The following is a 72,089-nucleotide window of genomic DNA, read 5'->3' as shown; positions in this document are numbered from 1 at the left end:
ACTAATGTAGGCTTCTTCTTACCCAACAATATTCTCTTCTCTCCATCATCATAAAGGCACTCGATAGTCTTCTCATAACAATGTACCTTAGTCTTGTGAATGTATAACCAATCCATACTCATAATCATATTGTATGATCCCAATGGAAGCACATTTAGATGTGTTTATGTATGCATACCATTCAACTCAAATGCACAAGATATCACCTAATGATCTCTTTTCTTGGTACTTGTAGCCAACTGCACCAACCAATACTTTGCATGCACTTATTTTCTCAAGCCACACTTGTCCACCAGGTTAAGATTAACATAACTATAATTAGATCCAGGATCAGTAAAAATGGAAACAACTCGATCACAGAGTTTACCTCCCATCTCAATAATGGATGCCTAGTGATCTGCCTACTTATTATCAAATGTTGCATAAATCCGAGGAATGCTCTGACCAACATCCCCATCTATCTGCACCTCCTAAGAAATGTAGATTTGAGGTCTTCCACCCTAGCACAACAGACAGTCCTTCTTGTGATGATCCTTGCCACATATCCAATACTGCAGTGGTTCCTTGCCACTACCTTTATTATTTTTCTCTCCAGGTTGAGATCTATGTCCCTTCTATGTTTCACAGAACTTCCTGTAAGGGGCCATATTCTCTTTCTCACTTACATATTAAGGTCTTTCTTGCTTCGAAGGCCATTTTTATTTAGTCTCATCATTGCCTTTCCAGTCACACTTAGGCTCGATCTTGTGCTTTGACTAATAATAACACTGCTTCAACTTCCCAATTACTTCCTCCAATGACCGAAGCTCATCATACTCAATCTGATCCTTGAATTCTAATGGTAGTCAACTTATGAATCTTTAAATATTCATCTTATCGTCCTTAAGATAAGGCACATACCTCAACAACTCCAAAAATTTAGCTGTGTACTCTTCATCTGTTGTAGATCCCATCTTCAACTCGTAGAACTCCTTAACCTGACCATCATAGTATCTCTATGACAAGTACTTATTCTTGAAGAGTGTTTTAAACTCATGCCAACTCAACTCCTTTGTCTTGATGCATCTGACACGCTTCACATCTTCCCACCGAATGTATGCCTTTCCCTTGAGCCTAAAAATAGTTATCTTGGCCTTCATGTTCTCTGAATAATCATGCAACTCGAAGAACTTATTCATCCCAAGCAACCATGCTTCTACATCTTTTGGTTTCTTCAGTTCTCCATCTAAGATGGGAGGCTTGGCTTCCTTGAACTCATCTAGAAAGTATCCCCTCTCGCTTCTCTTGTAAGGATGATAGCGATGGTGACCATGATGTCTATTTTAATACAAACTAGAATAGAACCCATAACCACTACCTCTACTATAAGGTGTATCCATCCATCTGCCACCTCTAAATGTATCATCCTTGTCTGACATGTGCCCCGATCAAGATCTGCTACCATATGCCCCATTAGTCCTGTCCTCCTATCCATAATTAATTCGTGGTTGTCCCTATCTCTACAAATCTGAAAAACTCTGAAGGATCACTGCATTGACCTCTACTTGTTTTTCCTTAGCCTTGGCAAGCCTTTCCTATGACTGAATTATTCTGTCATTATCCAACTTGCAACTTTTGATATTTCCCTTTAACTTCTTAAGGTGTTTGTTATGTCAGGAGAGTACTCATATCTGGGTTTCTTATCTAATATATAAGGAGAGTCACATGAACTGTAATCCATCCTTCTGCTAGTCACCTTTGATCTTCTTCTTCCTACAAACATACCATGTCAGATAACCAAATATAAACATAATCAACATAACTCAGTGAATTTCAGTAGAGGTTATCTCGTCTGCAAAATAAATTCATATTAGCACAATGTGTATATATATACATGATCGTATCATTATATTGACATCATGCATGATAACAATAACTACATACAATGACCTAATGCATGATAACCATAACCATGACCATACGTACATAACGAAATGCATCTAGTCCATCCAGTCCAAGTATTTGAACCATGCTCTGATACCAATTTGTAACAACTCCACCCCACATTTACTCGCTTTTACGAGACCTCGGGGTAAATGTGAAGCAAAGTGCCACTATGACATGACCTGACCTCCAAATTTCAATTAAGGAAGTTGGGCCTACAAACTTAAACCTTCCTTAGGGACTCCAAACCACCCAAGAGCTAAACAACCACTCTAGGTACCCAATCCTTGAGCTAGAGTGCCTTTTCACTAACATGGGCCCACAACCACATGCATGAAAAGGCTAGGATGTGGTTATATCCCTCCAACCACATGCACAAGCCTCCTTCCCTATGGTTATAACCCAAAATATCCAGTTCAGAGGGTATGGTCCCAAGATCTAAGCCACCTTTCCAGTGCATCCTCCAAACCACTGCCCAGAAGTGCTTGTAACTTCTCAGAATGATAAATGACACAATGAAAAATTTATTTATACAAAACTTGAACAAGAATTTGACCTAACCAGGCCTAACCATGATAATTATTTCGTCAAACATATGGTGAACATGTGAGTTACAGGTCATGAATGCATATTTGATATTAAGAGTTTGAACCTCATCTAAGAATCACCAAGAAGGTATAATGCCCTCTCTTAATAGTTGTAATAACACTTGTTAGCCCATGCATTCATCAATCAATCATTAGCATGTCAAATCATGAACAAGAGCCAAAACTAGAGCACATCATAGAACCATGCTTGTATCTAGCATATAACCAAAATAAGAACCATGACAAATCTGCCATATAATCAACATAATAACAAGTACATGTGTTCATTAATGACATTATCAAAAATAGCAATTAAATATATATGAAAATTCAACCAAGTTAGGGACTTCCACGTACCACCCGACTATAGACTAGTCTTAACCAATTCTTTCTTTTAGCCAATCACCCATGTGCCATATTCCAAGCATGAATGTGGGATCTCATGGGATAAATCAAAACATAAACAACTAAAGAAATCCATAGGTTAAACCACCTCCACCCTCAAACTATCGCGATCTTGCCAAAAATGATCAAGAGATCACAAAACCAAAACAAGCTTGAATTCCTAAAAATGCCTTCACCATCCTTTGAGGAATTTTCTTGTCTCCACCCACCTGTCGAGGGCTTCCATGAGAAAACCATCTCCACCCCCAACCCTTGGGAATTTTCCTGAGACCACCTCACCCAAATCTAAAATATTTCAGCAATCCAAAGCTCAACCAGAATTGAATTCCATCACACCATGGCTATCCAGGAAATGTCAAGGCAAGGCTAAAACCACTGTCAAAACTAGGGAAAACCCATGTCAATAGCTGCAAATAACCCAAATGAACAAATGCATATACCATGCTTTAACACCTCAGTTAGGAAATCACACATGAAACCTGTTACCTGCAAAATCCTCTTGTTGAAGTTGCTTGATCCAACCTTCATTTCTTGTCTTTCTCCTTTCTTTGTTTTCATTGTCCTTCCTTTGCCTTTATTTCTCCAATGCTAGAGTGCTCTAAGAATTCTCTTGTGTGCAATAGTGAATGAGAGCCAAACTATAATTTACAAAAGCTATGAATTGATCCTCATAAGCCTTTTTATCTTTGAGGCCTATATTTTCTTCATTTTCCTTCATTTTTACTCTAATTTCCCTCTCATGCAAATATGTGACCCTTCATCTCCATTTTCTCCTGTTTTCCTTTATTTTCATAAATAAATTCCAATTAATGCCTCTTGCCTTTTCCAATTTCCTTAGCCATTAATAAACCAAAATTGATTCCCACTATGGTGCTTTTCCTAACATTCAACTTGGAATAATGTCCCATGACCTTGGTCTTATTTTTCCTTTATTAACCTTTATTACATGAAGTTTTAACCTGGGGTCATTACAATATCCTTTACTTCTTCATTCTTTTCCCTATTGTCATGTTCTCCCACTGCTTCAACTACATGAGCTTCACTCTTATCCATTCTCTTATTGTTCAGTTGATTTGGACATCCCCTCTTGTAGTGTCCAAAATCTTGACACTTGAAACATTGCACCTTGGACATATCCTTTTTCTTGGACTTGCCAAACTTTCCCTTCTTCAACTTCTTGACTCCCGTTAGAAAGGCTTGAGTTTACTCATCAGACCCAATGTCATCATTGACCTTGACAATTGATTCTTCTTGAATCCATTGTGCCCACAAATCATCAAATGGATTTTAATCTTTCTTGGAGTAGATACATGTAGCAAAGTTGCACCATTTTGGTGGAAATGCATCTAGAACACATATGTCACCTCTGAATCAGTGATTGGCTCCCCAAGTCCTTGTAAATGGTCCCTTAACTGAGAGACTCTCATGAGGAAGGATGCCATTTCCTCATCCTTTGATTTCTTCATTTTATATAACTTGTTCCTTAATGACATATTTTGATATGTTGTACTTACAATGTACAAATCCACTAGCTTGGCATACATTTCCTTGGAAGTATATAGATTTTCCACAAATGGAACAAGAGAATCATTGTTTTATTCTCTTATGATCCTTTGTGCCCTTACTTCCCCTTTGTTGTACTTCGTTAGTTATTGTGTCTTTTATTTTGTTGGTTCAGTAATTTTTCCAATGACATATTCCATCACTTCTTATTTTCTCAGTATCAAGTCAATTCTCTTCTTCCATGCTATATAGTTTACTACCCCAATGAGCTTGTTTCTCTCCTTGCATAAATAACTTGCATGACTTCATCCATTATGAACTAGTATGATACTTACCTAATGATGTCTCCAACATTCTTGATGTTGTCAAGATCTTTGAGGAGACTTCCTTGAAAGATGTTCCCTAGGATTCTTCCACCAACAACTTCCAAGATCAATGCCTTCCAAGTAGACTTCCTCTTGTGATATTAATTCCCTTTGTATGAGATGTAGTATTTTATCTTATTCTTTTAGGCCTTGAGAGCGAGTGGAAAAGACAGGATGAACATGAATCAAAGGAATATGAGCAACATGACGAAGGTCACCAGGATCCTCCTGAGGGAGATGAGCAGACCAAGGAGACTATTGGCTTGAGGGGCCTGACCCAGGTTCAGTGTTAGTTAGCCAAACAAATCCCTACACTACTGGCCCTTTCGGCATCAGCTCGCGGAGCGCAGACCGAAGTCTCACCCGAAGCAGTATGGGGGGATGCTGGAACCAAGTTTCTGCACCCTGAGATGGTCGTGATGTCGGTTTATTCCTTCTTTCACGCAGGTCATTAAGTTCTAGGGCTCTGTCTTCCCAACCCCTTATTCCTCCCTTCGATACCTCCGCGAAAGGGTATGGTTGGCCTTAACGCAGCCCTAATCTTTGATTCAAATACTTTCGCACTGCTAAGGCAATGTATTGCACAGATTGTCAAGTTATCTTAAGAATCTTACTTATCTTATCAGGTAATCATAATTAGCACCACGTAAACAGATGTTATTATTTGCATTCACTTAACCAACATAATTATATACATTCATGTGTTATATAAGCATTATAAATGAAATTCATACATAACATGTCAATATGCATTAATAGGAACAAAGACGCAGAATTTACAGAATACTTCTCTTTATAGATATCTTCCAAGTGATTACAGACTCTATCCACCCTGCGCAAACAGCTGCAAGGGTCCGTGCACTCAGCTGCGGACTTCCACCCTAGGCCTCTGTGCACTCAGCTGCAGAGCCTCTACCTACGCTACGACCCAAAGCTTAGACTTCTTATTTCAGAGCTATGACTCTCTAAGACTTATCTCCACTCTAAAACTATTAGAGCTTAGCTCTATTTATACAATCCCATGGTCTGCGGACCATGGGTAGATCTTTTATAGCCGAATTTACTTTACAAAAATAAGGGTGGGTGACCCTTTATGACTCATGACACCTTCGCGCTCCGCGACCACAAAATGCAGAGACTTTACTATTTTATTACAAAATTCGACTCAAAACATGAGCTTTTAGCCCCAAAATTGTCCTTGGGGGACCTCGTTCCCGACAATCCCCCAACACAAACATCATGACTCGCCCTCGAGTCACTCGACAAGCGTAGAGATCTTTACACAAAGACCTTCCAGTTCAACTCGTATGAACGCAACCTCAGTTGTGCATTGTGCGGCCGCCTGCTTCGCGTCTTCGACCATCTGCTCAGTCATTGCTCCTAAACTGTCGACCTGAAGCTTTTGTTGTCACTTGTAGAGTCGTAAGCTTGCCTTCAATAGAAAATGTCACCATGTAAGCCTCATCCAGCCAGGGCTTCAGTCCTGCCTTCAGCACTACTTCCTTGTGCAGTGTTTCATCCACCTGTTCCTTTAGTTGCTTGGCCTCCTGCAGCTTTGCTAGTATTTGTGTCAGCGTGACAGTTCATGCTGTGCCCTTAACCTCATCATAGTGTTGTTGTAGCTCACACGCTTCCGTCTCTAGTCGCTGGACATTGGGACCCTCCTGCAAGCTTGTCAAGACCTCAAACAACTGCTCAAAAAGTTGCGTGCAGTCTGTTATTGTACTATCCACCGCCGCTACTGCTTCTGTGACAGCGTTTGCCCATTGCTCCTTCACTTCTAGCGGAGTTGAAGGCTAGGCCTTCAACTGTAATTATGTGATTTGTAGGTTCAACTCCAACTGAACCCTCACCATCTCAGTACGAGTGTGTTGCACCCTTGTGGCCAGCTTGCGAATACGCACCTCAACTGCATCCTCCTCTGGGATCATTCAGCATACCTCCTCGACGACCTGCATAATGCGCTTGCTTTGATTATTCACCTCGATCTCAGTGGCGATGGCAAATTCTCGTTGTAGTGTCATCTGCTCGTTGTTGATCCTTTGTTCACTGATCACCTGGAGGGCACGGTGCTCACGAGCCCTCAGCTCTGCAATCACTCCATCATGAAAGAGGTGGAGCGCTTCAAGTGGGAGCGCTGCCAGATTCAACCCTACTCCTTTTAGGGCACTGAAAGTGGGCCTTCCAGCCTTATTCTCTGTGCTCAGTGCTCCATCAAGCAGCGATATCGCACTAGAGGCCTTCACGCGTAGCATCTCAACAGCTTCTGAAGTGCCGATAGCCAGGCTAGTAGACACCGTGCCAGCATGCGACACATGGGTTTGTAGCTCCTGCAAACTTGTCTGGATAGCCCCCAGGATTATCTGCTGCTACTACTCAAATTGTTGTAGGGCCTTCGCGGTGATATCCCTCACTGTGTCACCGATATCATGCAGATCACCCTCTGTTAGCGTGATAAGGTCCAGTGATGTCTTGGTAGCCTTTGATTTCTTCCTGGACCCTCCTTTCTCTGGCTCCCTTGGGCACTTGATGCGGGTGGATGTCTCTTGTGGGTCTGCGCTGTGCTGCTCGTCTGTCTCCTCCTCTGTCTCAAGTGAAGGCGACCTCACGCCTTTGTCAGAGCCTCGCTTTGTCCCACCTATCTTCTTTGTTGTCTATTGTGCGGCCTTGTGCTCCGCCTGGGCCTTATCAGCGGCCTCCTTTTTCCTCTTTTCATCCAACTGTGTCATCTTAAGCTTGGCCTCCTCCTTTTTCTGCGTAGCGGACATGCTTCCTCCCACCGCCAAGTCCGTTATGGAGTTCCATTCTGCTAGCCATTGATCGAGTACTGCATCAATGGCATCATTTGTTGCCAAATAAGGAAATTCGTACCATTTCTGCGTAGGGTCCTTCCGCGCCCTGATGGATACATGATGGAAGTCTGCTTTAAATTTTGTGTAGCCCTACAGGTTGGCGTACACCATAGGCGACAATCGCAGTTTGCGATTAATGGCCATGTGGATGTTCATCTCCATCAAGATCCAAAAGATCTTGTTGTCCTTGACTCGCTGTGCGTCCTTGGTCACCCACGGTGAAGCATACTTCACTACTTCTGGGAGGCTTGGCACGACCGAAGGGAATTGACTGTCCTCTGGCAGCTCCCATGCTACCAGCACAATTAACAACAAGAGCCACGCGTAGTGGAACGTCTTGTTGAGCTCCTATGCTTCGCGGCAGTTCGCCAGGAACTCACCACGAAGGTAGTCCAACCAGTTGAACTAGACTCCTTCAGTGCATTGAGTTGTTGGCACGAAAATAGGCGCCAGAACCTCATCGGCGCGACACTTCCTCATCACCTTCCCTGCTAAGATCTATGTGGCTACCTTCACAATAGGGTTGCAGATGCTAGATATAGCATATCTGCACGACTTCTTCACCAGTTTAAACTTTTCTTTCATAGACTCCGCGAGGGCCTGCTCACCACCTTTTCCACCAAATATCATGGCCAGATTCTCTCTTGTGTAAGGAAATCGCGTTATCCGGTGAATCAATCTATCTGTGATGGGTATTGGCTCCTCCAGCCACAAAAACCCATCATGCACCAAGCACAGCAGCTGCTTGATGACCAATACTGTCACCGAGGTGTGGTTGTAGTGCGACACCCAAAGAAGGTTGAGAAACCCTGCCTTCTCTACTCCTCTGAGCCACCTCCGTGGCTCCAATGCGGTGATTCCATTATTCATATCAATTATGCACGCATCAACTGCTCGATCACCAAGTGTGGGAACTTCTCGTGATCAGCCAAGTCCCAGTCCTCAAGTTTTAGCAGCGGCACCCGTGCCAAGCGCGGTCCCTCGAAAACAATCTCATCTGATAGCAGAGGGGTTTGCAAGGGGGTCTTGCTCTCATCGATGTCTTTCGGCACCTTGGTCTTGGGTTTGTGATGAGGTATATACTCAGGGAATCGAGTAATAGGGTCTGCACCCTGGGCTTCAATCTCCGCCACTTCAACTCCCACATCCTCATCATCCATCGGGATGTATTCAATGTCTTCCTCCTCTGGCTCCAAATTTATGGCCTTTCCTTTCTCTTGTGCAATGGGTTTTGGTGGGTTTCTCCTTGGCATGCGCGCACCGGTATGGTATGCTACTTGCCCTTTTTATCCTTCACAGTATCCTTGGATGGGGCCGGCTTTGGTCTCATCATTCTCGGTGATTTAGGGACTTTGGCTAGTACCTCGAAAACCTATGGAGCAGCTACTTCTACCTTCATCTCAACTTCCGGCACCAACTCCTCTGCTTCGGTATCTATGGCTTCTGTGGGCGCCGACATGATTTTCTACAAGAACTCCTGTGTCTCCTTCAACAATGTCTCAAATACTTTACTAGCTATCAGAAGTTTGTAGTGATCGCAATTCATGTGCGCCTGAGAGCTCAACAACTCAATTCTCAAAATGCCAAGTGTTTTTCATTGGACATCCACATGTAATTTATAGGGCATTTTGAATTAAAATCCAACCGTTCCCCCCAAATTTTGTTCATTAATGTTGGATTGGCGGTAGATTTTCAAGGATCTGAGCCATAAATTTCATCTTAAATGTTAGTCACCCACTCCATTTGGCCACATTTCTACCGTCAAATCATGAACAGTGACTTTAACGGTCACTTTCCGGTCGAATTGTGTGATTTCTCCCTGGGTAGCGCAGCCCCCTTCACGCTACTGCGAACCCTGTGACACTTCCTTACTTCCCATAGTCCTCAAATCGCGCAACTCCCCAACTCGGGCAGTGTATTTTATAGTCCTGCGCCTCCTTTCAGCTACCTTGAGCGCTAATACTGTGCTACCTTCATCTAGTCACATGGCTGGACCACCGATGTATGGTTTCAACCGACTACCATTCACCTTTCCTGGGAAGGGATCTCCATTCAACTTGACCAGTTGTACCGCTCCTCCATCAGTAATTTCCTTAATGATATAGGGCCCTAATCAATGCATTTTGAATTTCCCTGGAAATTTATCAAACTTGTTGTTGTATAACAAAACCAGGTCATTTACCTTAAAGGTGCGCAGCTTAATGTGTCAATCATGTCATGTTTTTTCGCGCTGCTTTTGGACCTGTTGCTAAAATCCAGCTAGAAATATCTCTTCCTCAAGCTCATCCAGCTGTGCGAGCCTTTCCTGCAGGGCTCCACAATCTGTCATACCCATGAGCGCCGCTATGTGTAGACTAGGCACATATATTCCATAGGTATTACTACTTCAACACCATAGACAAGCGTAAAGGGAGTTTTTCCAGTCAACTTCTTGCATGTCGTCCGATAAGCCCATAGTACTGTAGGTATGCGTAGGTCCCAATCACATCGCTGAGCATTGAAAACCTTGGTCATCGCATTCTCTAGCACTTTATTGAATGCTTCCATTCTCCCGTTAGCCTGCAGGTGATAAGGCGTGCTCTTCTGGTGATATACCTGAAATTTCTCCGTCAGTGCGTTGATCGTCTCATTCAAAAAATGTGTGCCGTGATCACTCATCAAGATCTTTGGATAGCCAAATCGTGTCAATACATACTCAAAGAGGAACTTTGCAACAGTTGCACTTGTGCAATCCTTCATAGGTTGTGCCTCCTCCCAACGAGTCAAATACATTGTCACGGTGATAATGTACCTTGCTCTCATCGTTCCTTGGGGCTGAATGGGTCCCACAAAATATATTGCCTACTTCTCAAAGGTTTGCAACGTCATTGTGGACTCAAAGGCATCTCATCCCTCTGTGATGGCATGCCAGTCCTTTGACATACATCCCACGCCTTGTAGTACGCTTTTGAATCCTGATGGAGGGTTGGCCACCACAACTTTGTGCGTAGAATATTCTGTGCGGTCGCTCTCCCTGCATAATGTCCTCCCGCGGCACCCCCATGAGCGTCTCTAGGATGCTGCTCCTCTCAAACTCAGGTACATATCGTTGCAATATCTCATCAGACCCCATTTTGTACAAATGCCCAGCAATGATAGAAAAATCAGTCACGCGCACCACTAACTCCTTTTGTTGGTTGGTGTATCCCTCCAAGGTAGTCCCTATTGTTAGGAAATGTATTATATCCTCAAAATGATCATTTGTGATGCACACTTCAAATAGTTGCGCGTCAAGAAATCCCTCCTCCAAATTAGTGGGCTCTTCCCCTGTTTCGATGCGTGACAGATGGTCTAGTCCAACATTTATTTGTTCGGGCTTCACAATAACTTCAAAATCATATTCCTGGAACAATAACAACCATCTGCAGATTCTACCCCCCCAACACAGGCTTATTGACCAGGTACTTCATTGCGGAATGATCTATGTACATCTTAAAATGGACTCCCAACAAGTAGTGTCTAAACTTCTGGAGTGCGTATACCATAGCTAACCCTTTGCGCTTGGTTGTGGAATAGTTCTTTTCTGCCTTAGATAACCTTCTACTTGCAAACGCTATAGGATGGTCTGAGTCTTCTCTGCAAGCCTGTGTCAGTACTGCTCCCAGCGCTATACAAGACGTGTCGACGTGTACATGAAACTCCTTCTTCCAATCCGGGAAGACTAAAATCGGTGCGGTGACCATCTTTTCTTTTAATACATCGAGGCTCTTCTTACAGTCCTCATTCCAACAGAACATGGCATCCTTCTTTAACACTTCTCCATAGGTGCAGTGATCTGGGCATAGCCTTTGATGAACTTTCGGTAATACCCTGTGTGTCTCAGGGTAGCTCGTAGCTGTTTCACACTCCTCGGCGCTTCCAAATTTAGTATCACCACAATCTTCACGGGATCTACCATTAGTCCTTGTCTACAAACCACATGACCCAGCAGGGTCCCAAAAGGAACACAGAACAGGCATTTCTTTAGATTGAGCGCGATCTGGAATCTTCGACAGGTATCTAGCATCAGGCGAAAACTTGCTACATGGCGTTTCACCAGCCAAAACACGATCCAATCATCAAAGTATACTTTCAGGAACTTATGAATAAATTGTTTGAACGCAGCAATGACTACGCACAAGAAAATTGCAGGCGCATTCTTCAATCCAAACGACATTACAGTGTACTGAAAACAACCCCACTTAGTCGCAAAGGTTGTCTTTCTCCTATCCTCTGGCGTGATTTTGATCTGGTGGTACCCCGAGAACCCATCAGTGAAGGAATATGCTTCCTGGCCACCTACATTGTCCAACACTTCATCAGTGAATGGAGTCAGGAAAGGATCATGTACGCAAGCATCATTCAGCTTTCTAAGATCCACGCATATCCTTATTTCATCCTTCTGCTTTTTCTCCTGTACCACCATTGGGCTTACCTAGTCAGATTCTTCCACAGGCTCAATGATGCCTGCCGCAAGCATCTTGTCTAGCTCTAAGCGGACCTTCTCCTTATACTTTGGATTGAGACAGTAAGGTCTTTTCTTAACCGGCTTTGCATCGGGCTTCAATGTGATATTCATAACACCTAGGTCCTCGATTATCCCTTTTAGATCCGTAAACTTGGTAGGGAATAAATCCTGGTATTCGCGGAGTAATTCAGTGACCTTATCCACCATCGCGTCATCCCAGTTATCTCTAATCTTTGTGAATTTGAGCTATGCCTCCGTACTAATGTTTACTTGTTTCGTTTTCAGTGGCACGGTTATATCAGGATTCTCAATCTGCGGTCCTTCAACCTCGCAGTGGCCTTTTGTTTCAGGGATGTTAATCTTTCGTGGATCCTCATCCTCTTCTTTAGCGGTTACGTTATAGCATTCTAGTGCGTGACTCAACTGAGTAGCCCATTCAGGCTTAATCAAGTCCAAAGGATCCTGTTGTATCCTAAATATTGTTGCTTTCACATCTTGTAGCGCCTCATTAATACAGTCAAACCCATATTCAAAACTAAATGTCATTATGAATCCTTCGCGCAAAATATCCCATTCACCTGTACTGTGGTGGAGCTGTATTTCTACGTACCAATTTATCGGGATGACATCGAGGGTGTGATAGAACAAGTGCACCCATTCAGGCTGGGGCTTCTCTCCATAAGCCTGAGCCCATTTGGCCAAGTGAGCATGCGGATCATCTTGCCCATTATACATGTCTATCATTCGCACCTTCAGCTTCCCAAAGTGTGTTCTCATCATCCTCCTACATTCGCGCCAATCATCAAAGCTTCCCTTATGCGTACCTTACCATCTTGTGGGTGTAGCGCGCAGTGCCCAGTCCAACGCCTAGAAGCTCTTCTTTCTTGGTACCTCCCTTTCAAATGCATCCAAAAATATATCTACATCATTCAGGCCATCATAAGTGCGCATATTCCTTACCTTCGATGACAAACAACGCAGTGACCGGGTCATCATGTTACAGCTTACTGTAGTTACCTCATGCAACTGATTCTTCCAGTGCTCTAATTCTTCATCAGAGTTCGAGGTACAGGAACTCTCCCGATCCCGTGTAATTCATCCATCCGTTGTTGGATTCACCCAATATTGGTCTCGCGTTGTTATCTTATAAATATAGTCCAGATCATCATTGCTCTCACAATCGCGAACTGGTTCAGTATAGCGCGATCCTTCAGTAGGATCTAGGGGTACCATTACGCGGAGCGATTTCTTCTCAAATATCATCCTTCGCTTCTTTAGATTGATTACCCTGTTCATATCAGTTGCCCAATCAATTCCCAGGAGCACAAGATAGGGGTTTCTATCATCCACAATTTCTATTACTTCAAATTTAGCCAGCGTGCTCGCACATTCAATATCTACAGTCGCCCCATGGGGATGATCATCTGTTGATTCACCATTCTTAGCTGAATCAGAGACCATTGCAGCATGGGTCTCCCCATCTGTTCCCAAGTCTTCTTTGGTAGGACGTTCGCGTCTGACCCCAGGTCCAAAATAACCTGATCCATTTCATACTCTCCTATATGCACAGTCAGTCTCATCTCCCATCCCGTCCTTGTTTTATGCTTACCAATCTTTCATACTACGCACAGCTCACCCGGAGTGTTTCCGGCGCATCTATTTATAAGCTCCTGTAGCCCCTTCACAGCCTTGCTATCGCGCAGTAACTTCATACAGGTTTCCAGGAAGGTTGTAAGCATAGAAGGGTCTATCTCCTGATCACGCTTATCCTTGCCCCCTGAGGTGGAGGCCTCAGTGAAGCTCTTCTTTTCTTCCATGAATGTTTCACGTGCGCGGTCCAAATCGAACTCAGTCTCCTTCCCCAGAGCTTTGTGAACCCATGTACTATCTTCGAGTTGTTTCCCCTTGTCATCTCCTATTGTGATTCCACTTTGGAGCACTATATTCACGTTCAGATCCTCTTCGCATAGCTCAGACCTCATCATCTGTAGATTCTGAGTCGGCTGAGGCGGTAGAACCCCTCTGTCATGTATCCTTGCTATCAGTGTAGGACAGTATTTTGTTTCATGATCAAACAGAGTGAAGTACTTGCATGACGGACACGTAGGGTTAGTGAAATCGCGGGCATAATGTCCTGTTCCTCCGCAACTATAGCATATCAGTTGTCCCCGACCTCTGTCAGGACCTCCTCCACCTCGTCCTCATCTACGCCCTTGAAATCCTGTCCATGCCATCCCCGCACTCTGGTCAGGGAGGCGTGTTTCTGCCTAAATCCTATAAGCGAGAGTTCTATCCATCATTAATTCATAACTTCTGTAATTACACTCATCATGTCCTACCGACCTACAGAAGTTGCAAAACAGTTGTTGCGGTGTCTGTACAAACTTCTCCAACAAATGACAATTATCTGTGGCATGTTTCCTGCTACCTGACATATAACGCACCACAATGCAGGCCCTGCGCTTAGTCTTGCCAGAGATTCCGGCCTCAAAGGCATCGATCCTCCTCCTGCAATATAGTTCGCAAATACTGGACAATGGTCTTTGTCATGCCCCTGACCCTGGCATTTCAAGCACCATACCTCTTTGAGCACCTCTAGTCGAACTGTTTTTTCCTGCTTCAAACTTTTCATCTTAAGGCAAAGATTTTTCAACTGCACATGGATCTGCTGAACCCCCGATTTGGATCTTGCATCGGTGTTTCATGCAGTCTCATTGTAATCTCCAAGGCCCCCGCCTGAGTCGTTACCTTCTGTTGTGAAAGCGCAACCCTTAGGTGTGGTAGTAGCGAAGCCACAAACCACTTGCAATTTTGTCCGTCTGTTAAGTTCATGTTAGCTTCGTAGATTTTACACTTCAACCTCTAATCTAGTTCCCACGGTGTCTCGCTTGGTTGCATCGCAATTTCCTTAAACCCCACAATCAAATGTGCTTCAGATTTAGGCCTACTGAATTCTTTGTTCACCGCGGTCGAGATGTCTACCATTAGAGTACTTGATGTACCAGGTTAGCGCGCGATCTTGCAAAGCACTAACCAGGGTTGCCTTCTTCATGTTATCATCTGTAACGCCCTGAGCTTCCCATACATCTTTTACAACAAACCAGAACTGGTCCGAGTCCTCATTTCCCAAGCCTTTGAACAAAGGCAGCTTCACTGAATTTTTCGTACTGAATGCAAGTTGAGGCGAAGGTGGTACGAGTGAAGTCACAGGCGATGGTGGTGAAGTTGGAGGTGGAGTGGGTGGAGGTGGCAGTTGCGGGAATCCTTGTCTTATTAACTAAACAACACTTCATGGATAAACCTGTGTTATTCCCTTTTCGTCACCTCGCAGAGTTGAAATCAATGGACTATATTCAGGACACTTTCTTCCTTCATTCCTGTAAGTTTTTCCGCTTCGCGTAGCTCTGAACATCAAGGTAGTTTCATAACCCGCTTTTCGCACAATAACATTTTAATCCAAGTATTGAAAGATTTCAAGTACTTACCTCGCGGTCCTTTGAAAAAATGTCGCTCCACCTCGCTATAGTTGACTGAGGTATCAACCACGAATTCAGTTACAAATCCTCCTATGACGCGATCGAGCCAATGATCGACAGCGCGGGTGATCTTATCCTCAGATGCTTCCAATTTCTGTACTAGCTTCGGGGTCCAAACAATAGGACCGTCAAGTTTCCACCTTCCTTGGCTATCTGCTAACTTCGCGATCCACTCGTATAGCTCAACCGGAAAAGAGCAAAAAAAAATATCGTGGATATCTGTATATAGCTACCTGTCCAACCACTGTTGTTTTGTCGATTGCGGGTTTCTGTTCTCCAGTGCCACGAATTCATGGATCTTCCTATCCAACTAGTATTCGGTCTCTTTCTTAGTTGGATTCCAGTGATACGACTTCACACATCTCTTATGCAGATTTCGGTCCCAGCAATGGAACCATTTGTTGGCTTGAGGGGGCCTGACTTAGGTTCAACGTTAGTTAGCCAAACAAATCCCTACACTATTGGCCCTTTCGGCATCAGCGCGTGGAGCGCAGACCGAAGTCTCACCCGAAACAATATGGGGGGATGCTAGAACCAAGTTTCCACACCCTGATATGGTCGTGATTTCGATTTATTCCTCCTATTCCTACTTTCACGCAGGTCGTTAATTTCTAGGGCTATGTCTTCTTAACCCCTTATTCATCCCTTTGATACCTCTGCGAAAGGGTACGACTGGCCTTCGCGCAACCCTAACCTTCGATTCAGATACTTTTGCACTGCTAAGGTAGTGTATTGCAAGATTGTCAAGTTATCTTAAGAATCTTAATTATCTTATCAGATAATCACAGTTAACACAGTGTAAACAGATATTCTTACTCGCATTCACTTAACCAACGTAATTACATACATTCACGCATCATATAAGCATTATAAATTAAATTCATACATAACATGTCAAGATGCATTAACAGGAACAAAGATGTAGAATTTACAGAATACTTCTTTTTATTGATATCTTCCAAGTGATTACAGACTCTATCCACCCTGCGCACATAGCTACAGGGGTCCGCGCACTCAGCTGCAGACTTCCACCCTAGGCCTTTGCGCACTTAGATGCAAAGCCTCTACCTACGCTACGGCCCGAAACTTAGACTTCTTACTTCAAAGTTGTGACTCTCTAAGACTTATCTCCACTCTAAAACTACTTAGAGCTTAGCTCTTTTTATACAATTCCATGGTCCACGGACCATGGGTAGATCTTTTACAGTCGACTTTACTTTACAAAAATAATGGCAAACAACCCTTTATGACTCATGACACCTTTGCGTACCGCGACCACAAAATGCGGAGACTTTACTATTTTATTACGAAATTCGACTCAAAACATGGTTTTTTAGCCCCAAAATTGTCCTTGGGGGATCCTGTTCCCAACAGAGACAGAAAAGGCAGAAACAAAACAAACTATTGCAGAGAAGAGGAAGGCCCAGGGCAAGGCTTCCACAAAGATAAAAAAAGAAGCAGAAAGTGGATAAAACAAAAGATATCACACCAATGGTTCTTACTTATGGGGACCTGGAGAAGATTGGAGATAGCATTTAGGAGGCGACAGCTAAATGCTGGAATAAAGTAGAAGATCGCTACGATGCACTTCTCACAGGTGTGCAAGAGAGGATGTCAGAGTTAAATATTTTGGCGCTAATAGTTAGAAAGCCCACTCAGATAGAGGAAAGGGTTGGAGCAGAAAGGAAGATAGAGCCTACACTTGCAGCAATGTTAGCACAGATACCTGTAGGAGCCCTATAGTTTGACTCAACCGAAATCCAACAGCAGGCTAAGGAATGGAAGTATGTCAACAAGAACATCGTAGCAGTGTCATTGCAAATACTAAACAAACTGCACTTGGAGATTATAGAGGAACTAAAGCTGAGGGAACAATGTACATCGCAGCTAAATATACAGGTAGAAAAAGAGTGAGGTGCGTTGTGGCAGAAGCTCGAGCAGGTGATCCAAGAAAGGAATAAAGTAGCACAATAGTACCAGAAGATCAAGGAGGAAGTGGAAGAAACATGAAGAGAAATTCTAGACCTTGATGTCTGAGAAGAAGAGCCAACAGAAGACAAGGTTGCGAAGCTCGGCCTTGCAGTGAAGGGGTACAAGGAGAAAATTGATGCAGTCCAATCTAAGTATGAAATGTAGATTAGTGAGCTACAAATGAAGTTGCAACCAAATATGCCACAGGAAGTGAGGGATCATAGGGAGACTGACCTAAAGACTGTAATAGCCAACATCTCCGAAACATTGGCAGACTGTGGGAAATTGTTAGATGAAAGTTTGCAAATTTGGAATTTGCTGTAGGAAGATCCAAATGTACAGAAACTGCAAGAAGAAATGTAGCAGCAGCAACAGTAGTTAGAGGAAATTTGAGCATCTGCGAAGACCTTACTAATCTGGCATAGGTTTGTGAAGATCAATGAGAGTAAGGCCTCCAGAAGAACATTGAGGAACTGAAGGAGGAGGAGCAGATTTTGATAGAGAGGACTCAGCCTTGGTAGGATGAGGGCCTCCAAATATCACAAGAAATGGATGAGAATATTCAGGAGCTTTGACAAGGGAGAAAACATTGGTACAGAAGGTTGCAGAACATGTGATAGAGGAACTATTGGAGGAAGCAAGCAGCGAAGAAAAGCAGGTGACATAAAATCTGCAAGAGTTCAACCAAGCCTACAAGAGCATCACATCAAAAATTAGAGGAAAAGTAGTTGAGTGACTCAAGACGAGTCACATGTGAATGTTGGGGTCCTATTGGGTGCAACCCAACTTGGCCTAGATTTTGGTGAAGACTCTGCATTTTGTGGAGTGGAGTGCGAAGTAAAGGATGCAGCAGAACACGGAGTGTATTGCGTAGTGGAGCAATGGAATCCCAAAGTGGATTGCACGGTAGATATATCGCGTGGTATATGTGATTACGGGTGCGTTGAAGCCCCTCCTTTTTGTTAAAACAATGTAATGATGTAAATGATGAATGGTTTTCATACCATATTAGCTTGTATTAGGGGAGTCCATAGTATATGGACCATGGTATTACGATGATATATCCCTCGATGTAATAGTATAAATGTTATGAAACTAGCTCGCAAAAAGATAGAAAAGATAGATAAACGCCTTCAAAATAAGCCTATTCGAGGGGGAAACCTCCTTTACACTACACAAATGAACAATTCTTGGATGATACAAATGACAAGACCTCCTTTCTATATATATGAGTCTAAGGAGTCATAATATAATCAGAGCCGACATAACAGTAATAATGTAAGGGAACAATAATAACAATTGTGGGCTTCTATGGGGCACAATAATAACAATATGGGGACTACATGGGCACAACAATAAAATAAGGGGGTTTCACTAATAACAATAAGGGGTTAAACTAGTAGTATAGGGACCTAACATGCCCCTCTCCTTCAAAAAGTGTTGTCCTCAACGCTCGAGTAGTCGTGGATGCTTCTGTATAAAATTATCATCCTCCCATTTGGAATCTTCAGCGGGTAAGTTCTTCCACTTGATGAGATACTCTGAAATTGATCGATTTTGTAGCTGTTAGGTTCTTGTTTTCGTGACTGCTTTAGGTTCCAATGTGATTTTTCCTTCCTCGTCAAGTTTTCGCAATATTGTTTGAACTCAAATCTTCTCATTAGGTAAGGTTGCCATTTCTCAAGTGCATGTAGTCTTGACAACATTTCCTTCTCATAAATATCTTTGTGTAAATAATTTCCTTTGATTGGATGACTTTCGAAAGAAATGGGTCTTTCTTCTTGCGTTAAAACATCACCAATTCCAATTCCCTAGGAATCACATTCCAGAACAAAGGTTTTTGTGAAGTCTGAAGTAGCTAAGACCTGTGCTTGGCACATTGCCTCTTTAAGATGTTCAAAGGCCTTCATTGCTTCTGGAGTCCATGAAAATGCATCTTTCTTCAATAATGTTGTTCTCAGAATGTGTTCAATCTTCATTCTGATTTGATGATATCCTGAATGAAGATCCAACTTGGTGAATTAAATTAATCCATGCAATTCATCCAATAATTCATCAATCATAGGAATGGGAAACTTATCCTTAATAGTGAGCTTGTTGAGCTCCCTAAAATCAGACACATGCGCCATGACCCATCCTTCTTGCGCACCAATACTACTAGAGCAGAGAAAGAACTTTGACTAGGTTGAATTATACCAGCGTCTAGCATTTCTACAACCATATGTTCAATTTCACTATTTTGGGCATAAGGATATCTGTAAGGCATGATGTTTGGAGGAACACTTCCTGGGATCAAATGAATAGCATGATAATGATTACAAATAGGTGGAAGGCCTTTGGGAGTCTCAAATACCTTGGAACGATTATCCAAAAAGTTTTGGATATCTGGAGAAATAGATGATTTCAATGTGGGAACCTCTCGTGCACATAATTGTGCAATTACGCCCTATTGTTATTTCTTTAGAAGCATTCTCATGTTGTTAAAGCTAATTATCTTTCTAGGTTTCCCTTTGATACCCCTTAATTCAACTTCCTTTCCTTCCCAAAAAAAAATCAATAAAAGTTCATGAAAATTAAAAGCTATCATACCGAATGATTGTATCCATTGGACTCCTAGTACAACATCTGCACCACCCATTGGAATGGAAATCATTGGACTATTAAAGACACGTTCTCCCATGGATAGCTTGATATTATGGCACTTTCCAGAGCAATTTATGGTTCCTCCATTTTCAACCATTACTTGACACTCTGGTGTTGAATATAGGAAGCAATTCAATTCCTTGGCTATCTTACAATTAATAAAATTCTGGGTACTACCCGAATCAATCAACACTATTACCTTTTTCTGCTTGATATGCCCTTCTATCTTGAGAGTTTGAGGTGTGGTAATTCCTACCAATGCATTACAAGATATGGCTAGATTCATTTCTTCCTTCTTTGGCGTTAGTTCTTGGTGTATATCATCTTCTTTTGACATTTCTTAATCCTTTTCTTCCTGATATTTCACTGCTTGAACCTTCTTCTTATTGATATGTCCTTCTATCTTGAGAGTTTGAGGAGTGGTAATTCCTACCAATATAGTAAAATATATGGTCGGATTCATTTCTTCTTTCTCTAGGGTTGGTTCTCGGTGTATATCCTCTTCTTTTGACATTTCTTAATTCTTTTCTTCCTCCTGTTCACAATCTATGTAAAATAATTTCTTCTCAGCACACTTATGACCTTTAATGTATTTCCTATCACAATTGTAACAAAGCCCCTTTGCTCTTTTTTCTTCCAATTGTTGTGGTGTCAACCTTGTAGGTTGTGGAAGACTAGGAGAAACAACACTTCCATCTTTATAGTTGTGAGGGGTAGACTTCCTTGTTGCCATAATTTTTCTTTCCACTTTTCTTGCCAACCTGTATGCCTTCTCCAATGAATCAGGTTCCCAAAGGTGAACCTCATGTTGGATGTTATCTTTTAAAGTCCCTATGAAGACATCAATTCTCTTCTTCTCTGGAATATCATTTACCCTTATATTCAATTTTTGGAATTCCTCAATGTGCTCTTCCATTGAACCCTTTTGTTTGAGATTTATCAATTGGCTAAAGAAGGTGTTGCTCTTTGTCTCCTCATAATGTGCTATCATTTCCTCCATGAAAATTGACCAGGTGACAAGTGCTTTCCAAGAACAAAGATCTCTATACCATACAAACTGATTCGGTTCTAAATATAATGATGCAATATGTACCTTCTGTAATAGTTGTACATCATGTAGATCAAAATATTGCTCCTTCTGTAGTATCCAATTTAACGGATCCTTGCCATCAAACTTCCTCATATCACTTTTTCTTGATTTTAGGAGTTCGATCTTGAAACGACTGTAACTCTGTAATTTTGGATCTCCCATTTCAGAAATTGCGTCCTGTGGTAGTTCTCTACGTCCTCTTTCCAATTCCTCCATTCTGATCAAAATTGGATTCTCCAAGAAAGAGTTATGCCCAATCTCCCAAGATGACTTGATTATATACTTTTTCAATAGAGCTAAAATGTACGAAGTGCCACATGTCATTGTTTTAACCTTCGGACCTGCAATTGATATACAGAAAAATGCAGGTCGTCCTTTTTCTGTGACTTCTTACGAAATTTCAATCTGATACTTAGAGAGAAAGTTACAACGATTTTCCCAAGGTCACTTGTTTGGAATGTAATTCAGGGGCTTGCAGAAACCCTAAATGTCTTGGACTGTATCTCCGAAAATATAGCGAAACATGATCTAAAATTTGGGCCCGAGCTTCACCAAGTTTTTGGCTCAAATGGGTTATAATTTCAGAGTCTGAAACTTTGTAGAAAAACAATTATAGTGAGAATACCATGATGACCTGTTTGAGATGGAATTTTGGAGCTTGCAAAAATGCTAACGTCCTCAGATCATATTTATGAAAATATAGTGAGACAAGATCTGAAATTCAGACCTGAGATTCAGAAATCTTGTGTCTCAAATGGGTTTTTTTTTAGCTTCTGAAACATCGCAGAAAAAAAGTTATAGCGAAAATTCCACGATGACTTGTTTGGAGCAGTGAAACCCTAGAATCCAAAGCTCTGATACCAAATGTTATGAAACTAGCTCACAAAAAGATAGAAAAGATAAATAAACACCTTCAAAATAAGCCTCTTTGAGGGGGAAACCTCCTTTACATTACACAAATGAACAATTCTTGGATGATACAAATGACAAGACCTCCTTTCTATATATAGGAGTCTAAGGGGTCATAATATAATCAGAGCCGACATAACAATAATAATGTAAGGGCACAATAATAACAATAGTGGGCTTCTATGGGGCACAATAAGAACAATATGGGGACTACATGGGCACAACAATTTAATAAGGGGGTTGCATTAATAACAAAAAGGGGTTAAACTAGTAGTATAGGGACCTAACAATATATAGGGATGAATAATAAAGAAGAGAATTATCATCTTATGATCTAGATCTGTGTTATGGTTGTACCTTTTTTATCTATACTTTGGAAGGGAGGCGGGGCTCTGTAGCTGATTACGCAGAGACACGAAGTCCGCAACAAAGTGCACGGACAACCTACAACTGAGTACGTAGGCCAAAAACTGTTTGTTGTACAAATTCTCTATTATAAGTAGCATTTCTTGTGGACATAGTCCCACATTGGGATGAACCACAGTAAAATATTTGTCTTCATGTGTTTATTTGCTTATTATTTGTTGTAGCGTAGCAGTTTATTAAAGTTGTACTTTATTTCAGCGCAGCGATGATGTATGGATTTGTATGTTATGTTTAATTGATGAATGAAATGTGGTGAAGTAATGTATGAATGTTAATTATAATAAAACACAATAAAACCACATCTCTACATCCCTCAAGGCTGTAGAAACCTATTTTTGCATCCTCCCATAGTCACTTCGTGTGAGACTGCGATCTGCTTGCAGGTCGTTGCCAAAAGGGCCAGCAATTGAGGGTTTTGTTGGTGCACATAAAGAATCAAACCTGGGTCAGCCCAACCTAATCCAACAATTGAAGCAGATGGTAAGGTATGACACCACCGATTAACATGACCTTCAAGGGTGAGGAATAAAGCGACACATGCAAAATATTCATCATAAATTTCATAATATTCACAAAATTTAAGAAAATCATAGATGTGCTTAGTTATGGATGTTCCATCCTCACCATTGGACTTTAATTGAGACAAGTGATAAAGAGGCTCCTCGAATATTAAATTTCACCAGGGGATAGGTTATCAAAAGACCCCAGGAGTATGATTTCAGGATGAGCCATTTAAGATAAGATATTCAAAATAGACTCAACAGGGATTGTTTGTCATCTGGCCCTCCTTCTAGCGCCATTTTGTTGATGGGTGTTAGAAATCTGTCAACCAAGGGGGTTTTCCCGATGTTAAGTCCCAATTAGAACTCACATTATTTGGAATAGGAGCCCCATCCGGGATATTAGCTCAACTACCATATATTCTTATAGATTTTCTTTGGCTACAAAGTTCATCACAAGAGAGTAATACACAAATATCTTTGGATCAACAAGTGAGTATACCTTGTGAAATGTTCAACTGCAAAAAGTATCAAGGTCCTTCTACCGAAAGGGGAGAGAAAAGTGGGCCCTTTAAATACAATTAATAATATTAATCTAGAAAAGACACACAAGCATATATATATGAATGAATCGTTGATCAACTAGAAAAATAGTTCACAAGGAAGCAACGATTGTTAAAACAAAAACAACACACCTTCAAAAAGATATTACCAAAGCCACCGTAATAATTCAATTTCTTTAGTACATATGAAAACAACATACATCGCAAACATTCAAAGAATAGTCTTACAATATTCATGACATATGCATGGAAGCGTGTTGTATCAACAAGCTCCTAAATTAAGTAAAAGTTCCAAGATACATCAAGACAATGAACACCACTAGCCCCAATAGTGGAGCATTAGAGAAGTCACTCGCTCCTCCAAAAAACTATCTTCCTCTCCAATGTTTGGTAGGAGGAGCCAAGGTGAAAAGTCCTTTTCATGTGCAATGAGGGTGTATATATAACAAATGGGATGACCATTCACCTCCTTTGTGACTCTTGGTCTACCCTCATGATTGTTTGACTTATTAATGACCTTTCAACTTCCTACATGACTTTTCGTATTGGATGGATGACTCTTGGACTTCCACTTTACATTAAATTTCTCTAATATTGAATTTACATCATCCATAAATGATGTGGGAAATAATGACTCGTGACCGGACATGACATGGATTGCATGATGATGTGGGAGTGTCAAGTTATCATTCTTGTTTCTTTGTCTTCAATAAAATATGTATCCAATACTTATGTTCATGAGAGATATGTTTTGTTCTTCATATATTCCCTCCAAAGGGTTGTAAATTAGATGGAACTTTCATATGGTCTTGATATTTGGTTTCTGTTGTAATATAGTATTCCTTCATCTTCTTGCCTAATGATAATCTTATCTCCTCATCTCCTTAGGTGTCTTCTAGCATGGTATCCTTCTCCATCTCCTTCATCATCATTCTGGCATGACATAATAGAACACTTGTGACTACAATCCACCCATGACATGATGACATCAGTCCGATAAACCCCTAAGCTAAGTTGCTTCATGAAATCACTTGTTAGGGCTATAACTGGTGACTGGTTGAGTGACTAACTCAGGGATTGTGCACATCCAAAGGCCACGGTATGGGGATGAGGTTTGAGACTGTTCAATGTGCAGTTCAGGATGCCCAAGGACAAAGGATTGGGCATTTTGGGGACTTAAGGACTCAGGTTGGAGGCTTGACCCTTGGGACTACGCAATGCGTAGTTCTGGAGGCTTGGGCAGAGGGACTGTTCATTTGAGGAACTTAAGGGCTCAAGATGGAGGCTTGAGGGTTAAGACTGTGTAGTGAGTAGTTCTGAAGGTCTGGGCTAAATTACTGTGTAGTTGAGGAACTAAAGAGGTCAAGCTTGAGGCTTGAAATTGCCCAATGCGAAGTTGAGACAAGAGAAAAGGGTGAGAAATTACGCAGTTGAGGGGTTCAAGGACTCAATATTGAGGCTTGAGGATTGAATTTTCCTTGCACAGTTATGGAGGGAGAGAGGCCAAGTGATTGCACAATTCAAGAACTCAAGGCTAAGGCTTTATTCTTGAGGCTGTGAAGTGTGCAGATAAGGCTGGTTGGAGGTAAGGATTGCGCAATTCTATAGCTTAAGGACTGGGACTGAGCATTGATACTGCGCAATGCGCAGTTCCATGAGGCAATGTCAGGGTTCAAGGGTTGAGACTACACAATGCACAGTTCAGGAAGGTTGAGTGAAGTCAAGTTTCCCAAGAACAAAATTTTCCAGAAAAGGCGAAGTGTGGGATAAGTGAGGCTCAAGTGAGTAGAGACAAAAATAGATCATGATCACACACTCAGAACAATTGTCGACATAAACTTGATCACTCAAAAGATAATAACAAGTTGATGCCCTCAATGTGACAACAGTGCAACATACCTCTCCAAGTGTGACACAAAAGATACGCTTTGCGACGAAAGTGACAACACTTGTGCGACAGTGCATGAAACTTTAGGAATGATTGTAAAACATGTTTATATGACTAGTAGTACTCATCAACATCAAATTTATCCCTTGAAACAAAACAAAACTCTACTTTATTTGAAAAGCGACACTTCCCATGCCAAAACATGAAATTTTCTATATAAAGAGAAAAGTGTGAATGACACTTGCGATATGTGAACAACAGTGAAAACAACACATGCGAGAGCCAAGATAACATGAAAATGAAACTAATTAATATGAAATAAATTGAAGGCAACAGTAAAAAAAAATGAAAGCGACATTCGTCAAAGTGAAGGCAAGCAAAAGAGATAGTTTGGAAAACTCATCGAAACAAAAGTACAATCATAAACAAAAGCGAGAGACTGTCAATGAAAGTGCACACTCATTGTTGGCATGGGTTGATCATCGCACATGAATAGTCTTGATGGACTATGTTATGCATGTATAAGATTCGCAAAAGAATGTGCTCATGAACTTATTACAGAGTGAGCATGTATGAGCAGGTGACTTCCACACTTATAATCCAAGAGGGAGCTCAAAGACTTAACAAGGCATTAGCCGAAAAAGAAGTGACTACGGAATGAATGATTGTAAGATCCTTCGTAGGCTCCAAAATTCAAGTGCAAGAAAAATTTGGAGGGTGTTTATTGTAGTGACAACAAGACCTGATCAGGAGCTCAATATTTGCCAAAAATTCAGTTGTGAGAATGGTGTGGAACCTGAATGAACGCGTAGAGCTCATCATTCTGATTCTAAATATGTGAATGACACTCAAATCCGAGCTCATATGCAGAAGTTAGAGAAATTCAAAGTTTAGGTTTGACTTGGACACGTGGTAGGATTGGATGACATGGCAAAGGTCTGAGTGAATGGGAAAGCGCCAAGTGGCAGGTTGCCATTGGGTCCTGCATATCGCATATCGGGAAAAAAACAGTGGTTGCGACTTAAGAATAGGCCCCCAGCAGTGCCGATTTATGATTTGTGATATTGCAATTGCATGTCACAGAATGTTAAGGAAATTAGCTCCCGAATCAGTCAGGGTTGCGATATGATATATCAAAATCCCAAAGTCAGGTTACAATTTGCAATAATCACATGTCACACCAGTACCCCGCCAATATATATGTTACCGACGGACTCCGTCGATGCGATTTGTGAACGCGATATCATTTCAGAGTTGTATTTTATAACTCGTCGAGTCTGCCAGATCACCTGATCGCATATCACAATGTGTTAAGTCCCTAATATAAGAATCACCCACCCCAAAGACGATTGCGATTTGCGACAAAGTTACGAAACCATTGCCTTTTCTTCCAGACCAACCACTTTGTATATGACCACTTGGCCTTAACCACGAGATAGACAGGGAAGTATAAGGGACCATCGATTTCAGCAGAACTGCCTGAATTAACTCCAGATAATGAATTTAACTAGTAGTAAGCCAGATTTGGAGGAGAAAATTGTGGAAAGATTGACGGTAGTCATAACTAAGGCAATTTTCGACTAAAGGGAATGCAAAAAGAGGCTAGATAGCCATTTTTTAGCATTATGAACTCATTCGAATGGGTTTCAGGATCAAAGGAGCACTTCTAGATAGGATTTTTAAAAAGGGAAGCCTATGGTTTCCATGGTCAACCAGAGCGTTGATTTAGTTTATAGAGGAGTTTGAAGATGGAGATGACCTTATAGGGGTCTTCCAACCTCCATGTTCTTTCTGCAATAGCCATTACAGCAATGTTGTAGCTTTATCTCTTATTTTCTTTATATGTGCATTGGAGAAGAGATTTGTTTATGTACTTCAAGTGGATTCTGGTATTGTTTATGCTATTTGACGTATGAGTATGGGGTCTTGGTGTAAGATGCTTGTGTTTTTTGAAGGTTTACATGTTTGACTATAGGTTAACATGTGTATGGAGCGAGAACTTTTTCAGAAGTTGTTTCTTTGAAGGAGAAACTAGTCATTCCATTTCAGCAGTTTATGTACTCTTCTTTTCTAGATATTAAGCATAATGAGAAGGGGTCATGCCTTTAGAGCTGATCCAAGGAGATGTAGCCCAGGATGGGTGAACTCATTTATCAATGGCTAGTGTATTACTAATTGATGCATGCTTCCATTTAGTGTTTTGGTTTCATGTTTTAAGTTTTATTCATGAAACTAACTTAAGTAAAACACACATAAAATTCATGTTTTTTACTTGCTATTTTGGAGTACAAACCTCAAGCAAATTTTTATATTTTGATGAGGATCTTAGCACAAAAATATGAAATTCAAAATTCAGATCAAGACCCCAAAAAACTTTTGGAAATACCTCAAACTACCCCCAAAAGGTTTAAAACCCCAATTCACCTAACTAGGTCCCACTAGTAAAAATGGTCATGTAAGTTGATTCCTCTAATTTTTCCTCTCTTGAAGCATACAAATGGATGATAAATAATATAATGATCCAATCCAAATCACTTAGAGGTTATGGGGTTTTTGTATCTCTGAAATCTAAAAAGGAAGGATTTTATGCATTATTGTTAACTTTTTTCTTTCCATATATATATATATATATATATAGAGAGAGAGAGAGAGAGATGAACTGGAAATGATAGAAAAGGATATGGAATCCATATCTTTCTATCATAGGGAAGGATTTTCCTTCGAAGAATCATGTGCCCATCGTAGATATTTGGAGAGTCAAAGGATTAGCCTTTCAAATTCCAGAGAGGAGGAATGGCATCTAAAAAGCAAAGAAATTTGGCTTAAAAGTGGTGATGAGAAGAAAAGAAAAAAAAATCCACGCATTTTCTAAAGGCAGGAAAGTGTCAAATACTAATTGGTGTTTACAAGATGATCAAAGTACATATATCTCATCTTTTAATGGTTTGGAAAATTTTGGTATGCAATATTTTGAAAATATTTCTAGAGCCCCTTTGGAACCTTCCATAGTTGAATTCATTCAAATAGCTCATTTTGTTTCTGAGGACGGTTGATGAATATGAATGTAAGGCTTTAAAGGAGGAGATTTCTGAGGAAGAGTTAAAATCGGTGCTACATATTTTTCAGAGAGACAAAAAACTTGGGTCAGACGGATGGGGTGTAGAATTCTTCCTCGATCTATTTGATATAATAGGTCATGATCTGATTGTTGTTGTGGAAGAACCTTGGAAGGCAGGATATATTTATCCTGTTTTCAATTCCACCTTTATAACACTCATTCCTAAATCAAATCACCCTCTCACTTTTTCTGACTTTCGTCATATTTCACTATGTAATGCCATATACAAATTCATTGCAAAGGTTATTGCTTCTAGACTAAAACCCATTCTTTCTTGATACATTTCCTCTAAACACTTTCCATTTCTTAAGGGCAGACAGATTCACAAGGATATTGGTGTGGACTAGGAAGTCTTACACAATATCAGAACTCATGAGTTGAAGGGGGCTGTTATAGAAATTGATTTATCTAAAGCCTATGACTGTGTTAATTGGATCTACATCCAATTCCTTCTTACTCGCCTTGGCTTTTGTATTGATTTCATCAATTGGGTTATGTCTTGCATTCAATATGTGTCTTTTGTGTTTAGATAAATGATTCCTCCTCTCCCTTCTTCAATTTCCAAAGAGGTCTTCGTCAAATATGTCCCCTTTCCCCCTTACTTTTCGTACTGTTGGTTGGAGGTCTTAGCCGACTTCTTCTAGATGCCCGAAATTGGGGGGATTTCAAGGGTATTATTGTTGCCCGAAACTTGACAATTACTCATTTTTTATTTGTTGATGACATTTTTATTTTATGTAGTGATGATATTAATGATATATCAATTTTGGTGGATTTACACTCTCTATTCAGTCATATTACAACCATCTCTATTAATATTAATAAATCCATTATTTCGCCCTACAACCTTTATGTTGAGGAGCTCAGTCATATGTCCTAGTCTCTTCCATATGCTTGAATTCCTTTGGATCAAGGCATAAAATACTTGGGTTTCCATTTGAAGCCAAATTGTTATATTAATGAAGACTAGGTATGCTTGATTGTTAAGTTGGAAAAATTATTGAATTGTTGGTGTCAAAGATGGTTATCTCGTGTTAGTTGTCTGATTTTTATAAAATTAGTGTTAGAGGTTATCCTAGTATACTGGGCCTCCTTAGAAAGGATCCCTAAAAGTATTTTGGAGAAGATTCATAAATTATGTTACTCTTTCCTTTGGTCCGAAAATTATAAGAAAAAAAAAAGGATTTTCTTCCATGGGTAAGTTGGAATTCGATGGCTAGGCCTAAAGCTTTAGGTGGTTGAGTTTTAAAGCATTTACACCTTTTCTCAAATTATTTGGTAGCCAGATGTGATTTGAATTTGATTTCTTTAGAAAATATCTGGACATCTGTGGTGAAACACAAATATATCGCTCTTATTTCAATTGAAGATTGGATTCGTAGATTAGATAAGTCTAAATCAAACATTTCAATTATTTGGCATGTTGTTCTTAATTCTTTTGATATCATTCGTAATGGTCTAGCATTGCGGGTAGAAAAGGGAGATAAAGTTCATTTATGCCTTGATCCATGGCATGGATGTGGTCTTAAACATATTCCACTTCCCCTTTAGTTTATTGTCTTCAATATCATGGTTAGAGTAAACTTGTGAATATTGCAAATCTGGGCCAATCTTTGTCCCAGCATCAGGGATGGATATCAATAGAGGATTTGGTTGTTAAGGATGTTTAGAGGGATTTCTTACTTAATTATGTTTAAGCCCTTATTAATGGTCATACATATCTAACATATAAACTAGATGAATTGATTTGGTGCTTCTCCTATGGTGGGATCTACTCTCCTAAGCTAGGTTTTGTTTCTCTTATTGCATATTTTTTTGATATATAGCCTGAATGGTGGTGGAAGGCAGTTTGTAAAACCAATTATCCACCAAAATATAAAATATTTATGTGGTGCCTCATGATGAAAAAATTCCTACGTGGGACGTACTTCAATAGAGGTATAAGTGTGGTCCTGGGTGGTGTTTTCTATGTCGAAATAATGAGGAAATTGCCCTTCATGTTTTCATGGAATGTCCTTTCTTAAAAAATGTTTGGAAATTGCACAAATCTACATTAGATCATACATTTTCTTGATCTGGTCTGAATTTGGAGGAGGCATGGTGCTCGTGGCACACTAATCCTTTATGTTGCCCCTTCAAATCCCTTCCCCTTATAATATGTTATTGGGTTTGGCTTTCACGAAACATGGTGTTTTGTAGGACCTAGACTCGATTCCATCACACACTACTGATATGGTTTCAGCAACTTTGAGCCACTATCCTAAAGAGAAGGATCATGTTGCTCCTAAAGTTATCACTCCTGGAAATATTGATCCATCCAATCCGTTGGGTTATTTTGATGGTGCTTTAGTTGAAAATGGTCAGCATATTGGTGGTGGTTTTATATTATTTATCTCCCTATATCACCTTTTTAAAGTCAAGATCAAGTTTGGTTCTGGCTCAAATAAAAAAACTGGAGATCCTTGCCTACAAAAACTTTCTTTTGCTTGCAATGGAGAAAGGATGTTCGCAGATCCACATATATGGAGATTCAAAGCTTGCAATCAATTGGCTAAATGGCATTATTTCCTGCATGAATATTTATTTGAGGCCTATAATTGAGGATATTTCTCATATTATTATTTCCCTTACATATTTCTCGTGTTTGCATATTTACAGGGAAAGGAACCAAGACACAAATGGTTTATCAAAAGTTGGTATCCATCTAGAGAAGGATTTATGGGTCATAGTTGAGAATAATGGTCACTTTGAGGAGTTCAATCATCGTATGCTTATGGACCAACTTTTGAGGCCAATAGATTTTAGAATAGGGTCTCAATGACCTTTTATTTTTTTTGCAAGATTGTATAGGATGCCTTCCTCTACAATTGTCTTTTATCCTTTGTCTTGTGCCAGAGTTTCTTGCAGTTTCATTGAGACATTTTGCTATCATGTTGTGACAATGGAGATTTCTCTCTCCCTTTCTATGTATAGTTTTACATGTGCATATGCCTCATCAGGTTCTTGTTTTCTTTTTGATGTTTGAATGGGTTTTCTGTCACATTTCTAGTCATGCTTTTATGCCTTGTTGGCCATGTAATTATCATACATTGTTTTGATTATGGATATTTTCAATCTTTGTATTGCTTTCATAGTCTTGTTGAAAGATGTAGGTTATATTAGGAATACACTTCTATGTGTATCTATAGAATGTATTTTCTTTATATCATAATGAATGAAATTATGCATTTTCCCTTGGGAAAATATATAATGGGTTCTACAAGTAATCTGGAGCAAACACAAAGACTAGTTTTTGTTAGCAATAACTATGAGTTTTGTTCTATGAGAATGAAGACCTTCTTGAAAGTTCAAGAATGTTGGAAACCAATGGAGAATGGGTTCTCAAATACTGATCAAGAAACTTTGTAGGGCATGATTAATGCCCAAATACATCAATTTGCAAAAAAAATAAAAAATGAGAACAAGGTTGAGTTTTGAATCCATAATTCAACGGATGACTCAAATTTTCCCAAGATAATAGAAGCGTATAGTGTGAAGCAAGCTTGGGATACCTTGATGTTAGCATATCAAGGTAATGACAAAGTGAATACAATGAAGCTTCAAACCCTCATGCATGAGATAATTTGAAACCTTGAAGATGAAGGGCGCAGAGAACATTAACCAATTTATGACCATAATGACGGGAGTTTGAATCAACTTAAAAGTCATGGAGAGAAGACTAAAGATCAGAAAATTGTGGAAAAGGTTCTTAGAACCCTACCTAATAAATTTGAAATGGTTTCCATTTCCATATAGGATTCCAAATACCTATCTAAACTAATTATAGAATAAATTTTATCCCATGAATCAAGAATTAAGATGGAAGATAAATCTTTAGAATGTGGCTTCAACATTTAGGTATCCATTGGTAGAGGTAGAGGAGGCAAAGGTAATCATCAAACAAATGAAATAACAACATGAAAATATTCAAATCAGCCCAGAGATTCTCAAAATTAGAGGTGTAGAGGCAAAAATATGGACAGACAAATTCAAGGTCTATTGTTACTATTGTAAAAAGTACAAACACTATTAAAGAATGTAGAAAGAAACAATCAGATCTTAACACGGGAAGACCTAATGTCTCCAAAAATGAACAATAGACATTTGAGACAATGTTCATTTCATGTCAAATAATTGAAGAATATTAGAACAAATATCTTTGGTTGTTGAACAATGGCTACAACAATCTTATGATAGGGAACAAAAGATTATTTCTAATATTAATAGCTCTATTCAATTTGAAATTAATTTAGGATATGATTATCATGTCAAGGCCTTATGAAAGATAGTTATGTCAAACTTAACCATGCAAAATGAGAATAAAGACATTCTTGATGTCTTTTATGTACCCAATCTTAGAGATAATCTGATAGGTATTGGACAATTGGGTCAACATGGTTACGATGTAAGATTCAAATCCTCCATATGCACAATCTTAGATAAGTCACATAGTATAAATATTATTGCAAATGTTTAAATTAAAAATAATAGAATGTTCCCATTGAATTTGAGAAGTGTAAATCCATCACAACCATGTGCGCAAAATGTCTCAAACAAAACTTAGTTGTGACGTTTTAGGTATGGTTCCTACCTTTTAGGAGTCTTAATCTCTTGCAAAAACAATCAATGGTTAAATGACTGCCTTATATGTTGAATTAAAAAAACAACATTTGTGAAAGTTGCATCCTTATTGTAGGTTTTAACCCTGTACAGAAATTACCTGCATACGAATTCTTAAACAAAGAAAATAAACAATGCGAGAGCATAACCCATAAAACACATATGCACAGAGATTTTTCCCTGGATCCCAAAACCGGGACTACCAGCTTGATTTTTCATTATGTTCCTTTCAATGTTACAATACATATTTATACATGCCGAAACATCCAATACCATGGACCGAAAACCATCGCGTCCAATACCATGGACCGAAAACCATCGCGTCCAAAAAACATGTGCGAAAATCATGCACAAAACCATAGGTGGGTCCGCCCAACCTAACATATGGTCCAAAACCAAAATTTTCCGGGGCGCTGCCCCGGACCCCATAAAGTGGGGTTACGGGTGCCCTTCAAACCCCCTATTAACTACGTGGAAAGAATATAACATAACCCAACAATCTCCCACTTGTTGTTTTCTTTCCACAAGGGGCCACAGGAGAGCTTAGTCATTTTTCAGCCTTGAGATTCCCATTGCTTCTCTACACCAAGAGAACTTCTCAGAGCTCACAGATTTTGTCAATGCATCTGCAGTATTTTTCAAAGTGTCCACCTTTACCAGCAACACCTTTCTGTCTTCTATCATATCCCTCACAAAGTGATATTGAACATCAATGTGCTTTGTCTTTGAATGATAAGCAGGGCTCTTTGCCAAGAAAATCGCACTTTGGCTTTCACAGTCTATTCTTATAGCTCCCTGTACTAACCCCATACTTTAACACAATCTCTGCAACCAAACTGCTTCCTTGCTTGCATGAGTGGCTGCCATGTATTCTGCCTCTGTAGTTGATAGTGCCACTACAGATTGTTTCTTACTCATCCAACTGACTGCACCTCCAAATAGGTTAAACACATACCCACTTGTAGATCTTCTCTGATCCAGATCTCCAGCCCAGTCTGCATCAACAAAGCCATGAATATCCAACACTCTATCCAATCCTGGTCTTCCTCGGTAGCACAAACCATAATCACTAGTGCCACGCAAATACCTGAAAACCCGCTTCACTGCTGTCCAGTGCTCCTTCCCAGATTTTGACATAAACCTGCTCAATACTCCCACTGCGTGTGCAATGTCTGGTCTAGTACAGACCATTGCATACATCAAGCTACCCACTGCACTTGCATATGGAACACGGGACATGTCCTCTTCCTCTTCTTGTGTCTTGGGACACTATTCAGTAGATAACCTCACACCTACAGGAATAGGAACCTTCACCGGTTTACTATCCTGCATACTAAACCTCTGGAGTATTGTCTCGACATACTTCCTCTGGTTTAACCAGAGCTTCCTCTTTGACCGATCACTTTTAATTTCCATGCCCAAAATATAGTTTGCAGCACCAAGATCTTTCATGTCGAATTTGGAGGACAATTGGGTCTTCAAATCCTGGATAATTTCTTTCTCATTTCCCACCAGCAACATATCATCCACATACAAGACCAGATAAATAATACGGTCACCAACTAATTTAAAATACACACAATGATCTGCTTTGCTTCTGGTGAAGCCAAGTCCCCGTATAAATGTATCAAATTTCTGATACCACATCCTTGGTGACTGTTTTAACCCATACAGAGACTTCTTTAACTTGCATACCAGTTCTTTCTTACCCTTCGCAGCAAAGCCTTCAGGTTGCTTCATGTAGATTTCCTCTTCCAAGTCCCCGTGAAGAAATGTTGTCTTCACATCCATCTGTTCTACCTCAAAATCAAAAGCAGCAGCAACAGATAAAAGTAATCTAATAGAAGTTACCTTGGCAACAGGAGAAAAAATATCACCAAAATCAATTCCCGGCACCTGGGAATAACCTTTTGCTACCAACCGAGCTTTGTATTTCTCCACCTTCCCTTCTGCATTTGTCTTCTTCTTGAACACCCATTTTCTGCCAATGGGTTTCCTTCCAGCCGGCAACTCCACCAGATCCCAAGCCTCATTTTTGTGCAAAGATTCCATTTCATCGACCATGGCCTCTTTCCAGAGTTTTCCATCCTCTGAATCCACTGCTTCCTTCACAGTTCTGGGATCATTATCAGTAACAGACAAAGCAAAATTTGAACTGAAAGCAGATGGACTATACCTTTTTGGCTGCCTTCTTTCTCGAACTGATCTTCTCACAGCCGGAGTTTGTGGCTCTTCATCTTCTGATTCCTCCTCTGCTGCAGAGTCTGATTCTTCCTCCTTTGGCTCAAACTCTATCTTCTCAGGTTCCTTTGGTTGGACTTCATGTTGAATAACATCTTTTACCTCTCTGAACAACACATCTCGGCTGTACACAACCTTCCGTGTGACTGGGTTCCAAAGCTTATAACCCTTTAAACCATCCTTATACCCAATAAAGATGCACTTTTCAAATTTACTATCCAACTTGGTTCGTTTCTCCTTTGGAACATGTACATATGCATCACATCCAAATACCCTTAGATGTGAAAGAGAGGGTTTCTTACCAGTCCATACTTCTTGTGGAGTCTTATCCTCCAACGCTGATGAAGGTGATCTGTTGATCAGGTAACATGCAGTATCCACCGCCTCTGCCCAGAATTCTTGTCCTAACCCGGCACCACTGAGCATGCTTCTTGCCCTTTCCATCAACGTCTTGTTCATTCTTTCTGCGACTCCATTTTGCTGAGGTGTATATGGAGTAGTCTTCTGTCGTGCTATACCACACTTCTTACAAAATTCTTCAAATTCCTTGCTGCAAAATTCTCCACCATTATCTGTCCTCAGCACCTTTATCTTCTTCTCTGTATGATTTTCCACTAGAGCCTTAAATTCTTTAAACCTGTCAAAGACTTCAGATTTCTTCTTAAGAAAATATATCCATGTATTCCTTGAGAAGTCATCTATGAATGATACATAGTACACAGACTTACCCAGTGATGGAACCTTCACAGGTCCAAACATATCACTGTGCACAAGCTCTAATATATGTTTCGTCCTCTTACCACAAGAGGGGAAACTCACCCGATTCTTCTTCCCATATACACAATTTTCACAGAAATCAAAATCCAGAGAGCTATTATTCATACCTTCTACCATACCTTTCCCATGAAGTATTCGAAGGCCCTTCTCTCCAATATGTCCAAGCCTTTGATGCCACAACATGGTCTTCTCTCCAGAGACCACTAGATTCTCTACTCCATTTTCAGGAACCATAGAACTATTGCACCCATCAACAACAGTGCTACCTTGCAGCTTGTACAGAGTTCCAATCCGAACTCCCCGCATTAATATCAGTGCTCCTCGAACCATCTTGCAGGTATCTTTCTCGAACACCATCTTTACACCTGCATCATCCAACTTGCTTACAGAAATCAGATTTCTGGCCAATGCGGGAATATGTAGAACACCCGGAAGTGTTCTAACCCTTCCACCTTGCAACTTCAACTTTACTTTTCCCCGACCAATGATTCTAGCCTTCCTATCATCTCCTAAGAAGACATCACCACCATCGTATTTCTCATACTCGCAGAACCACTCTCTATGGGGAGTGAAGTGAAAGGATGCACCTGAGTTAATCAACCATGCCTCATGATCTACATGTGTACTTGAAGAAGCCAAGTACACATCCCCACCTTCATCTGAGGTGGTTTTCGCCTCTGCAGAAGGAGCATCATCAGATCCCTTTCCTTTATCAGGAGCTTTAGATTTACAATCCCTTCTGAAGTGCCTTTCCTTTCCGCATTTCCAGCACACCACCTTTGTAGGTTTTCCTGGAGATTTAGATCTCCCACTCGATGACTTATTTTTGTTTCTGTTCTGGGACCGTCCTCGTACAGACAAGGCATCACCATTCTGGTTGTCCATATTTTTTCTTCTCATCTCCTCCGTCAGCAAGGCTGAGACTATTTCATCAAACTGCAAAGCAGTTGCATTGCTACCTATTGCAATAACCAGACTATCCCACGAATCTGGTAGAGAACACAACAGACTGATGCACTTATCTTCATCTGAAATTTTAATATCAACAGATAATAACTGACTTACCACAGTATTAAACACATTCAGATGCTCTGTCACCGAGTCTCCATCTTTCATCCTAGGGTTATGCAGCTTTTTCCGCAGGAACAGTTTATTCACCAGAGACTTAGATTGGTACAAAGTCCCTAGCTTGACCCACAAAGCCTTTGCCGTAGCTTCCCCTGATACATTCAGCAATACTGAATCCGAGACACACAATCGTATTGTGCTCTTTGCCTTCCGATCCAACTTCTTCCATTCTTCATCGGTCACTCCCGATGGTTTAGTACCCGGATCTACAGCGATCCACTGATCTTTATCCACCAACAGATCCTCCATCTTGAGTTTCCACAACTCAAAATTCTGACCATTAAACTTCTCAATCTCTATCTTTCCACTGCTCGCCATCTTCTTTCACCACCAGAATCGATCTCGCAGATCTCCCACTGAGCAGGGTCTACCACAGGCCCGAGCGAAACCCCTCAGCAACAAAGGCGTCCCCTTGAAGCCAAAACAACTATGATACCAAATGTAGGTTTTAACCCTGTATAGAAATTACCTGCATACGAATTCTTAAACAAAGAAAATAAACAATGCGAGAGCATAACCCATAAAACACATATGCACAGAGATTTTTCCCTGGATCCCAAAACCGGGACTACCAGCTTGATTTTTCATTATGTTCCTTTCAATGTTACAATACATATTTATACATGCCGAAGCATCCAATACCATGGACCGAAAACCATTGCGTCCAAAAAACATGTGCAAAAATCATGCACAAAACCATAGGTGGGTCCGCCCAACCTAACATATGGTCCAAAACCAAAATTTTTCGGGGCGCTGCCCCGGACCCCATAAAGTGGGGTTACGGGTGCCCTTCAAACCCCCTATTAACTATGTGGAAAGAATATAACACAACCCAACACTTACATCAAAGAAACAAATTTTCAAAAGCCTCCTATATACATCTAGAACTAGTCTACACAAATCTATGTGGACCCATTCAAACTCGCTCCATTGGTGAAACATTTTATTTTCTAAAATTTATTGATAATTTTAGTAGGAAATTTTGGGTATGTTTCTTCAAAAACAAATCTATAATATTCACAATGTTCAAATAATTCAAGATTGTAGAGAAAAAGAAACATAGAAAATATGTCAAAGTGCTCAGATCAGATAGAGGAGGAGAGTATGACACAAAAGGAGTTTGCACATTTTTGTAGACATAATGGAATTAAAACATAGTTCACCATGATATATACTCCACAACATAATGGAGTGTTTGAAATAAATAATTAAACCATCATGAACATGGCAACGAGCATAATCAAAGCTAAAAAATTGTCCAATGAGTTTTTCACTAAAGTTATTGTTTGTCTAGTATACATATTGAATAGATCTCAAACAAATAGTGTGGAAGGTAACCTCAAGAAGCATGGAGTGGCACAAATTCAAGTGTATCTCATTACATATATTTTTTTTGCATTACCTATACACCTTCTAGAAGAGTTAAGGAGAAATCTTGACAACATGAGTGAAAAGTGCATCTTCATTGGGTATAATAAACAGTCCAAATCCTATAGATTGTTTAACCCAGTGACCAAGAAATTTGTGGTGAGAAAAGTTATAAAATTCTTGGAGGACAAATCTTGGAGTGACTAAGAAAATTAAACAATGGACAACGTAAATCCATCTCCCCAAATAGATGAACATGCAGAAATTTTAGGACAACAAGTACCTCCACCAAGATTGTCAAGGTTACGGGTGTAAAGACAAGAAGACTAAACTTAAAATAGTTCTTCTTCCCGCAGAGAGTCAAAAAACTAGGTGAGAAATCAGATAAATAGGCATTCTTCTACTAATGAATTAGTGACTTTGGTGAGAAATAAAAAAAACAAGGAGCTTGAAGGAAATCTATGAGCAATGTGATAATGGATCAATAAGTTGATTTTGCCTTATTATTCTATCAACCTACTTACTTTGAAAAGGCAGTGAAGAAGAACATTAAGGACAGGCCATGGCCGAAGAGATTGAAGCTACTGAATGGAATGAGATGTGGTATCTTGTTGATGTGCCAGTTGATAAAACCAACATTAGTGTTAAGTGAGTGTACAAGACAAGATTGGATGAGAAGGCAAGCCAAAGAAATACAAATCAATGTTATTTGCAAAAGGGTTTGCTCAGCAACTAAGTATTAACTATGGTGAGACCTTTTCTCTAGTAGAAAGGTTATATACTATTATAATTGTGACAAACATTGCAGCCTAAAACAAATGGGCAATTTACTAGATGAATGTGAAGTCAACCTTCTTTAATGGAAATTTATAAGAAGAGGTGTATATGGATTAGCCACCAATATTTGATTTAAAACACTAGGAGTACGTAGTGTACAACCTAAAGAAAGCCTAGAATGGCTTCAAGCAAGCTCTAAGAGCTTGATACAGTCATATTTACTCTTATTTCTTCGACAATGGATTAAGCGAGAGTAGTGATGAGCCCTCTCTATATTCCAATCGGATCAGCAAAGTGATATTCTCATAGCTTGTCTTTATGTTGATGACATGATATATACTAGAAATATAATGTTAGATGAATCCAACACAATTTGAGATAACAGATCTTGGTTCATGAAGTACATTTTGGGAATTGCAGTTAAGTGATCTGCACAAGGAATTCCATATGCTAACAAAAGTATGCTACAAATATCTTTAAAAACTTCGAGATGGACAAATGCAAACCAACAGAAACACCTGCTGCAACAGAAGCTACATTGAGCAAGAAATATGATGGGCTATTGGGTTATTCAACATTGTATAATAGGCTTTTTGAAAACATCTTGTACCTTACTACAACTAGCCCTAATGATATGTATGCAATTAGTTACATTTTCTGGCTTATGGAGTCTCCCAAGGGCTCTAAGTGGAAAGTTGGAAAATATTTTTTAGGTAGATTGTAGGTACAATGGATTAAATATTTTCGCACACAACTTATGAATACAACACACTTTCACTATGCAAAACTAGTGACTTTCCTGGTAGTATTGATGATAGGAAGAGAATCTTAAGATACACTTTTCATTTGGGCATAAGTTTGATCTCATGGGCCTTTAAGAAATAGTCAGTTGTCTCATTTTCTTTCGCAGAAGTAGAATATATAGAAACTATTACAACATCATGCCATATAATATAGCTAAGAAGACTCTTGAAAGATCTTGCACATGTGGATATTTTCTATGGCAATAGTTTAGCAAGAGCATTATTAAAGAACCATGAGTTTCATAGGAAAAGCAAGCACATTGACACTCACTATTACTTCATTTGCAAGCATGTCAATAATGGTGATATTCCCCTTCAATTTTGTGGATCTAGAGAACAACAAAAAAACATCTTCATCGAACCATTGAAAATAATCATTTTTTTTTTCGAAGGTAGCACTTGTGCATTGTTAAAAAATGTAATAATTAATGACTTAGTCCAGATGATTTGTAAGTTTATTTGTTTTGGTATTAATGATTAATTAAAAATATGATAAAAAGTAGTTACACCAATAGTCATGTCTATTTTGGAATAGGGATTCTAGATTTTTAACTTAATTATCAATAATTATTAGGGGGATGTGTAACACCCCTCATCCCACACTTACCCAAGCTTACCGATCCACCGGGGTAAATATGTGATGAAGGGTTAGTATGATATTACTCAACCTCCTAGGTAGAGTTAAGGAAGTGGAATCAGCGAACTAAATCCAAACTGAATTCCCTCATGTTCTACATGACCCGCAAGAGATCAACTACCCTTCCAGGTTCCCAAGCCCTAAATTAACTTGTTTTTTTGTTGATATGGACTCTCAGACGTTGGCATAACACTGCTTGAATTTTATTGTAACCCTCCAGTTGCATGCATGATCTTGCAAGGGAGTGACTACAGTCTTCCTTACCCAGTTCCATGCCAACGATCATGATATCTAAGCCACCTTTTTAAGGCTAGGACCTAGACCTTTTCCCATAACTTAATGAATCACTCAGAAATGATAAATAACATAGAGATAAAGTTTTTAACTCAAAACTTTATCAAGGACTTAACTTGACCCATCCTAGCCATGATAGACATTTCGTTAAAAACATCATGAACATGTAATCTACATGTCATAATTACACATTTGGAGATATGGGTCTCACACTTATTTGAGAATTATCAAGAAGGTATGATGCCCTCTCACAATAGTTGCATTATCATCTATTAGGTCATACATTCACTAACATTTTATTTACTAACGAAAACATTATTAGAGTCATAAGTCAGGTCTGTCATAAAACTATGTTTATAATCAACATATAACCAGAATCATAACAATGATAAAATATACATCAAAGCCACATGATAATAAATACATCTACCCTGAATTACAAGGGAAAAATAGCTCTTATTAACATATGCAAAGGCCAACCAAGACAGGGACTTCCATGTACCACCCGACCATAGATTGGGTTGAAGCAAATCTCTCTTTCAATCAATCACCCCCGCGCCATATTCTAAGCATGAATGTGGGATCTCATGGAATAAACCAATTGAAACCAAACCAGGGTTTCCAAAGGCCAAACCACCTCAACCCTCAACTAGTGATTCCACCTCACGGTCAAACATCACTAACCATCACCAGATCGGTCTCTACCCAAGTTGTCCAGGGATCTAGAGCGTTTGTTCCAACCTGGCTCCAGGACTAGTAACTCAACCCACAGTTGTTGCAGGGCTCCAGAGCATTTTTCCAACCAAGGCTCCAGGACTAGTAACTCAACCCACCAAGGGCTCCAAATCATTTGTCCAACCAAGGCTTCCAGGACTAGTAACTCAACCCAAGTTGTTATAGGGCTTCCAGATCATTTGTCCAACCAAGGCTCCAGGAACTAATAACTAGACCCACATCCATAAGGAACATGAGCACCAATCAAAAAACAAAAGGGAAAACTGCCAACACCATAGCTATCCAGGAAATGTCAAGGCTAGACAATACCATTGTCAATCCAGGAAATCCTACATGCCAATGACATATCATAACCAAATAACCACATGCATACACCATGCATGCCAAAAATAGCAAGGAAATCATGCATGCAACTCGGTACCTGCAAAGAAAACCGATGTAGTTGTTGATCCCAATGTTCTCTTGTGCTTTCCTACTCTTCCTTTGCCTTCTTGATCCAAATAAGAGGAATTCCACAATGTTCCAAGAAAACTCTAAGTGTGCAAGAGTATGAGAGAGAGAGAGAGTAGAATAGAGAGATCCACCATAGAACTATCAAAAGTTGTGAACTGATCCTCAGAATCCCTTTGATCATTGAGGCCTCTATTTTCCTTCCATTTTCCTCACATGGAATTTTGTGACCTTTCACCTTCTTTTTCTCCTATTTTCCATTATTTTCATAAATAAAATGCCAATTAATGCCACTTTACCTTTGCCAATTTCCATATCCATTTACTAATCACAAGTGATCCTCATTGTTATCACTCAGGTTGTTCCCTGCCTCCAAAAGGGAATACGGCCGAGGTAACCACTAACCAGTCTTTTAGCTGCAGATTCTAGCCAACCTGCAACCAAAGAGGGCTCTCTCTTTGTAATTTAGCTTTGTTTTGAAGTATTTTAGGCTAGTTATGATGCACAGAGTTTGATTTTAAATTTGTTGGATGGTGATCTTAAATAGAGCTGGGATGCAAGTCTAAAACAATTTATACCATTGGGCAAATGGGGTCAATGAGGACGAACTACTGAGAGTGTTTTATTTGGTAAAGGGCAATACTACAGAGCAAGATAGTTGATCTTGGAACAATTTTGAAATCTGGAAATTGGTGGAATGTAAGCCAGTGGATGAAGGGCAGTCAAGAATCCTTTATCATGCTGGCAGAGGGAAGGTGCATGAATATTATCAAGGAGCAGTAAAGAATTCCTAGGCAATATTCAAAGTGAAAGAATCAGTGGAAACAGGAGCAGCTAAGAATTCCTGTTCATGCTAACTCTGAAGAAAACATAATTAATAGCAGAGATTGAGCACAGAGTGTATTTAAACAAATTATGGGCTATTCTTTTTCTCTATTACTAAGATTATGAAACATATATGAATTTTGCAAACACAGAAGACATAAAACGCAGGTTAGAACAACTTATTGATCCATAGAAAGACACAGGAATTCTGTAGCAGTTCCCAGAACATCAAATCCACATTCAGACGGTCCAGCAGCAATGAAATTCAACAGCCTTTGTATTAACAAGTCTCAGAGTTACAGCGCAGTCCAGAGAGTAAATCACCAACCCCAAATACATCTTATGGGGAGGTATTTATACAAAAAGGAGATACAAAATATCATGTAGATAAGCTATTTGAGCAATAACTTCCTTCACCTACTCTACAGAAGAAGTAAATGAGAGAAATGAATGCCGCAATAAATGTTGGTGTGCTAGCTGTTTAATTTGTCAGAGATATTTGACTTTTGGACTGAGTGAGTCGGCTGGTAGCTACGTCTTTACTCTGTGTTCCTGTGTTTACTGTCTTCCTGTGTTGCTCTCCTGGTCTTGTCATCGGTGGTTGGTCTGGCTTTTAATGAGCTGCAGTCCCACTATGATCTCCTCTTTTTGTTGTCTTCATTCTTTGACAAGTGGCTCGTGCATTTGAATTTTCTGACCTGTAGCTGATCAAAAAAGAAGAAAAATTACCTCGGTAAAACCTCCAGCATTCCCTGCCACCATTCTTCTGTTGGCAACTGATGTCTTTTTCTTTTTATTAGTGTTTCATCAGCTTCAGTATATCTATAGAAGTTGGGCTAGACTTCAAAAAGATGATTTATATCATGTTCAATGTAGAACAGATTTTCTAATTTGTCATTTAGACTCTGTCCAGAGGGAGGCACTGTGTCCTCTGTCATGCTTGATGAAGTTGTAATTTGATTAGAAACATAGGTGTTTACCCTGTTAGCATATTGTTCATGTATTAATAGTCTTCCACTGCTGGTTAATAAGTTGGGTAACCCTTTGCTCTGCAATGTTGCAAACTTTAGTTCGAAGGCATTTATTTATGTCTGCATTTCTTGGCACTTTCTTTCTAAAGTCTGTACAAAATTCCTCAGGGTCAACACCTTTTTCACTATCAAAATGGTGTCTGTCCTGTTCCTGATATCTAGAGCTGCCAGTTGTTCTTTGGTATGAGTATTCAAAAATTGAATCATTCTATTGGCCTGCTCAGGCATGTTTCCCAATAATGCTCTGGCCTTTTGAGTCTCAAATTGAGCTATCCCTATCAATTCTATTTGCTCATGTATCGTCTGAATTGATTGCCATTGGTCAGTGATAGACTGGCCAATTTTGGCCCACAAAATTGTCTTAATTTCAGCCAGAGTTTTATGCAGAGTAAGCTCTTTTTCCAAGGATTTTATTTTATTATCCAAGGCCTTTATTTCTCTTGTTTTTTCAGCCACTGTTATCTTGGACTTGTCATAGCTTACTTCTAGCTTGGCCAACTTTTCTTTGGCCTCTTTCAGCTCTGTCATTTGGACTTCTAGCTCTTTTACTGCTCTCATCATTTCTTCCATACTCATGCTAGATTCTGGTGTTGTTGTTGCTACTGCTGCTGAAGCATCCGTGGTTGATGTACCTGTTGCTGATGCTGGGATGATAGGAGGGATTGTTGTTGCAAGTGTGGGAGGGGCAGAGGCAACTGTTGGAGCTGTTTCAGGTGGCTGGGAGGTTGACTCTCCCTGCTTGCCTTGCAATGCTTTCTCCAATTCTTTCTCCATTTGAATTATTCTTTGATTCATCCTCATCAGCAAATCCATTGTATCTCCTTCTGCCTTCTCTTCTGCAAGTTCTGTAGTTTGTGGGTGCATGGTTGCAGGTAGCCTCAGTTGTTTTCTAAGTGCAGCAATATCCTCTTCCTTTTTCCTTATGAGGGCTTTGATGCCCTTGGCATCCTTAGGATCATGCCCTAGCTCAACAATAATTTCCTCCAGGGTCTTTATTCTGTTGTCTTTAGCCAAGGAAGATATTCTTTCCAAATACAATTGGGCAGATGTATTGCCTAATGACTCCTTTAATTGATGGGCCAGCATTGCCTTGTCTGCCAATGTAGCATAGACCATTTCACCTGTTTGCTTGTGTAGCTCAATTTGTTCCATTGGGTGTATATCTTTGGCGAGGACCTCTAGATTTGTCTTTATGTAGTCCACAGCTATTTGTGGTTGCTGAACCTTAGGCTTGAAATGGCTTAAGATCATCTTTTCCTCCTTAATGTCATAAGCTGCCATCAGTCTTTGTTGTTTGGAGGGTGTTGTTTTGAGAATTTGATCATAAAGTTATATTCTCAATACTTCATTTTGGGCTTTAATTTCCATAAATGTTCCTTTAATACCAGATGGCTGCTTGCTTTGCTGCTTTGAGGAGGAGACTTCCATACCATGTTGCCTCTCTGTTTCTTGTCTGTGAGAGCTGGTGGATGTTTGTTGGCTAGTTTCCCTCTCCCTCCTTAGACTCTTTATGATTCCTTCACTAATTTCCTCTTCAATTTGAGGATCTACTCTCTGCCTTTTGGCCTCTGGCTGCTGTGTTGACCCACTTGCAAGTGTGGTCTCTTCCCTGTCTCGTTTCTTGCTTCTTTTCTCATTGAGAGGAGTCTGTAATGCTAGCACCTGTGGTGCCTCTGTCTGTAGTGGAGGGGCTTGCCCTTGACTCTATTCCTTTGAGGTATTTGGCTGCTCTGTCATTGTTTCTTGCTCTGTATCTACTACCTCCTTGCCTTTTGTTGTACCTGTTGTTGGTGTAGTCTTTTCTTGGGCAGCTTGTGAAGCTGCAGCAGTTGATGTGCCTTCTCCGACTTGTTGTGGCAGTTTGAATGACACCTGCCCAAAAGAATCCAAGTCAAGAGTCTTTTCCAAATCTTTCACATTTTGCTCCATTTTCTCTTCCTCAGTGAACTCTTCAACTAGTGTGCCTTCTACCCACTCATCTTGGTTGGCAAATTGTTCTATCTGTGGGATTTTGCAATGTTCATAAGCTGACAGCCTATATTTTATTTTTCTGGCATTGATAAAGCCATTTGGGTCATAAGGCACCCACCAAAAACTCCTTTTTAACCTGAGTTTTTCCCCCAATATTTGATCAGCATCTTGCCATCCTTCTTTTTTGTTCATGACAAAGGGGCCTAGTTGGTCTCTGAATTTCAACTGAGCCTTTTTCTTGGTGCTATGAAAATGAGTTAAATCTGAATTGATAAATTGCCTGTAATATTCCAAGGCAAACAGTCTCATTGGCACATATCTTGGCAGCCTGTAGGGACACAGCTCACAGCCATATATCCTGATGACAGTGTGATTCTGGTAGAAGTACCAGTCACCTATTTTGTAGTTTTTTGAGAGCTGCAATATTTTCTGCATGTCATAGGATAGTCTAGGAGGAGGAGTTCTCTTTAGGAGAGAAGAGACTGGATAGACAAACATGTCAATGAACTCACAGTAAGAGTAGGGAGAGCTGTGGACTTCATGAAAGACTGAGGTCCAAAAAATCACAGACCTCTTCTCTCCTTTAGAGTCCAATCTTTTGATGGGGCATTGGAAATAGTCTGGCTGATAATACAGGAATAGATGATAGATGTAGGATGAATACTTGAATACTCCCTCCCTATCTAGTTTCACTAGCTGGTCATGTATCTTGTTGGCAATGAATTTGGCATAATTGTACTTGACAGCAGGGGGCTGGCCTGTGGTAAATGCAGACAGTAAGACCAATGTAGTTTCATCAATATGTTCACTGGTCTTGAAACCTAGAACATAAGATATCATATCACCAATTAATTTACCCACTTCATTGAAACATACATAGAGAAAAGGAGGTGGCCCTGTAGGCTAGCGATCTGCTCTCATGAATACTTGGGCAATTCGGGCTATCTCTGAGCTGGAGAGTTTGGGACCTTCATCAAGCAAGAATTTCATAGAAAGAGGGAACAGAAGCTGAGTTGGCTTGAAGTTTAGCATTTGATTGATGGAGTCAGGAGTTATATGAAAGAGGATGCTCCCAGATGGAGACTTGACTACCCTTTGAGTTGGTTCATAATTTTCACAGCAGAGGTGAATTATCTCAGGGAAGATATTGACAGAGGGGAGGAAGTATATGGGCAAATTTGATTCCCATATCCCATACAAATCATTGTTATTCAAATAACTGTTCCTCAGCTCACAGAATGTCTGCAGGTGGTTTCTGTCACCAACCAAGTCTTGGATTAGATAATCCCTATCAGCCAAAGGTAATGTTTCCAATTCCTTGTGGGGTGCATTGAGAGGAGTAATGTTTAAGGCCACTGGAGTCTCCATGGCTCAATTCTATTAGTGTGAAATTTGGACACTGAGGTCTGTGTGGACGAAATGAGTAGAACAGCAGCTTTGGGCCTCTTTCTGTGGAATTTTACAGATTAAATTCGGCTGAATGAACTCATAGGGTGAAAATGATAGTGAAAAAGATAGTCTGCAGAGTTTTCTTTAGCGGAAACTGGATATGGACAGCTCTGGGCTTTTTCCTTCGGCGTTCACAGAACAGAGTGAACTTGAGTTCGAGTCCACGGGAGAAATTTTTCAAAGGGAGACTGTTTTTACAGGATTTCTTGGTGAAAAATTGGAGAAAATTGCGGTTATGGTGCACTTTCTGCAGGTGTTTTGATGGGTTTTAACTTAAATTTCGGAGTTCATAAGCAATTTAGCAGAAGAAATTGAAAAAATAGGTTTGGGCACGACTGTAAGTAAATACCTGTTTTGATGGCGAAGTGAGCGATTAGCAGGGGTGACTCGAGCTGCAGGGTCGAGCTACGGAGCAATTTTGCAGGGTGATGGACTATGCAATTTTGGTGGTGAATTGGTCGTAAAATCACATGCAGAGGCCTCCACTAATGAACAAATACAAATAAACAAAAAACAGTCGTTTTCGCGACTTTTAACACATTTTGGGCCATTTTGGGCTTTTGGCGCTTTTTTATGATGACGTCATCATGATGTTATTTTGTTGTGTAGCAGGTACGGAGGATGACGTGTCAGCTGACGTGGTGGATGACACGAAGGCGAGGTGGTGAGGACAGCAGATGACATGGCGCTGATATGGAGCAGTGGCGGGCAACGTGGATGGTGACGTAATCAAGTGACGTGGTATGACGTCAGGGGGTGGGCGGCGGGGCGGTAAGCAGTATTCCCCGCAACGCCTTTGGCCCATGGTGGTTTTGGAGGAGGGGGCTCCGATCACGCCGGGAAGCCGACGCGTGGCAGGGGTACGGAAAAAATACCGCCCATCCCCTGGACGCTAACGTTCGGCAGATGGGAGCTTCCGATATCGCCGCCAGCCGTTAGATCTACGACACGAGATCTGACGGTCGACGGGTAATGCAAGTAGCGGGGGTTTATTAACGCGGGACCCGCGCTAATATTTCAATGTTTTATAATGTTCGCGGGGGTTATAAAACCTTTGGTCATGGTGGAACGGTTATTCATTTAACCGAATGTTAAATGAAACCCGATATATACATGCGCACGAGGAGTTAACATATGGTTTAGGTGGGGGGGTTTAGCGCGGTTGTTTATTTAACCAGATGTTAAATAAACCCCAAGGTTTTTGAATGCGGAGGGGCTATTATTAAGGTCCCAAATGGACTAATAATTCCTGGAAGTGTGTTATAAGGCTATAGTTGCCAGGGGTAGGAATATTATGTATTTTTGGGTTTTTTATATAGTTTTTTGTAGAATAGGGGTAGGGAAAATGATAAAGGAGCTATATAATAAAGTTAATGTTAATATGATTTTATGGATAGGTAACGCTAAGTTTATAAGGTAATAACTTAGGTTTTTAGGGAAATGAAGTAAAATGGTAAGATCTTTTACACAAGAAATGTGGCTTGTTTTAACTAAGTAAACTCAGAGTTCCACTTAGTATTTATCATAAAATGAAGTGAACTGGGACTACTGGGCAGATCCCAATGTCCTTGAGGGGATGTTAGTAAGGGTACTTGGGGAAATGAGAGGGGAAATTAGTCGTGCTCCACTGTTTCACAACAAAACAACTGCCATGGTACTTGTGTCATCCATAAGATGAGTCTTTCTTGACAAGACAAAAATGATCACAAACTTTTGCAACCTCAAACTGCCTACTCAGCCTAATACACCTAGCATTTTTTCTTCCTTTTGATTGGGTGCATTTGGACTAGCAAACCCTGATTTTCCTCTTTTTCTTTTGAATTCCTTCCTATCTAAGTCTACCCTTATCTCTTCCAAGGGCCCAGATTAAGCAGTTGGGCTCCTTTGTTTCTCTATCTATTTGCTCATCTGCCAAGCTTGAACTGTTTGGACATATCTTCATTCTCTATTCTAAAGACAAGTAAATTCAAACATGATCTAACCAGGATTGAACTGTCTGGCTATTCATCAACTGTGTCAAGAATCAACCAACTGTACACAATGAAATTCTTCAAAAATGGGACAGTAGTGGCATTTAAACTAGCACACTTTCCTGGTCTTTTGGTTTGGGGTTCATTTTTATCATTTTTTCTTACCAATCCATTCTTTTTGCCCTTTGATTTTTCTTTTAGGGCATACCCTCTTTTCATTTTTTAATTTTCTTCATTTGTTTACAAAATATGGAACCTTTGCAGCATGAAAGGATGAACATATTTGGCTCTTCTACAATCAATCATGAAAAATGAAACCTATTGGTATAGGAACCTAACACTCATGACTATGTTTTTTCCCAACATTCAACTTGGAATATGTATCACATGACCTTGGTCTTATTTTCCCTTTTTTTTAACTTTATTACATGGATTTTTTAACCAGGGTTATTATAGAACCCTCCGCCTTGGGGGAACACCACCCTCGGTGTTCAATGATACTTTTAAACTAGCCAACACATGCTGCCTATGGAGATTTATAACATATCTATATACAACATTTACATCATATCCATCTGCTAAAACATGACCAACATATCATGAACACCATATCGTTTATTGGAGCTTTATAACATAGGTCAATGTGGTATTTACATACATATGCAGATATAACCATAACCAAACACAACATCAAACATAGACCAAAAGGCATCTTCTCAACCAACGAATAAAGAAGGATACATAGCCCGATTTTGATCAGCAATCTCCCATGTAGCTTCATCAAGCCCAAAGTGCTTCCACTGCACTTTAACTTGCTCGATTGATGGATTCTGGAGCATGAACATCTTTCGCTGTAAAATGCACTGAGGTTCCAGTAGGAATTCTCCTTTTGGCTCCACCTGCAATACAGACTAGTCAATCACATTATCAACATATTTCACATACCTCTTAAGCAATGACACATGGGAAACATCATGGAATTTCATTGTTGGAGGAAGTGCAAGTTGATAGGCTACTAGTCAATCCTCTCAAGAATATTGAAAGGTCCACAATACTGAGGTGCCAACTTGGCACATGATCCAATCCTTAAGGATCTCTTCTTGGGCTTGATGCAGAAGTACACTTGTTCCCCAACTTGAAACTCCTTAAACACCCTATGTTGATCTACATAACTCTTTTGCCTGTCTTGTGTTGCTTTTAGATTCTTCTTGATCACCTACATTTCTTGTTCCATCTTTGCCAACATATATGTTCCAACCAATACCGTGTTCACTAGATCACTCCAACTGATAGGAGTGTTACAACTCCACCCATAAAGTGCCTCAAAGGGACTCATCTTCAAATATTCTTGGAACCCATTGTTATACGCAAAATACAAAAATGGAAGATACTCTTCCCACTTTCTTTGTTGATGCATGACATATTTATCAACATGTCCTCCAAACTCATGTTGACCCTCTCTGTCTATCCATCTATATGTATATGATAAGCTATGTTGAAGGCCAACTTTGTCCCCAAACCTGCAAATAATTATTTCCAGAACCTAGAAGTGAACTTAGCATCCCTTTCTGATACAATCTTCTTCGGTACACCATGTAACCTCATTATATCTCTAATGACAACATATGCTACTTCACTAGCTGAATTCGTAGACTTCAGTGGAATGAAGTGCACTACCTTTGTCAACATGTTAACCACAACAATAATAGAATCATGATGTCTAGATGTCCTAGGCAAACCTATAATAAAGTCCATGTAAATGACCTCCCATTTCCACTCTGGAATCAGAATTGACTATAGTAGACCACCTGGATGCTTGCACTCTACTTTTACCCGTTAACAATCCAAACATCTAGCCACAAACTCGGTTACTGCTTTATTTAGATTCAGCTAATAATAAAACTTCTTCACTGTTGTCAATGTCTTATGGTATCCCGGGTGACCTAAATATGGCTTAACATGAAATTCCCTAAAGATAAGCTTCTTGAGCTCACTATTGTCCATCACATAGATCTTGTCCCTGAATTTGACCAAACCATCTACCATGAGATGATAGTCCACATCTTGCTCACTTGTACCCTATTGTTGTAACCTGAGCCTAAGTCGCTGGTACCTGTTGTCTTGCCTACAAGATCTGATCCTGTAAGTCTTTCCCATATGAGCTCATATTTGCTACGTGGTTTACCTGTACTCTTTTTTTAAGAGCATCTTCAACCCTGTTCTCTTTACCCGTGATGTACCTAATCTCAAAATCAAACTCATTGATCGTGGCCAACCATCTAGCTTGCCTAGAATTTAGATTTAGTTGGTCAAATAGGTACCTCAGCCCACTGTGATCGCTCATCAATACAAACCTCTTGCCAAGAAGATAATGTCTCCACATCTTCAATGCATGGACGATTGTTGCCAACTCAAGATCATGCATAAAATAATTTTTCTCGTGCTCATTCAATTTCCTTGACTCATAACACACTACATTTCCTTCCTGCATAAGAACCTCACCAAGTCCTTTCTTGCAAGCATTTGTACACACCAAAAACTCTTTGTCTGGATCTACTATCTTCAGAATTGGAGCATTTGTAAGCAATTGCTTCAAATTCTCAAAACTAGTTGCACATTCTTCTATCCATTCAAATTTCTTACCTTTTCGCTGCAAGGATGTAATAGGATAGGTAGTCCATGAGAAGTTCCTCATGAACCTCTTATAATAACCTGCTAATCCCATGAATAATCTGACCTCATCCACATTCCTAGGAGTTTCCCATTCCATGATAACTCTTATATTTTCTGGATTCACCGTTACGCCTTCCTTGGAAACCACATGCCACAAGTAATGTACCTTTGTCTGAAAGAAACTGCACTTACAGAGATTAGCATACAATTGATTCTCTCTTAGCAATCTCAACATTATTGCTAGGTGTTTGGCATGCTCTTCCTCATTCCTAGAATATATCAATATATCATCAATGAATACAATAACAAACTTGTCCAGATAAGGACACGATACACTATTCATCAAGCACATAAAAGTACCTAGAGCATTAGTCAAACCAAAAATAACTACAACAAACTCATAATGCCCATACCTGGTCCTTAAAGCAATCTTATAAGTATCCTCTTCTTTGATGTGTACCTGATGGTATCCTGATCTCGTATCAATCTTCGAGAACATCATTGCTCTCTTCAACTAGTCAAACAAGTCATCAATCCTTGGCAACAAATACATGTTCTTAATGGTTACCTTGTCCAGCTTCCTATAATCAATGCACAATTTAAGAGTACCATCCTTATTCACAAACAACATTGGTGCACCCCAAGGCGACACACTTGGCCTAATGTATCCGTTGTCAAGCATTTCCTTCAACTGTAACTTCAATTCCACTAACTCTGGTGTGCTCATACTATATGGTACCTTTGATGCTGGTGTTGCCCCTGGTACCAACTCAATAGAAAATACCACTTCCCTATGAGGTGGAAAATCTAAAATCTCTACTAGGAATACATCCTGGAACTGTTGCAAAACGGAATACTTCTCCAAAACATCTGCAACCTCAACTTCCTTACCTTTGTCACTAGAAATATGTACTGCAGACGATACACATCCTTTTCTACGGCTACGCTTGGCATGTATAATTGTAACCATCCTCACTGATGTTTTCTTATTCTTACCTTGCAATATTCTTTATTCTCCATTGTCATCCAGGCACTCAATTTCATTTTCATAATGATCCACCTTGGTCCTATGAAGATACAACCAATACATACCCAAAAATTTATTGTATGATCCCAACATCATCACATTCAAATGTGATAATGTAGGCATATCATTCAACTCAAATGCACAATACCTTACCCGGTGATGAACTCTTTTCTTAGTACCTGTAGCCAATTGTACTAAATAAGACTCTGCATGCACTTCTTTTCAAACTACACTTATCTACTAGGTCAGGATTAACATAACTATAATTAGATCCAAGGTCAATCAAAATAGAAACAACTTTATCACAAAGCTTGCCGTCCATCTCAATAATAGATGCTTGGTGATCTACCTGCCTATTATCCAATGCTACATAAATCCGAGGAATACTCTTGACCAACATGCCCCACAGTTTGTACCTCTTGAGCATTGTAGATCTCTACCAACCTAATGATGTCAACAATCTCCCCTACGATGCTCTCCACCACAAGTGCAACAATGTAAAGGTTTCCTACCATCATCCTTTTTTCTGCTCAGATTGAAATCCATGTCCTCCGTCAGATGCATTGAACTTTTTATGTGGTGTTGCATTCTCTTTGTTACTTGTGTCCTAAGATCTTGTTCGCTTCTTATCATATTTTACTTTATTCTTCACATTACCTTTCCAATCTTGTTTAGATTCATACCTCTTCTTTGATTTCTCGTAACAATGCTTCAACTTTCTGACGGCTTCCTCCAATGATCTAGGCTCATGAAACTCAATTTTGTCCTTGAATGCTACTAGCAACCCACTGATGAATCTCTAAATCTTATCTTTCTCCTCCTTCAGATAAGGTAATACCTCAACAACTCCAAGAACCTATTAGTATACTCCTCGCCGGTCATAGATCCCATCTTCAACTCACAAAACTCCTTTTCCCTATCATCATAGTATCTTCAGATAGATACTTCTTCCTGAAAAGTCTCTCGAACTCACTCCAAGTCAACTCCTCATCTCGAATACCTCTGAAATTCTTTACATCTTCCCACCAAAGGTATGCTTTGTGTTTAAGACTGAATGTAGCTATTATGGCCTTCATGTTCTATTAGTAATCATGCAATCGGAAGAACTTATTCATTCCAAGCGACCGCTTTGCTTTCTTGAACTCATCTAGAAAATATCCCCTACCATTCCTCCTATAAGGATGATAGCGATGATGACTATGGTACTTGTCTGAACAAGAACTAGAGTAAAGCCCATGTCTATTGCCTCATCTATCAGGTGTATTGAAGAACCTACCATCTCTATTTGACCTGTTCCCACCATGATACCTACTACCAAATGCACCATTTTTCATTTCCTATTATCTATAATTGATCCTAAGTGGTCCCTGTCTCTGTGAATTTGATACTCTAAAGAATGATTTCATTGACCTCTGCTTGTTTCTCTTGTGCCCTAGCAAGTCATTCCTGTGACTATATTATATTGTCATTATCCTCTTTGCAACTCCTTATTTACTCTTCAGACTTCTCAATGTATCTTTTGTGTGAGGGGAGTACTCATCACCATGTTGTTCATCTTATTTGTAGGGAGAGTCACATGAACTGTAGTCCACCATTTTGATAGTCATCTTTGATCTTCTTCCTGTAAACATATTATGTCAGATAAACCAAACATAAACATAATCAAATGTACCTCAATGAAGTTTAGGGGAGGTTATCTCGTCTGCAAGATCAATCCAGATTAGCACAATACATGTATAAACATAATCATATCAATATGCCAACATCATGCATGACAACACCAACTGCATACCATGACCTCATGCATGACAACCATGCCCATACAATGCATGCATAACAACATATAGACACTGACATGCATAACAAATACATATACAATCGACATGCATTCATGACAAACACATCCCAACAACACTTATCAGCTTCTACATGGCAACACAATTGTAGCAATGACCACCATCATGCATACATAACGAACACATATGCAACCTACATGCATGAATGACAAACACATTCTACCCATCTAGTCCAAGTGTTGAACCTGGGAGCTCTGATACCACTCTGTAACACCCCTCCTCGCTTACCGGTCCACCAGGGTACAGTTAAGGAAGTGGAATCAACCAACTGAAACCAAACTGACTTCCCTTAGGTGCTACAGGACCCCCAAGAGCTAAACCACCCTTCTAGGTGCCCAAGCCCTGAATTAACTTGTTTTTTTGTTGATGTGGACTCCAAGACATTGGCATAACATTGCCTAAATTTTATTTTAATCCTACAGTTGCATGCATGAGCCTACAACGGAGCAACTACAATCTTTTTTACCCAATTCTGTGCCAGCTAGCACAAGATCTAAGCCACTTCTTCAGGGATGGGACCCATACCTCTGCCCAGAACTTAATGAAACACTCAGAAATGATAAATAACACAGATACAAAGCCTTTAACTCAAAAATTCATTAAGGACTTAACCTAACCCATCCTAACCATGACATACATTTCGTCAAACACATCATGAACATGTAATCTACAGGTCATAATTACACATCTGAACATAGGGGTCTCATACTTATCTAAGAATCGTCAAGAAGGTCTGATTCCCTCTCACAATAACTACATTATCATCTATTAGGTCATATATTCATTAACATTTCATTTACTAACCAAAACATGATGAGAGCCATAACTCAAGTTTGTCATAAAACCATGCTTATAACCAACATATAACCAAAATCATAACAATGATAGAACAACCATCAAAGCCACATGATAACAAATAAATTTACTCATGAAATACAAGGGGAAAAAGCTCTTATTAACATATGCAAAGGCCAACCAAGTCAAGGACTTCCACATACCATCCGAACATAGATTGGGTAGAACCAAATCTCTCTTTCAGTTAATCACCCCTGCGCCATATTCCAAGAATGAATGTGGGATCTCATGGAATAAACCAATCAAAACCAAACCAGGGCTTCCAGAGGCCAAACCACCTCAACCCTCAACCAGTGTTTCCACCTTAGTGTCATACATCACTAACCATCACCAAATCAGTCTCTACCCAATTTGTCGAGGGCTCCAAAGCATTTGTTCCAACTTGGCTCTAGGATTAATAACTCAACCCACATCTACCGCAGGGCTCTAGTGCTAAAATTATTCAACTGCGGTCAAATTCCACTTTGGACATCTCATATGATGAATATAATAATTGCAACAGATTCCTCTTTTTGAGAGGACCAAAACCAACCTAAAGATCACCTTATTTGGACAAGCACAAGTTGGTTTTTGAATTTATTTATTTATTCATGTATATTGGATTAGGTCGGCCTTAAGCACATGTACAATTGCACAGGTCAGCCTCAACATCAAGTGGACCCTCATGAAAGCCTATAAATAGAAGAGACCTCAAGCTCATTTGGACACAATCATCAAGCACTTTCTTCTCTCTTCTATTATTTGGTTCGCACAGGTTTGATGGAGGAAAGCTCATGCAAAGGGTCTAAAATTACAGGGTCCAAGCTCGCATGTGTCTAGGGTTTTTGAGTCTCACACGTAACTAAGGTTTTTTTCCCTAGACGCTGTCACACTATGTTCATGGGAGCATCCAGGAAGTCTCAAATGCTTTCACAAGGTGTCTAAGAGCGCGTCTAAGGAGGTTAGGGTTTCCGCGGTGCAATTGGACCTCGGACACTCGCATCCAAATCTCCTGAGAACGTCCAGATCCATCCCAGATACACTCATCTAGTTATGTAGAGAGCATCCAGATTTGACTTAAGCCATCGCACACAGTGTCTCAGAGAGTGTCTGGGAGCCTAAGGTTTCTATAGTCCAAATCAGTCTCGGACGCCCGCACGCAATTCACCCGGGAGCGTCTAGTTCAGTCCCAAACGCACTCATCTAGTTCTCCAGAGAGCGTCTAGATTAGCCTTAGACGCACACACAAAGTATCTATGTGAGTTTCCAGGACCAAAATATGAGTTATTAGTATGCAGCAGTGTTCAGCACAGTGATAGTAGTATCTAGCAATTGACTACAATCAGTGATAGTGCATTACAGTCCTCAAAATCAGGATCTTTGAGTATAAGTATGTTTAAGGTCATGTTATGGATGTTCTAGTTGTTTTGTTGCATTGATGACAATATGGATCATTGTACTCTCTTTTTCTTAATCATTTGATGGCTATCTAAGAAGAAGAAGAATTTACAAGGGTTTTCCCCGTAGTGGGTTTTGCCCTGGTCTCTGACCAATCCTAGTGTCTCTATGTATGCATGCTTTTCTTTTATTGTTCCTTTATGTTTCGTTACATTAATGATGATGATATTGTTCTTTCTACATAGTTGCATATGCTGATGGATAATAATATATATATGAATAATGTTATAATGTTATGGGGTGAACTTAATGTGTTAATGAAGAAATGCAATTGTAAAAGCAAAGAACAATGTAGCCCTATGAAAAATTAACATGGAATCAGAGTTGGGCCATAGAGATCACCCCGATGATGACACCATTGATGGAAGCAAGAAGAGGATGGTGGAGACCTAAAATAATTCTAGGGTTTGAAGAAAACCATATGCAGCTTTACTATTAGGGTTTGATGTAATCTATGACGTTAGGGTTGGAAAGAAAACCCTGGTTTATGGAAAAGACATAAGATATAGCATGGTCAATGTGAGGAGGCTTAAGCACTTGTGAGAGATTTGATGAAGCCCTAGATGGGATAATCCTCAGTAGGCATGGTTGGTGGATTAAAGGTAACAGTGTTATGTGGACTGTGGATGGTTATGCCTGGTTCTAGAGGGAGAGGATCACCTCTCATCGAAGATGTGTATTTCTTAAATTATTATGCCTCTTACTTTTTTTTAGACTTATGGATTTTATTATTGTGTTTATTTTTTATACTTCCTGCATATCTATTTGAGTATATGGATGCTTCTAACCTCTTTGATGAGGTGATGAGTGAATCCTTCTTGAGGATCATATGAAATGCAGGAAGGATGGCTAGAGCTGGAGAAGGTAAAGAGGCACTATATAAAAAGATGACAAAGTGCTACAAGCTGCCTATGCCTAATAAAAGGGTGCACATGCAATACCACAAGGGAGAGGATCACCTCTCATCGAAGATGTGTATTTCTTGACTTATGATCCCTCTTACTTTTTTTTAGACTTATGGATTTTATTATTGTGTTTATTGTTTATTGTTTAGACTTATGGATCACCTCTTTGATGAGATGTGATGAGTGAATCCTTCTTGAGGATCATATGAAATGCAAGAAGGATGGCTAGAGTTGGAGAAGGTAAAGAGGTAATATATAAAAAGATGACAAAGTGCTACAAGCTGCCTATGCCTAATAAAATGGTGCACAGGCAATACCACAAGGTATGCATGTTGTATTTCACGAGTGAAAATAATGGATAGGTAAGCCCTAAGGTGTGATGATAATGTCTCACACATACATATGAAAGAGACTTGGATCTATGTTTCCTATGATGAAATGATGCACCTGATGTTGAACATTTTGATCTTATTATGAGGTTATCTAATGTTGATACATTGATATACTTGATGTTTGTCTAAAATCTATTTGTTGAATATCCTGATCTTATCAAGAAGGCTAGCACCTTGACTCTAGTATATGATACTCTTGATAGTTGTTGTGCATAAGACATGATTGATTTCACACGGAAGGTTAGCTCATTAATTCGTATACACAATATTATTGATAATGCTTGTGATAAGAATGATAATGGAAATAGAGATTGACACTCTTGTTGTTTTGGTAAAGTTTTATTGAATGACCTAACTTGATCCTATTGATCATGATAAGCATGGTAACCTTGATGTTAGAGGTATAACTATGAGATTGATATTCTAGATCTCTTACTACTTGTGGTCATGTCTTGATGGCATATGGTTAAATTGAATGCCCTGGCTCGATAAAGTGACTTGGTGAAAAGTGTTATTGTGTTCATAATCTCTCAGATATGATTTTGTGTCTATATGTTGTTTTGAGTCTAACCTTTGGTGGAAGATTGATGTCATGATGATGATAGCCATGATAGATATATTTTTGTGATTTAACAAATATGTTGTTGCATGACACTAGTAGAGGGAGGTTAGTGACATGAATGAACATGAATGAAGTAGATTCCCAGTTAGAGGGAGAATCTCTTCTCAAGATTCTCACTCATATTACTATTTTAATTATGTATTGTTGAAGTATGATTTATGTGCATCTGATATTCAGAAGTAGATCAGACGGTATTAGTCCCCAGACGCTCACACAAAGTGGTAAAGGGAGCATTCGGGCAGTCCCAGACGCACACACAGTAACTGGAATATAGAATTTGGAGATTTGGAGTGGTTTTGTGTGAGTTTGACCCCAGACGCATGCATACAATCTTCCTAGGAGCTTCCGGGTCAGACATAGGTGCCCTCACACAGTGGTTAAGGTAGCATCTAGGAAGTTAAAGACACTCCCATGCTAACCTAAAGGGAACGTTCAGGGGTTTGACTACAATTGTCCATCATCCGAAGTTTTTTTAAGTTGTCTGAACTCTGAATGAAGGTGTCTTTGACATATTCTTCCATTGTACACTCATTTATGAAGTTTTTGGGTTAAATTGTTGATCACAGAAAAATGAAGTATCATGCATAAAATCGGATGTTTACCTAGAAGATGTCAATACTACAGATGCGTTGCAGATAACAATAAGATCTGAAAATGAGAAAAGCTTGAATTTTTCATAATATGAACATGAAGACTGAACTTGTGTTTGAAGGTGGCCGAGACATACATATAGATATATCATTATGTTTGAGGTTTGTGCTACAAGAGTTTTACATGATGTGGCTGATTGATATAAATGAGTTATGTTTGGAGCTTTGACATGATGCTTGATAATGACTTAGAACTTTGAATTGATGATTGAGATATATTTTGGACTATAGATCTCTCTACGATAACAAACTTGGACTTGACCTGATGACCAATGATTTGATTTGACAATTGTTAATTTGTCACGATATAAATATTATGTGGGCATAGTGATCTTGAATGACTTATGTGAGTATTCATAAAAATGGTTTTGTATTGACCTCCTTGTTCCTAGCACAATGGTTGAAGTATTGATAGTTGTGATTAAGTATGAAGATGGAACCTACATGACTTATCCTTCATATATGCATTTGCATCTAGTGACAGAAATGACTTGTATTATGATTATGAGAATGACTTGATGAAGTTTTGGATTGATAGATGAAAAACTTGTTGGCATGATAATAAATGAAGTCAAGACTTGATATGAGCTCTACCTATCACCTGGTTGAAAGAATTTGATAATGTGATATTGATGACTTTGATATTAGTTTTGATCTGGCTTCTAAACTCTGATGAGCTAATTTTTTAGATACAACATTGATTTATGTAAGGTTGATTATATTGGCTTAGTAAGACATTATGCTTGCAGAGAGCATTGCATGAAGCAAGCTCCCAGATCCAGATATATCCATATTTGACAGTTATCTAACGACGTCAGTATGAGGAGTTCCAAGGTATGGCTTTAATTTTGATTATGGTTTTGGTTTTACATACTGATGGTCTACTCTTGACAGGTAATGAGCCTCTGATGAACTAAGTAAGAAGGATATGGTTTTTGAAGCTTGAAATGATGTATCATGGCATGATGAATCAATTTCTAAAATTTGAGAATGAAATTCTAAATTGCAAGGTCATTGAAAAATGTTTTGAATAATGGAAATGCAAATCCTTGGATACTCCGATTGAATTACAAGATGTTAAAATTGACTTGGCAACCAAAAGTTTTTTAAAGCATTGATGTTTTTTCTTTGAACATCCATCCATATATATACATACTCTTGATGTGCATAGAATCTGAATAAATTCATGATTGAGCCGCTTCATTCACATAGAGTTGCCTTCGAACATCCTTTGAAATATTTGCATGAGATGTTCTATTTTTTAGGCTAAGATATTTCTCCTATGATATGTGACTGCATGGATGTATTGTTGTGAGTAGAGATTATTGTTTATGAGAACATATGAGTGTTGACTTAATATGAGATATGCCATGATATTATTGATGACGGGTCCATAGCTTTACACTCGATCGAGATTGAGTATGATGTTAATAGCATGGCTAGCTGCGAGGCAGGATGTAAAAGCTCCTTAGGGATCCGCCTAATCAGGATCTGAATATGACATCAATACTTGTGATGACAAAGAATCCCATATATATACATATATACACACACACACACACACATGTGTGTGTGTGTGTGTGTGTGTGTGTGTGTGTGTGTGTGTGTGTATGTATATATATATATATATATATATAGTGTGTTGGGACTAAGATACTTCCATGTATTGAGATAGTGCAATTGTTTGAGACAAGATTAGGCTTGTGATTGACACCTCCTTGAGAGTGAGGATGATTATGGTATCCTTTTGTGATTTATATGATTGTTTATGATCTAACATGATATTTTATTTGATCTCCTGTATGAATAGGAAACAATTGTTATTACCCAAGTTGGCATCATACCCACAAGCAGGGCCTGTCGGGAATACCACTCGTTGTTTGGCCAACGAGTTAAGAGTGTACTTGGGGTGTACAACCCAAGTCAATTATGATGCAGGTGTTCTACCCCATGACTATTCAGGGTCATTGATGGGAATATCATTAGGAAATACGATGGGTTGAGATAACCCTATGCGGTTACGGGTTGAGATTGAGATCTTTGATGTGATCGCAGGGTTAAGATGAGCTCCCCTATGCGTTTGCATATCGTATCGCTTGATATGGGGTTGTAGAAGTATATCTCCCCCATGAAATTATGGGTTGAGATGTGCTCCCCATTGTGGTTTGAGGTTGAGATGTCTCCTTGATGATATACTCTCTAATGATGATTGATGATGATATTCTGAGTAGTGGCATGATGGTAGAGATTTTGAGTGATATCCTAATGGATAGAGGGTGGTAGCTTAAGCTCCCCTCCGATAACACATTCTTCTTCTTCTGGATTCGAGAGTGTTCAACATACAAGCATAAACAATCAAGAGATAAGCAAGAATAAGCAAGGGATAGATCGGGATGTACATTGATGATTTTATGATGATGAAACACTTAAGATGGTCATGGCACGACGACTACAGGACAAATATGATCAGTAATGATATGTGATGACACTTGTAGATACTAGAATGACATATTGATCGATGGACATATTTTGGCAGGTGGAATTCTCCCTAGTTGATAGGGAGTGTTAAAATTATGCAACTACGGTCAAATTTCACTTTGGGAAACTGATATGATATAGCTAATAATTGCGATAGATTCCTCTTTTCGAGAGGACCAAAATCAACCTAAATATCACCTTATTTGGACAAGTAGAAGTTGGTTTTTGAATTTGTTTATTTATTCATGTATATTGGATTAGGTCGACCTTAAGCACATGTACAATTGGAGAGGTCGACCTCAACATCAAGTGGACCCTCAAGAAAGCCTATAAATATAATATACCTCAAGCTCATTTGGACACAATCATAAAGCACTCTCTTCTCTCTTCTATTTTTTTGGTTCACATGGGTTTGAAGGAGGAAAGCTACTACAAAGGGTCCAAAACTATAGGGTTGAAGCTCGCACGTGTCTAGGGTTTCTGAGTCTCGGACGCTCACATGTAACTAAGGTTTTTCATCCCTAGACGTTGGCACAATATGGTCATGGGAGAACCCAGTAAGAATCAAACGCTCTCACAGGGTGTCTAAGAGAGCTTTTGGGAGGCTAGGGTTTCCGCAGTGCAATTGGACCCCAGACGCTCGCATCCAGTTCTCCTAAGAGCGTCCAGATTTTTCCGAGATGCACTCATCCAGTTCTGTAGAGAGCGTCCAGATCTATCTTAGATGCTCACACACAGAGTCTCAGAGACTAGGAGACTAGGGTTTTTGCAATCTAGATCAGTCTCGCACGCCCATACGTAGTTCACTTAGGAGCGTCCAGGTCACTCCTAGACACACTCATCTAGTTCTCCAGAGAGCGTCCAGATCAAACTTAGATGCACGCACAAAGTATCTATGGGAGCGTCTGGGACCAAAAGATGATATATTAGTATGCAGCGGTGTTCAGCACAATGACAATAGTATCTAGCAGTTGACTACAGTCAGTGACAGTGCATTACAGTGCTCAAAATTAGGATCTTTGAGTATAAGTATGTTTAAGGTCATGTTATGGATATTCTAGTTGTTTTCTTGCATTGATGAAAATATTGATCATACTGTCTTTTGTTGAATCATTTGATGACGATCTAAGAAGAAGAAGAATTTACAAGGGTTTTCCCTGTAGTGGGTTTTGCCCTAGTCTCCAACCAATCCTCGTGTCTCTATGTGTGCATGCTTTTATTCTATTGTTCCTTTATGTTTCGTTGCATTGATGATAATGATATTGTTCTTTATACATAGTTGATAATGTTAATGTATAATAATGTAAATCTGGATAATGTTATAATGTTATGGGGTGAACTTAATGTGTTGATGAATAAATGAAACTATCAAAGCAAACAACAATGTAGCCTTATGAAAAATTAACATCCAGAGCATTTGTCCAACCAAGGCTCCAGGACTAGTAACTCAACCCACCAAGGGCTCCAGAGCATTTGTCCAACCAAGGCTTCCAGGACTAGTAACTCAACCCAAGTTGTTATAGGGCTTCCAAAGCGTTTGTCCAATCAAGGTTCTAGGAACTAATAACTCAACCCAAAACCATATGGAACATAAGCACCAATTAGAAGACAAAAGGGAAAACCCCCAACACCATGGCAATCCAAGAAATGGCAAAGCTAGGCAAAACCACTTTCAATCAAGGCAATCCTCCATGCCAACAAAATATCGTAACCAAATAACCACATGCATACACCATGCATGCCAAAACTATCAAGGAAATAATACATGCAACTCGGTAGCTGCAAAGAAATCTCGATGTAGTTGTTGATCCTGTTGTTCTCTTGCGCTTTCCTGCTATTCCTTTTCCTTCTTGCTCCAAATCCAAGGTATGCCACAATGATCCAAGAAAACTCTAAGTGTGCAAGAGTATGAGAGAGAGAGAGAGTAGAATATAGAGCTCCACCGTAAATTTGTCAAAAGCTGTGAACTAATCCTCATAAACCTTTTTAACATTGAGGCCTCTATTTTCTTCATTTTCTCTATTTTCCTTCAATTTTCCTCACATGCAATTATGTGACCTTTTACCTTCATTTTCTCCTATTTTCCATTATTTTTATAAATAAAATGTCAAATAATGGCACTTTATCTTCATCATTGTCTTTGCCCATTTCCATAGCCATTTATTAATCACAAGTGATCCCCATCGCTATGTTTTTTCCCAACATTCAACTTGGAATACATGTCCCATGACCTTGGTCATATTTTTCCTTTATTAACTTTATTACATGGATTTTTTGACCAGGGCTATTATAGGATGGTCGAGATTTAACCTATGCATAATATTCTAATATATTCATAATAATATACACAAATAGAAAAATGAAATTTATTTCCAAAGTGTGCTCTTTTGGCCCTTTTAATTAAATTGGTTAATTAAAAAAAAATGTTATATGAACCAATGTCATATGAAGTGAATTATAGTTTTTTGGGCATGTAGTATTGATAAACCATGATATTAGAATAAAGCCTATTTAGATATTAAGAATCTCCATGATAAAATGAGAGTAATTCTTTATGGTTAAAATTTTTAATAACATGAGATTTATTACAAAGTAAATGTTTAAATATTTAATAATAATAATAATCCAATTTTAAGTTCATGGCCAAGCCAAACACTAAATTGGTGTATCCACCTTTGTGCAATGATTTCACTGCTATGAAGGTATACATGCCCTACCCCTCTGGCTTTGAAAAATATTTGATTTAAAAGGCCAACAGTACAGAGTGTACAACCTTAAGAAAACCTTGAATGGCTTGAAGCAAGCTCTAAGAGCTTGGTACATTCATAGTGACTCTTAGATATCATTTTTGGATTCAACTGCGTTAAGTATGTCATTCATCTATGACCATTTCCATGAGAGGTAGTCATAACTCACTAATTTCTCATGATTTTTGAATAGTTCACTTAGCACTCATTACATCGAGTGATGCTCACAGGGGTAAAGAAGTGGGATTGAAACTAGTGAAATGAATCACATAGTTTCAATCATCACCGGTAACCAAGACTTCCTGGGAGGTCACCCATCCTAGATCGCCTTTGGCTCAAGCGCGCTTAACTCTAGAGTTTTCCCCACAATCAAGCCCACTTAGCTTACTACCCCATTTGCAAAACCTTAGCAAGTATTGTGCCTCATGAACCATTCAAGTAGAGTTCCCTTCACTCTTTTCAATTTAAGTATTGAGGGGTTTTCACAGTGCATTATATTATATATCATTTTGGGATTCAACTACATTAAGTAAGTCATTCATCTATGACCATTTCCATGAGAGGTAGTCGTAACTGACAAATTTCTCATGATTTTTGAATAGTTCACTTAGCACTCATTGCATCGGGTTATGCTCACAAGGGTAAAGAAGTGGGATTGAAACTAGTGAAATGAATCACATAGCATCAATCAACACTTCTAGGGCTTGCACCTGGTATCTAGGACTTCTCGAGAGGTCACCCATCCCAGATCACCTCTGGCTCAAGCGTGCTTAATAGTGGAGTTTTCCTCGCAATCAAGCCCACTTAGCTTGCTACCCCATTTGCAAAACCTTAGAAAGTATTGTGCCTCATGAACCATTCATGTAGAGTTCCCTTCACTCTTTTGAATTTAAGTATTGAGGGGTTTTCACAATGCATTATATTAGATATCATTTTGGGATTCAATTGTGTAAAGTAAGTCATTCATCTATGAACATTTCCATGAGAGGTAGCAGTAACTGACTAATTTCTCATGATTTTTGAATAGTTCACTTGGAACTCATTGCATCGGGTGAAGCTCACAGGGATGAAGAAGTGCGATTGAAAATAGTGAAATGAATCACATAGTGTCAATCATCACTTTCGAGGCTTGCACCCGGTAACCAGGACTTCCCGGGAGGTCACCATCCCAATTCGCCTTTGGCTCAAGAGCGCTTAATTATGGATTTTTCCCCACAATCAAGCCCACTTTGCTTACTACGCCATTTTCAAAACCTTGGCAAGTATTGTGCCCTTCAAGTAGAGTTCCCTTCACTCTTTTGAATTTAAGTATTGGGGGGTTTCGCAGTGCATTATATTCGATATCATTTTGGGATTCAACTGCGTTAAGTAAGTCATTCATCTATGACCATTTCCATGATAGGTAATCATAACTGACTAATTTCTCATGATTTTTTAATAGTTCACTTAGCACTCATTGCATCGGGTGATGCTCACAGGGGTGAAGAAGTGGGATTGAAACTAGTGAAATGAATCACATAGCCTCAATCATCAGTTATGGGGCTTGCACCTGGTAACCAGGACTTCCTGAGATGTCACCCATCCCAGATCACCTCTGCGTCAAGCGCGCTTAACAGTGGAGTTTTCCACACAATCAAGCCCACAAAACTTGCTACCCCATTTGCAAAACCTTAGCAAGTATTGTGCCTCATGGATCATTCATGTAGAGTTCCCTTCACTCTTTTGAATTTAAGTATTGAGGGGTTTTCACAATGCATTATATTAGATATCATTTTGGAATTCAATTGCGTTAAGTAAGTCATTCATCTATGACCATTTCCATGGGAGGTAGTCATAACTGACTAATTTCTCATGATTTTTGAATAGTTAACTTAGCACTCATTGCATCGGGTGATGCTCACATTGGTAAAGAAGTGTGATAGAAACTAGTGAAACAAATCACATAAAGTTAATCATCATGTCTGGGGCTTGCACCCGGTAACTAGGACTTCCCGGGAGGTCACCCATCCCAGATCGCCTCTGGCTCAAGAGTGCTTAACTATGGAGTTTTCCCCAGAATCAAGCCCATTTAGCTTGTTACCCCATTTGCAAAACCTTAGCAAGTATTGTGCCTCATTAACCATTCAAGTAGAGTTCCCTTCACTCTTTTGAATTTAAGTATTGAGGGGTTTTCGCAGTGCATTATATTAGATATCATTTTGGGATTCAATTGTGTTAAGTAATCCATTCATCTATGACCATTTCCATGAGAGGTAGTCGTAACTGACTAACTTCTCATGATTTTTGAATAGTTCAATGCAAGCCCCGAAGTGATGATTGACACTATGTGATTCATTTCACTAGTTTCAATCCCAACTCTTCACCCATGTGAGCATCACCCGATGCAATTAGTGCTAAGTGAACTATTCAAAAATCATGAGAAATTAGTCCGTTACGACTACCTCTCATGGAAATTGTCATAGATGAAGATATTGACTCTTATTTACTCAACAATGGATTTAGTGGGAGTAGTGATGAACCCGATCTATATACCAATCGAATCACCATAAAAATATTCCCATAATTTCTATTTATGTTGATGACATGATATATACTAGAAATCTAATGTTAGATGAATCCAAATCAATTTGAGATGATAGGTCTTGGTGCATGAAGTACTTTTTGGGAATTGAAGTTAAGCGATCTACGCAGGGAATTTCATATGTTAACAAAAGTATGCTACAAATATCCTTAAAATTTTCAAGATGGACAAATGCAAACCAACAGAAACACCTACTACAAAAACAAATTTGAGCAAGAGAGATGACGAGCTAGTGGTTGATTTAACAATATATAAGAGGCTTGTAGGCAACATCATGTACCTTACTACAACTAGCCCTGATGTTATGTATGCAGTTAGTTACATTTTCCAGCTTAAGGAGTTTCCCAAGGAATCTTAGTGGAAAGTTGAAAAAATAATTTTGAGGTATATTGAAGGTATAATGGATACAAATTATGATACACAACTTACGAATACAACAAACTGTCATAATACACAAATAGTGAAATTGATTCTAGTATTGACAATAGGAAAAACATCTTAGGATACAATTTTCATTTGGGCATAAGTTTTATCTCATGGGATTTTAAGAAATATCTCATTCTCTCAATTTCTTCTGCAGAAGAAGAATATGTAGAAACTACCACAACATCATGTCATACAATATAGCTAAGGAGACTCTTGAAAGATCTTGTGCATGTCGAACCAACTTCTATTTTCCATGACAATAGTTTAGCAAATGCATTGATAAAGAACCATGTGTTTCATGGGAAAAGAAAGCACATTGACACTCACTATCACTACATTTGTGAGCATGTCAATAATGGTGTTATGTCCCTTCAATTTTATGGATCTAGAGAACAACAAATAAACATCTTCATTGAACCATTGGAAATAATTGTTTTTTGGTTTCAAAGATAACATTTGTGCATTGTCAAAAAATCTAATAATCAATGACTTAGTCGAGATAATTAGTAAGTTTGTTTGTTTTGGTATTAATGATTAATTAAAAAGATAATAAAAAGTAGTTACACCAATAGGCATGTCAATTTTGGAATAGGACTTCTAGAATTTTAACTTAATTATCAATAATTATTAGGTGGATGGTCGAGATTTAAGCTCTGCAAAATATTCTAAAATATTCATACTTGTATACACAAATAAAAAAAATGAAATTTATTTCCAAAATAATGATGCTCTTTTTTCCTTTTTAATTAAATTGATTAATTGAAAAAATGTTATATGAACCAATGTCTTTTTTCTCGAGGAAATATCCAAGCATATAGACCTGAAGGGTGCACATTGTTGATTTGTGTAGCTTGGGAGGTACTCCCACAACCTTAGGCTATTGGGTTTGGAAGAAGTTTGACCGACATGGGCTTTGTGGGAAAGCATACCCAAGCAGTGGGGTTTAGGACCCATGAAAGGGGTTTGAGGTCTAGAAATAAATTATTATTAATTCCTAAGGTCAAGAGGACAAAAACCCTAGATCTAAAGGGTTCCTAAATGACTAAATGAAAAAGTATTTAAAGACACCAAAGGGAGAAGCCTAAGACATCAATGAGAGGAACCTAATTAAGCGTGGAGGTTAGAAATCTGTAGCCCTAGGAAGTGTTGAGTTGCATGGTTGAATAGGGCTTGAAGTGAGGTTGAGATTTGATCCATACGTGCAATGATTCCTCAAGTGGCATCTAAAGTGATTCATCCTTCCTCAAATAGCCGCAACAATAAGGGAATTTCTGATTCGTTCTAGTCTAAGTTTTCCAAGCTCATGGAGGAAATCAATCTATTTTGGGTAACCAAGCTTGAGGAGGGTTTGGACAATCAAGAATCTTAATAAATTAGGTTTGTGGAGTAGGGATGAACTCCCTTTCACCAAGAAAAGGAGGTCCTAAGGCTTGTTTACAGGCAGAAAATAGACCGAGTTGCCTTAGGACATAGCGTAGGTGTAGAAGAGTTGATAACACCAAGTTAAGGATTGCTTCAAACCAAGTTATGGTAGTCGCAGGCTTGAAGTGTAGGTCAAAGTTCTTGTTGTTGGTTAGAGTGGCACAAAAAGGAGGTCAAACTTGTGTTAAGGTCTATGGTGGGATTATCAAGGCCAAGGAGTTTCATTGATGGTTTGGAGGGTTTGTACTAAGGGTTTAGTACACTAATTTAATGCCCTAGTTAGTGATACTTCAGTGTATGAAAATTCAACCTAGTTCTACCATAAATATGTTCAAAAGAGTGAGACTTTCTGAGGTGATTTTTGTGTTAGTTTGGGAAGGTCGTGGCTCAACGAAGGGTGACAAGAAGTCTATCTTGCCACTGTATTAAGGGACACATATCCCTGTGATAAGCTAGTTTATTTCAAGACTCTGGGAAGGGTTGAAGCGAGTCTCCAAGTTTGGGCAATAGCGAGAAGTATGACAGATGTGGATGAACTGCCATAGAGTGAAGTGCTAGTTTGGTATGTCCTATATGAGGGTTTTGACAACAAATTGTAGACCCTAAGTACAATCATCCTAAAGGGAATTTTAGGGACTATGTGAGGGCTAGTTAATGGTAGCTTAAGAATAATGATCGATATGGTGCAAAAGGACTATTAGTAGATGAGTTTCATGAAGCCCTAAGTTCTGTCACATTGAAGGAGTAATGTTCAGATAGTGGGAAAAATTGTCTGCCCTAGTTTAGTGATTTACAATGGGTAAAATCAATGATAAGAGGGCAACTTTGAAGCCCTAATTCTTGTCATCTTTAGAGTAGCAGAGAGACTAGTAGTATGTAGAATTTGAAGACCTCATGTACAATGATCCTTAGAGAAGTGAAGGGATTGTTGGGAGGAAAATTGGGTGAAGCCCTAGTTCAAGGATTTTGTGTGGAAAATCACTAATAAGAGGGATGAGTACAAAGACGCTAAGAATGTGATCATTTAGAGCACTAGAGGACATTGTTAAAGGGCATATCAATGAGACTATGTTCAGTCCTCCTAGAGAAGTCAGGAGGGTTGATAGTGGTGTCAGGACGGTTGATAGTGGCATATTGGATTGTTCGAGATGCAAGGATTATGAGGTTTCAGATGTTGTAGTGATCAGTAGAAGAGGAGGCAAAGTACCTACCATATGTGTTCAAGGTACAAGGACTAAAAGGGTTTTCATGTGCACATTGAACAAGTAGGTCAAGTGCACTTTGTTTAGGAAAATATTAGTGGTCATAGTTTGTTGGCACGTAAATGGAAATAGGGAAGAGACCCTGGGTTCATGCACAAGGGACCAACAAGGCTTTGTTGTAGTCTAAAACAACATCGACATTTTCAATGATCTTAAATCATAACACTCAAGCATCCACTATAATCCAACCATACTATTCTACTCATATAATCTTAGGAAAACATACAACCTATAGACATATATTTAAAATTTTAAAGAACCAATACAAAATTCAGTAACATATCATGGATCCAAACTGTCTCTTTCATTACTCTTAACATGAGGAAATACATGAGGAATTACAAAAGTCTCGAAGCTTGATCATCAATAACAAGAGTAACACAACCCATATAACATATACAAATGGAGCAAGGGGTTGCACACGCCTCTCCGCAACTCAGGAAGGTTGTACTAATCCCTGGCTCTCTCATCTGATCAACAACCAGCAACAACCCCTTTCTCGTCCTTTCTTCTGCCTTTCATCCTCTATTCCGCACCTAGACTGTCAGTCCCACTTATCTCTCGCTCAGCTAACTTTACCTTTGGTTGCCTTTTCTCTCCACTTTCTCAGCTGCTCTTTCTCTCCCCCACCACCTTCATGTAACTACCGGTTTACTGTCGGTTCTTGTTCCCCCCTTGGTTGTTAGCTCTGCAACTCGAATAGTTGTCCCTGCCACTTGTACTCGACTTCTCTTCCTGCAAAAACTCAAAACGAAGGCCTCAATAGGCCCTGACCAAAGTTCATTGACTCATCCCCGAGTCAATCTACCTTGGTCATCGTCTGCATGGTTGCTATCGGCATGGTTGTTGTTGGTGTTGTTGATGTTTCTATTGGTG

Source organism: Pinus tabuliformis, chromosome 2_1 (assembly GCF_031772625.1).
Source record: "Pinus tabuliformis cultivar Carrire ecotype Pingquan chromosome 2_1, CPIR1, whole genome shotgun sequence".
Lineage (NCBI taxonomy): Eukaryota > Viridiplantae > Streptophyta > Pinopsida > Pinales > Pinaceae > Pinus > Pinus tabuliformis.
This window is presented reverse-complemented; position numbering follows the sequence as displayed.